The following is a 72,089-nucleotide window of genomic DNA, read 5'->3' on the forward strand; positions in this document are numbered from 1 at the left end:
CCCATCTTTTAGGCCTTATTAATTGCTATATCTGTTTATCCTTCTGACCCTAGATAAAATTTTAAAAATATTGAAATCTACTGGAATATAAACCTTTTTCCATCATGATTATTCTTAAATTTAGGTATTATTAAGGACTTGAAAATATTGATTAATTGTTTTCTTCTTCTCTTGTGATTTCTGTATCTGTCATTTGGGGATATTACCTTAGTACAGTTTATGATGTTTTATTTACAGCTCTGTAATTTTACTTTTAGCATTTCCAATTATGGCTTAAGTTGATCCTCTTGGGACAATTTATTCAGTTGTACTATCATTCTTCATTCTAGAATGGATACCTTCCTACAAATATGAGTTACTTTCCTGCTGCTACCTCTCAGATTCTAGTCATTGTAATTAGCATAAATTAAAGTGTTTTTTCTAACTACCAATAAATAGTTTATTCTTTTGGGATTAAGAGTTTAAATTGGATATTATAACATAAAAACATGGCAGAAACAGGCAATACTGGTACAAGTTATGCTTAATTAGCTTTCATGGCTAGAAATATATGTAAATGTCAATTTTGTTTCACTATGCTGATAAGTATAAATTAAAGTATTATAAGAAAGCTTATGAACAAATATCAAAGTTCTAAATTCAGCACATACAGAGTATCTCTCACACTAAGAAATATTAACTAAAGAAATCATTTTACTTTTAAGTCAGAGTTTATTTTTTGAAATAAAACAAGATGAATTATCCAATATGTAACATTGCTATAATCTAACTATGTAAAATAGCAATAGGCTGTCAATTCACAATTTTTAGGGGACTAGTTTTCAAGTAGTATTTTACATTAACTTCTAACAGAAGTGTAATAATTTCAATGATAATATATTAATTTACAATAATAATGAGCCTACTCCAATAACATTAGTCCCCATTACTGATTTAGGCAAGGTGAATTTTAGGAATCAGCTAGCCTTACTTAACACTCTCCAAGTGAGTTCATGTGATTGCATAAACATTGTTAAGAAATAATTGTTAGAGAACATTTTTGGATATGATATGAACAACAACATTGCACAGGTCCCATACATTAGATATTACCTTACAATTAAAATAAAAAAGGCAAGAAACCTGGAAATAAATGACAATTTCAATAAAGACTTAAAAATATATTTTAGCCCATCATTGTGGATTTCTCTAAGAATGTTTGTAAAGGAAGATTAATATTGGATATATATTTGTCAATTCCCACCAGATAAAATCGCCTTCTAATTTTCACATAAGCAATGTTACTTATTGAATATGACTATGAGCTTGCGATTGATTTAAATTAGTTCCCTAAATATACTTTCTAAGTCCTCTAGCATTCCTCTTAGCTTCTGTGATTTCTGAGAAAATATTTTAACTCTTTTTTCTCTATTGCTTGTTAAGAAGGAAAGGAAGGACAGTTATTAAATGTGTGTTTAACAGGGTGAAGAAGTTGGTATTAGGGAGCAAGAATAATTGAAATATATAACATTGAAGCATAATGAAAAATCACTCTGGAAGCCAGTTAGCTCTCCAGTGTTAGATTCAGTATAGCCTTCAATTGCTTCCTGCAATTCGTGCGTGGGATAGCCACTCACCCCCTGTCTTATAGCCTCCTAGAGAGCATTTGTGATGTCAGAAGTACTGCTCAAGGTTACAGGACTGTTACATTTCAGAGCTCTTCCAAGCTTGTCAAGCACTGTACTCGAAGTCTCGAGTCAAAGTCTCGACTTACTCAAAGTCTCTCTCCTCTCTTGCTCATGAAACTTAACCATACACACAGTGGAAAATTATAACATGAACAGGTGTGTCACTGTGCTAGCAGAAGGAACACGCAGAGGTGTCTGACATAGTCAAAGTGAGGTACAGTAATCCTTGCAGATTGTTCTAGGAACTGTTTTTAAAGGTACTAAGATAATGAGGTTTTCTACATAAATGATTACAACTCAGGAATAAAAACGAGAGAATGAACATGTTAAGGTGCAACACAGTTATTCAGTGTTAAAGAAATCTTTTGGTGTGTAATTTTAAAGTATTTATTTATTTTCTGAGACCATTCATGCCAAAATTAATAGTATGATTACTCACTTGACATCATAAGTAGCTCTAAATGAAATTGTCACTGACAAATGCAATTGATTCAATAAAGTGAATTAGTATTAACATATAAAACTAGTTAAAAATTAGTATTTCAAACTAGTTGAATACAAGTTAAAGTTAGTAGTTTACTTTATTGACCCAATTAGGAAAATTAATACACACTTACATTTAAGCATTTTAAAATTTATATTAGTATATACTTTGAATGTGCCTATAGTAAGAATATAAAAATTCAAGAGGTAGTCTTACCTTCTGATTTACAAAAGAAATGAATGTTCTCAGATGCTTTTTTTCTTTTTAATTTTTCTTATATTTCTGCCACCAAAAAACTTTATAGTTTGCACTTTATTGAAATAATTCCCATGAAAGGTATAGAAAAAACATAAGAAAATAATATATACTAAAATATTTAAGAAAATATTCTTACATATTTATTTTTACATTTTAGTGAAAATAATATATATAACAAAAAAGGTCCATAATATAATATTTGAAGCTGAAAATAATAATAAGTGTAAAAATTGCTTCCCAAACAAGGAAACAGGATGACCCATTGCAACCCACAAGAAAGTGTATTGGAAATGAACTTTACAACTTCAGTGGGGGGAGGAGTGAGAGGGGTTGGGGAGGGAATGGATAGTGGGAGAACAACAAGGGAAGGGGTAACAAGGCTCGACAAGAAATATACTCATTGACTTACTCATGTAACTGTAACCCCTCTGTACAGCATCTTTACAATAAAATAAAATTAAAAGAATTTGAAAAGCTAAGGTAAATACTGGGAGTAAGTACTTGTAAAACATTTACGTGGTAAGTGTATGGAATTAGCCTATTTATAAAAACATTGAAAATAGGGGTACTGGGAAGTTGGCTAAGCGTAGAGTGCTTGCCTCTCATGCATGAGGCCCAGGGTTTGATTCCTCAGCACCGCATAAGCAGAAAAAAGCTGGAAGTGGCGCTGTAGCTCAAGTAGTAGGGCAATTTCCTTGAGCTGAAGAACTGAGGGGCAACACCCAAGCCCAGAGTTCAGCCTCCACAACAGACCAAATAAACAAACAAAAAAAAGAAAACAAAAACAAATAGGCACAGAGTTAATTAACATGGAAACTGAAGAGCCGCTATAAAGCTGATGGTGATCAATACAGTAAGTTTTTGGTCAGCCATTCTGATAGCAGTATGTGGAATAAGTAGAAATGAACAATGGAATAGAGGGAACTGTTTCTCATTTTTTGGATATAAACTTTCAGACAAGATGCGATGGCTAGAAATATAAGACTAGAGGATTGGTATCAGAGATGTTATAATCTTCTGCTTAGCTTAATGCAAATACAGAATGGATATATAAGTTCATAGATACTCCTTAGTATGCAGCAATATACCTCCTTATTCTGTAAGCTGAGAGAATTGCAAGGAGACGACATAAAAGAACTAAACACAATCTGATAAAAGATGATTTGGTCAATATTAAATAAAGAGGGAAATTCAAAATTTCCTAGAATCCAACAAAAAACCCAAACAAACACAAGCTCCTAGCCAGGCAGCAGTGGCTCAATCCTCTTATCCTAGGTACTCAAGGGCCTGAGATCTGAAGCCAGTCTAGTCAGACAAATACCAGGAAAGCCTTACCTCCAATTAATAAGTAAAATTCTCTAAATGTAGCTGTGGCTCAAGTGGTAGAGGTCCATCTTCCAGCAAAAATAGTGAAAGGAGAGAATGAGGACCTAAGTACATACCCAGCACTAACACACACATTCCACACATGTACAATCACACATGCATGCATACACACACACACACACACACACACACACACACACACACACAAACAGAATTTCAAAACCATTTGCTAGAATCATTTTGATTCAGTGAAGACAATATTTAGAGGAACATTTATAAATATGAGTCATAACTCCGTCTTGAAAAACTATGGATACAATATAGCACTGATTATAGGACAAAACTTGTGTTTACTATTATTTAATGAATTGTTTCCTAGGGGTCTTTTGAAAGAGGTACTAATTTCTACATGATTTAAATGGGCACTGAAAACGTTTGTAAGTGTTCTCCATCCTTGATTATTAGAAGTCACAGCTTACTGCATATATCTATTAAAATTAACTGGTATTTTTATATGTAATTCATCATAATACATAGTTTTAGTAGAAAAATTGCAATACTACAATAACCATGCAATAAAATAATTACCATAACTTATTTAATAAAGCATCTGAAGCATCTATAACTAATCTCATAGAGTTGACAAAAAAAATCCTGCTCTTAGTGGTTTTCAAGTTATTTCAAATGCATGTGTTAAAAGCATATGTCTTCATTTACTAAAAAATTAAGACTTTTAGAATATAATAAAGCCTATGAAATGAGCAATTGTCTATCATCATAGTTTATGTATACACGCCCATTATTAATTCATCTTTCTATAGTTTCAAGGATTCAATATCAATATTATAAATCTATTTATATTGGTTTAATATAGTTTTTCCATAATATGTTTTATCATAAAAATATTATGAATAATGTTATAACAAATAAGGTAACATACTTTTAGAACAAATACATTTTTCCTCACTCATTGATATGGTTGATGTATTCTATCAACAAATAATTTTTGAAAATAATTAAATAACTTATAAATGATACGACTTTCATAAAACTGGTTAGGTCCTAGATGTATCCACATAAAAAATTCATAAAAATATAATATGTCCTACATTCCAATATTTAAATTTCTGTGCATTCTATTTTGTCTTCCCTTTGGGAAAACTGATATATATATATATATATATATATATATATATATATATCATCCAATGCACAGTGATTATTCCATATACTTAATTTTTGAGTGGAAGTGTACATTGAAATTCCTCACTGGTATCAGCATTCTATGACTTTAAATCTAAATCTTGGATAAAACAGAAACTATATGCTACGTGGTTCATCATACTTTAAGAAGCACCCAAGCATTTATGTGCAAGCCTAGACCTTCTAAATTATTGCAAGAAACTGCTCATCATAAATCCTATAAATGTTTCCTCTGATTTTCAGTCTTTGCTAGTCGCTGCCATAATCCTAACAATTTCTATAAGTTCCAGTGGATTCATTATTTATTTTCTCTAACCCAAATCTCAAAAGTGTTATGTTGCTGTAGTTTAGCAACAAATGGTACCCCCTACCCTTCTGTTTACCCATAATTTCTTCATGAGAGGTAATTACTATGAGAAACATTTAACATAACCCATTATTTTTCTGTCCTTAGGACTGTACAAGGTATCGAGCTAAATATCAAATGGATAACTCTTCCAAAAGGATATATAGAAAAAGTAGTGGATTTAATCAGAAAATTAATATGAACAGGTTTTCTTTCCTTTCTATTTGAATTAGGAGGGGACATTTTTCTTGGATACTGATAAAATTATGTGGTTAGTTTCGGCAAACATTTTCCTAAAATAATTTACAATGATGAGTAATTGTTATGATTTAATTTCATAAAACATATATATATTTGTGACTGGGAGCATTTATACGACTACTTCATAATTTTCTATGATACAATGAAAGAAAACGGAATCACTACTGCAGATTTAATTGTTGCACAAGGATATATTGAAGGCATGACTAAATGTCCAAGAGACGAAAGACATAGAAGTTTATAGAAAACCTTTTTATTTTCTGAATATGAAATGAGAAAGGAAAAAAATAAAAAATCTAGATGCTACTGGCAAATCACTGTAGGTTTAGATACTAGGAGGCTGAGATCTGAGAATCCCGGAGTTCTCAGTTTGCAGCCAGCCCCAGTGGATCAAATGATAATGATAAAGTACCAATATGAAGCTAAAAAGCCCAGCAAAAGTACAAGGCCCTGACTTCAAGCCCAAGTAGCAGCACTAACAATTTTTAGTAAGAATTCATGCATCATAATAATGATATATTATAAATATTATATTATCATTTTATATGATGTATATTATATACATTATATAATGTATATATTATGTAATGATAATATGATGTATGTAAGATATTATGTTTGTATATAATATTGTATATTGCATATACTCTAATATAATATATTATAATATATACTATAACAGTATATGTTAATATTAGCTATTGTATATAATGTGTGATATATAATAGATATCATATTTTATACATTATATTATATGATGTATACTTATATATAATGTGTTTTATATTATACACAATATGTAATGTTATATTATATAATGTGCAATATATAATATACATTATATTATATATTATAATATAGGTATACTATATTATAATTCTATTATTAAACATCATATGGTATATTATATCATATTATATATGTGTTACAATTATTATAACTGTATAATAATAATTATTATTATTACTGAAGAAGCTGAGTGCTGGTGACCCGCATATGCAATTGTAGCTATTCAGGAGTCTAAGATTTTAGGATCACTGTTTGAAAACAGCCGAGGCAAGAAAATTTATGAGACTCTTATCTGCAGTTAAGTACCAAAAAAAGCTCAAGGACAATGTCACTTCCTGAGTCCAACCACCAGTATTGAGACACAAGAGAGAGACAGAGACAGAGACATACATAGATACAGAGAGACAGAGAGGAGAAAAAAGTATAGTTTTCTTAGGAGTAGTGACATGTGAAAATTACTGACTTGACAACCGTTTGATAGAATCAAGTGTTTCTATACTCTATTGTTACCATAACAATAAGTCAATAACAGAAAATAACCCATGTACCAAAATGGATAATTATCTCAATTTCTTTCCAGAATATGATTTTTTAAAGCCAGATCAATGATCCAAAAATCACGGCCTTAGCCAATATGCTTTCAACAACAAGATAACTGATACAACTTTAAATATTCATTGAGTAGTTGAAATTAGAATACAATGTGTAGTGGTATCTCTGAATATCTAGTAACAATATTCTTCATACCATTAGAATACAAAGAGGTAACAAAAATCTCATTACAATTTTAGGCACATTCATATAGTATTGTAGATGGCATCATAACTTAATATGTATATTTCTATAGCATTCACTACATAGAAAATAGATTCTCTACAATCTCTCTTTCAAAACTGAATGTAAATTGATAGCCTCATCACACACACTTGAGAAGAAAGCCATTTATACCATGTTAATCCACTTTCCAAAAAGAAGATTTTTACATGATATCTTTGATAGGGGAATTTTCTCAAAGCAATTTGTCAAGTTGAATATGACCCTCCAGCCTAAGTGAAAATATCTAGTTGTTATTCATGAGAAGAAGCATATCAGTTTAACAAGGTTGGCTTATTATAGTAGAATGGCAATTCTAGAGTTCATTGTATTACTTTCATATACATGTGTATATTGACATTTTCCCTGAGAATATTTTATTCATGAATGAGCTAAATTTTGAATTAATGAAACTATCTGACAATTAAGTTGCACTACTCATGGTTGCAATGTATACTTAAAGTAATTACTTTTCTAAAGAATAATGCAAAATTTTAAGATTCAGATACACTGGTTCTTGCATTTATAAAAGTATGTGTATACATGTATATCGAAAATACACTGGTTCTTGCATTTATAAAAGTATGTGTATACATGTATATCTATGTTTATAATGTATATGAGTATTTCTAACATTGTTTTGCAGATGATAAAAATAACTTTGTAAGACTTTAAACACTTGTCTAAGATTCCTTTTTTTTCTTTTTCTATTTTTTATTGTGAAAATACATTACAGAGGGGTTACAATTACATGGACAAGATAATGAGTGCATTTCTTATCAAGCATTGTAGCCTCCTCCTTTGTTTCCCCTACCCATCCCTTCCCATCCTCCCTCCCCGCCCTCCCACACAATCCCCCCCATCATCGTTGTAAAGTTCATTTTCGACATAACGACTTGTACATCTCATTGTAGCAATGGGTCCACCTGTATCCCTATTTAAATGATTTGTTTTCCCCCTTCCCTTCCACAAATTAAACCAACATCAAATACAGTGAAAGCAGGGATTATATTGTGGGGGAGGTGACATTGCCCCATTTGTTAGTAAATGGAAAGGCTTGGAAAAAATTATATTAAGTGAAGTAAGCCAGGCCCAAAGAAACATAAGTCCCATGGTTTCCCTTATTTGCAATATCTAGTATATATCTGAGTCAAGCAGAAAAAGTCAGATAAGTTGATGTTAGGGAAATGAACCCTAAGATATGTATTTAAGTGTTTTTTTTTCTTTCATGTGATACTTCTCTTTAAAGAGAAGTATTAAGGTCTATACAAAAGAGGAAAAAATGAGTGGTCCTCTGGTTGCTGACATCTATAATCCTAACTACTTGTGAAATTCATATATGCGGATAAAGGACCAAGCCATTACAAGTAGCAAAACCCACGAGATTCTTACCTCTAAGCAAGCACTAGAAAGCCAAACGTTGAGCTGAAGCTCATACAGTTAACGTCTTGAGGAAAAATGTTTTTTTCTCAAGTCTTGGGCGAAAAGCTCTGGGATAGTTCCTAGGCCCTCAATTTAAGCCCAGAACTGGCACCTATATACATATATATGCACACACACACACACACACACACAAACACACACACACACACACACACGCACACACACACACACACACACACACACACAAACAGAGGCAGGAAGGTACATCTCACTCTTTAGAGCATTCTGATTCTACCATACCACAAACATTTTTCCATCTCTGTCATTTAAAGAGCTTAAGTTATGATTTAATATCCATGATGGTGATACTTAAGAGTACTTTCTATTTCCCTGGCATTGTTCTAAATTATGTTCCATCTATCAATGGACAATCTTAGTAACAACCCTGATACAAAGATTCTGTGATTACTTTCAGTAAATCTAAGAAAAATATAAATGACTAAATTTAGAAAATTACTGAAGTTATCACAGCAGATAACTGGTTTCAGAATGCAGTTTTAGAGAATGACTTGATTTTATCCAAGTGTCTTACTTGTATGATCTAGATCGTATCAATATTGTCCTTCAGAATGTCCTAGTTTGAGTTGGTGACTTAAGATTCCTCTTAACCAACTACCTGGCACTGCCCAGTTGAGAACTTGGACTTTCTCATGTTAAACCATTCAAAGTTGCAATGATTCCATATGTATGGCCCTTTATCTCATAGCCAAGATTCCATGGTCCAATGATCAAAGGAAGTAGCGTTGTTCATGGTTAATCATAGCTAATTCCAGTAATAATATTTTTATTTCCTGTGTGGCCTTCTTAAGCTCTGCTCTTATTCTATTTCCAAAGTTAAGAGTGCTTCACAGGGGGACACAAATAGTATTCAACCAGAAATCAAACCTTTCTCTGTGTAATGTGAACACCTCCTACCTCTACAGCTGGTGAAGAACAAAGAACAAAACTGGTTTTGGTTATCTTGGATACTAAAAGAAAATTGGACCATTGCTACATAAAAGTGACAATGATTATCGAGTATGGTATTGCTTAATACCACAGTGTCTTGTAATTAGAGGCAATGGAAAAATTATGACTACTTCATCAAAGACATGACAAGATAATTATGGGCACTACTATAAACCCGGATGTGTCAGTATTGAAGATCACCCCCCAAACAAAGAAAACATGACTAGCTTTCACATTTCGGATTTTAAAAGTGAATAGAAGGCTGATGTATTAAAACATGGTCTCCAGGTTTTGATGCTATTGCCAGTTGTAGGGATCATAGAGAAATGGGACCTACTGGGAAGTTCTCAGTCATTGGGATTTTGTCTTGTCCATTCCTTGCTCTCTTTTGCTTCTTAATATTCAGAGAAATGTGCTTGCTCTGTCATGTATTGCTTTCACAATGTACAAGACATGTTACAAGTTTGCCAAAACTCTGTGCTAAAAAACTTTTTCATCTTAATCATATTAGGAATTTTATTACATTAGTAGAAAAAATCTAGTACATCATCAGAGGTTCTTGTGAGGACAAGGTGCATATGAAATGATTAGAAGAGTAAGGAAATAATTCTAAATAGTAATTAAAGCCAGGTGGCTAGTTGTGAGTTTTGATGAATACATATCTGGAATTGTTATAGTGATTTTTCTTAATATATTTAGATTATGTATATATTTATGAGAGAGAAAATCTGATATTTTATTTTATTTCCATTCTTAACACTTTATAACCAAAAATGGTATTAGAATAGATTATTTTGTTCCATGTGATTTCAGTTATGGAACTATCAAGAAATATGACTTTCATACAAGACATGAAGAAAAGAGTTAAGAAGTTTTCAGTTATAGGTATGACAGGCATATGTTGGGTGGAAGTAGGACTTTCCTATTATCTTTATTTGGATAATATGGTGGGAAGTCTTAATTTTCAAATTTATTGGATTGAGGAACACCTAGAAGATTGATAAATAATTCTGGGTGGTTTGGGGTAGACATGTTCAGAGACAATTACATTACAAAGGCTCTCACCTAAGGACTGCTTTGATGGGTCTGTAGCCTGATGAAACTGTTGGGAAGCCATGCTGAGTTGGCTGTTGGACCATTAGAAGTGGCTCACTACTGCATGTTCTCAGAGCTATGTACATCTTGCCCTGGCTCCATCTTATGTTCTTTTTCTGTGCTTCCAGGCCTACATAATGAAAGCTGACCTGTTCTTCCTCATTCTTCCTTCAATGATGAACTGAAGCTTGTGAAATCATGAGAAAAATAAATCTACCTCAATTAATTTTCTTATGTCCAAAACAAGCAGGCAGGGAGCTAAAACAGATCACATTGATATGTATGGGCGATATATGTGTAGGTGTCAAGTAGGTAAGAAAAGAACAGTGGCATGAGTTTTATGTGCCCATTTGCTTAAGCAATATTACCTTACTGTCCAATTAAGCACTACTAATCTTGGTGCTGATGTGAAGGCATTTTATTTAAAGATGTGGATAACACATAGAATCAATTGACTTTAAGTAAAGTAGATTACCGTCCTTAAACCTGACCTCATCCATTTAGTTGATAGGTCTTAATTATAAAACTGAAATTTCCCTAGGGAATTATGGTCAAGAATGAAACCTCAGTGCCTGGCCAGGAATTTCTGCCTTGAAACAGCTTGCACTACAGATTGAAGACTGGACAAACTGCACAATTTACATCAGCTGATTATGTATATTCATATATATGCCTTTATGAACTAAAAAAAGTAGATACACACTAGTAATAGAATTATTCCTCTTTTCTATAGCTTCTACATTTATGGATTCAACTGAGAGCAGATAGAATATAATTATAAAATAAATTATTTCTTTACTAAGCATGATTATTACCAATAATCTCTAAGTAATAGAGAATAACAATGAATACAATTTGCACTTTATTAGATATTATAAATAACATGGAGATTATTTACAGTATACAGGGCTGTGTTCACAAGTAATATGTGAATACATCACTGTGCTGTATAATGCAATTTATTTTAATATCCAGAGGGATTCCTGGAACCAATGTCCCCTGGATATCAAGGACCATCTATGTATAGATAATCTCCTACTAGCTATTGTTAGCTAGAGAACCCTAACTGATACATACTTGAAGAAACAAAGATCAATATAATATCCATCCATTAACTGAGATTTGTAGCCTAAAATGGGTAAGGAAATGTGATATGAATTTCTCTAACTTCCGTTTATCCACAACAGGTCTCTGAAGGATACAATCATGCTTCACATGGTTTTGCTCAGTGCGTAACATCTCTCTCCTGAATCAAAGTATTGCTTTATTCATTCTAACTTCCTCTATGAGCTATTTATAGAAAAGACTGACATGTAGAATTTGGGATCAAAAAACATTATCTCATTAGGAAAACAAAATGTTCATCGTAAGGATCTCTTCAGAGACTCCGTCTTAGATCTACTCTGCGTGTGTCCCTCTTCTGGTTATTCTAAATGAACTGTTTCTGTATGGTGCATCTCTCCTATAGTCCTTATATGATGACTTATTTTCCACTGATTCATTTAGTCCAAGTTTTTTTTTTCAATTTTAATTTTTATTTTTTTGTGAACATACTGTACAGAAGGGTTACAATTACATGGGCAAGATATTGAGTTCATTTCTTATCAAGCATTGCAGCCTCCTCCTTTGTTTACCCTTCACATCCCTTCCCAGGCTCCCCCCGCTCCCCTACCCAATCCCCCCTCCCATCCCCACCAAAGTTGTAAAGTTCGTTTTCGACATGACAACTTGTACTTCGAATTCTTGCAACGGGTGCACCTGTATCCTTGACGACTTGTTTTTCCCCATCTACTCCACAAATTATACCGACACCAAATATAGTAAAAGCAAGGGTTATACTGTGGGGGAGGGACATACAAAGCAACAAAGAAATAATCTTATAAATGAGTTAGAAACAAATGCATGAAAGAAAAAAAACAATTAAATACATATTTAAGGGTTCATTTTCCTAAAATCACCTTATCTGACCTTTTCTGCTTGACTCATACATATACTAGATATTGCAAACAAGGGAAACCATGGGACCTATGTTTCTTTGGGCTTGGCTTACTTCACTTAATATATTTTTTTCCAAGCCTTTCGATTTCCTAACAAATGGAGAAATGTCATTCTTTCTGATGGAGGCATAGAATTCCATTGTGTATATATATCACATTTTCTTGGTCCATTCATCTACTGAGGGGCATCTGGGTTGGTCCCATATCTTAGCTATGGTAAATAATGCTGCAATAAACATAGTTGTGCTGGTAGCGTTAGTGTGTTCTTGTTTGCATACATTTGGGTAAATGCCCAAAAGTGGGATTGCTGGGTCATAGGGGAGTTCTGTGTGGAGTCTTTTGAAGAACCTCCATACTGATTTCCAAATTCGTTGAACAAGTTTACACTCCCACCAACAATGAAGTAAGGTTCCCTTCTGTCCACATCCCCTCCAGCATCTGTTGTTGTTAGAATTCTTGATTATATCCATTCTAACTGGGGTGAGGTGGTATCTCAATGTTGTTTTGATTTGCATTTCTTTTATGGCTAGGGAGGTTGAGCATTTCTTCATGTGTCTATTGGCCATCCTTCTTTCCTCTTCAGAGAAGTTTCTCTTCAAGTGTTTAGCCCACTTATTTATTGGGCAGTTGTTTTTTGAGGATTTGTTGTTGGAGTATTTAACTTTTTGAGTTCCAATTACATTTTAAATATGAGACCATTGTCCGTTGTATGGCTAGTGAAGATCTTCTCCCAATCTGTGGGCTTTCTATTGATCTTGCTAGCTATATTCTTTGCCATGCAGAAGCTCTACAACTGCATGCAATCCCATTTGTCCAACCTTTCTTTGATTTGTTGTGTTTCCGTGTCTCGATTCAGAAAATTTCGGCCTGAGCCAAGGAGACCTAGGGTTTCTCCTATTCCATCTTGTAATGTTTTCAGAGTGTCTGCTTTGACTCCGAGGTCTTTGATTCATTTGGGGTTGATTCGGGTGCAGGGTGATATATAAGGATCTAGCTTTAATTTTCTACATGTAGTTAACCAATTTTGCCAGCACCATTTAATGAAGAGGCTGTCTTTCTTCCATTCTAGTATTTTAGCTCCCTTATCGAAGATTAGTTGACATTAGGTCTGTAGGTTCATTTCTGGGTTTTCAATTCTTTTCCATTGGTCCTGAGGTCTGTTCTTATGCGAGTACCAAGCAAATCCCAACCTCATTCTTCAAGGAAATGGAAGAGGCAATCCAAGAATTCATATGAAACAATAAAAGACCCCGAATAGCAAAAATGCTCCTCAATGGAAAGAACAATGCTGGTGGAATATCAATACCTAATTTTAAACTCTACTATAAAAACTTAGTCCAAGTTTTGAGTTGTTGACCCAACTAATCATATTATTTTAAGTAATAGCATGTTCCTTCAGACAGATTCAATTGCTTACAGAATACTAGTTTCTTATAGAATATTAATTGCTGTATCATTCTATATCAAAGCTAAGTGTATTCTATGCTATTTTTCTTAGTGAGTGAGCCATGTAATCATGTCTTGGAATTTTTAAAACATGACACTCTCCTTACTTTTTTAAGTATTGTCTTTCCAATAAATCAAAAGCGTTCTCTTACAAGCTGTAATTCTGTTTTCTTTTCTTTTTTATTGTGTGAATACCGTACAGAGGAGTTACAATTACAGGGGCAAGATAATGAGTTAATTTCATATCAAGCATTGTTGCCTCCTCTTTGTTTCCCCTTCCCATCCCTTCCCATACTCCCCTCCCACCTCCACCTGATCCACCCCTCATCCTCCATCAAAGTTGTAAAGTTTGTTTTTCCACATAACGACGTGTATATCTCATTGTTACAATGGGTCTACCTATATCCCTAGTTAAGCGATTTGTTTTTTCCCTTCCCATCCACAAATTATACCAACATCAAATACAGTGAAAGCATGGATTATAATGGGGGAGGGATATACAAAGTAACATAGAAATCATCTTATAAATATGTGAGAAACAATTGCATGAAAGAAAATAAACAAAATCATTTGAATCTTATCTTCGGGTTCATTTCCTTAACATCAACTTATCTGACCTTTTCTGCTTGACTCAGACATATACTAGTATTGCAAATAAGGGAAACCATGGGACCTATGTTTCTTTGGGCCTGGCTTACTTCATTTAATATATTTTTTTCCAAGTCTTTCCATTTCCTAAGAAATTGGGAGAACATCTTCACTAGCCATACAAAAGACCAGGGTCTCAGATCTAAAATATACCTGGAACGTAAAAAATTAAATCCCCCCGAAACAAATCTTCAAAGAAACAACTGCCCAATAAAAAAGTGGGCTAAAGAGTTAAAGAAAAACTTCTCTGAAGAGGAAAGGCAGGTGGCAAATAGATACATGATGAAATGTTCAACCTCTCTAGTCATAAAAGGACATAAAACAACATTGAGATACCACCTCATCCCATGTAGGATGGCTATAATCAAGAACTCTAATAACAACAGATGCTGGAGGGGAAGTGGACAGAAGGGAACCGTACTGCATTGTTGGTGGTGGTGTAAACTTGTTCAACCACTTCGGAAAGCAGTATGGGGGTTCCTCAATAGACTCCACATAGAGCTCCCCTATGACCCAGCAATCCCTCTTTTGGGCATTTACCCAAATGAGCACAAACAATACCACACTAGAGTTACCAGCATGACTATGTTTATTGCAGTTTTATTTACCATAGCTAAAATATGGAACCAACCCAGATGCCCCTCAGTAGATGAATGGATCAAGAAAATGTGGTATATATACTTAATGGAATTCTATTTTCTTTTCTTTCTTATACTTGCAATGTCAATGTCCTTATTTTCATGTTGTAACCGTCCTATTTCTTCAAATATTTCAGTTTATATAGTAGTCATGTTATTTAAAGCATACATTAAAAGTGCTTCCCATATATGAGACACTATGAATTTATTTATTTGAGTAACTACTACAGAGAGAAATTATTTAAAAAAGCAAGCTGAGCTGTGAAGCATTACATGAAAAAATATCTAATTAATCAGTTTGAAGCATAGCCAATTGGAACTAGAGTCAGTAAATATTTAAGACAATTATCATTAAAATAGAAAAATTTTCTACTACTTCAAAAATATTGTATGAATAGAGCTTTTGTTGGTAGTAAGCTAACCATTTAAATCTATATATGTAGACTAATTAAGGATATCAGAACATAATATGCTGATATCAACATGGAAGACTAGGACAGACATGTACTGAGTTCCCAGAAGACAATTATGTAAAATTCAAATGACTAATTAGATTTTCAAGTCCCACAGAAAAAAATAGAGCTAGAACAAACATCAGTTAAATATAGAGACATTTTTACACACATTCCAAAAAATAAACCAAAAATATATTTTTAGCTTTATTATTCTTCTCTTAACTAAGAACAAATTGTCCCTGAGAGAAATGTATTTTCTAAACATGCTCTAACCTTTCATAAATTAATCCTCCTAGGATATCAGTTGGTCAGAATGAGAAAATAAACATGCACATATGTGTAAAGTATTATTAAGGATAATGAACATGGTGGAATCATAATTACACTTACAAGGAGACTGCATCTAATCCTTCATCTTGGAAAAAACAAAGGTGATTTAATGATAATAAAGTTTATCTAGTTAATTTGAAAAGGAGATATGTATGATGTTGAACAGAAGGTTGACATGTAAATAGCTTAGAAAGATGCCACATTTACAAATACTCAAATTCAGTATTTCACAAGAGACTCTAAGGACAATGTTCTTATTTTTAACACACAACAGCATGCCAAATGTCATAGAATTGATGTCTGTACTTGATAAATCTTCCATTGTATATACACATCCTTCTAATGATAGATGCGGTTCTGAAAATTAGCAGTCTATAGACTTGCTGAGTAATAGTTTGCATGATGGACTTATTGATAGTAATAACTGAATCGGTGCCAATTCATTACCGGATTATATTTAATTCAGTTTAATAATATTAAATTGTATGTGTGTAGAAATGATTTGCTATAAAAATAAAAAGAATTGTGATTAAACATGTAAAGCTTTGAGGTAAGGTTAACGAGTTTAATCCTTATGTTTATTTTCAGTCCAAATATCGCGAGACCTAAAAACATCAGGGTTAGAGCCACCTATATTTGTCACCCTCCTAAGGTCACAATTTTGAGAGAAATATACAGACCTGGACACAAAGAGACTCAGGACACTTAGAAGGGTACAGCAAATCAGGTCCAGTTGCAATATGCTATTACGGTTAAGAGTGCCAATTTGAAGCCTGAACTTTCATTTTTATTTTTTATTTATTTTATTTTGTTTTATCTTTTTATTGTGAAAATACTGTACAGAGGGGTTACAATTACATGGTCAAGATAATGAGTACATTTCTTATCAATCGTTGTAGCCTCCTCCTTTGTTTCCCTTTCTCATCCCTTCCCGTCCTCTCCCCCGACCCGCTCATCCAATCCTCCCCAGTATCCCCTCACCGCACCAAAGATGTAAAATTCATTTTTCATTATAACGACCTGTACATCTCATTGTTGCATTGAGTACACCTGTATCCCTATTTAAATCATTTGTTTTTCCCCTTCCCCTTCACAAATCATACCAAAATCAAATACAGTGAAAGCAGAGGTTATACTGTGGGGGAGGGACATACAAAGCAACAAAGAAATAATATTGTAAATGTGTTAGACACAATCGCATGAAAGAAAAAAAAATTGAATACATATCTTAGGGCTCAATTTCCTAACATCACCTTATCTGAACTTTTCTGCTTGATTCAGACATACACTAGATATTGGAAATAATGGAAACAATGGGACCTATGTTTCTTTGGGCCTGGCTTACTTCACTTAATATAATTTTTTCCAAACCTTTCCATTTCCTAACAAATGGGGAAATGTCATTCTTTCTGATGGAGGCATAGAATTCCACATTTTCTTGATCCATTCATCTACTGAAGGGCATTTGGGTTGGTTCCATATCTTAGCTACAGTAAATAGTGCTGCAGTAAACATAGTCGTGCTAGTAGCTTTAGTGTGGTCTTGTTTGTAAACATTTGGGTAAATGCCCAAAAGTGGGATTGCTGGGTCATAGGGGAGCTCTGTGTGGAGTCTTTTGAAGAACCTCCATACTGATTTCCAAAGTGGTTGAACAAGTTTACACTCCCACCACCAATACAGTAAGATTCCCTTCTTTCCACGTCCCCTCCAGCTTCTGTTGTTTTTAGAGTTCTTGATTTTATCAATTCTAACTGGAGTGAGGTTGTATCTCAATGTCGATTTGATTTGCATTTCTTTTATGGCTAGGGATGTTGAGCATTTCTTCATGTGTGTTTTGGCCATCCTTCTTTCCTTTTCAGAGAAGTTTCTCTTTAAGTCTTTAGCCCACTTATTCATTGGCTTTTCTGTACAACAACAATTAGAAAAGTGTGGCTGAAATTAGGAAAGCAACTCCATTTGTAATAGCCCCACAAAAAAAAAAATCCTAGGAATTACCTTATCCAAAGAAATGAAGGACTTCTATGATGAAAACTTTCAAAACTTGAAAAGTGAAACCAATCTGAACTTAGAAAGTGGCAAAAACTCCCATGCTCCTGGATTGGAAAGAACAACATCATGAAAATGGCAATGCTTCCCAAGGCTATCTACAAATTCAATGCAATACCTATCAAAATTCCAATCTCATTCTTCAAGGAAATAAAAGAGTTAATTCAAAAATTCATATGGAACAAAAAAAGACCCCGAATAGCAAAAACAATCCTCAAAGAAAGAACACTGCTGGAGGAATATTAATACCAAATTCCAAACTCTTCTACATCAACTCCAAATGGACCAAAGACCACAGAGTCAAAGCAGACACTCTGAAAACATTACAGGATGGATTAGGAGAAACCCTAGGTCTCCTTGGCACAGGCTGAAATTTTCTTAATAGAGACCCGGGAACACAACAAATCGGTTGTTGGACAAATGGGATTGCATGAAGTTACAGAGCTTCTGCACGGCAAAGGATATAGCTAGCAAGATCAATAGAAAGCCCACGGAATGGGAGAAGATCTTTACTAGCCATACAAGGGTTTCATATCTAAAATATACGTTGAACTCAAAAAAATTTAATCCCCCAACAACAAATCTTCAATGATATTTTGTTTTTAATTTGGCAGTTTGTGAACTGGCCAGGCTGTATTGTATACAAACTATTATTTCTTTTTAAGAATTTGAGGATCATATTTAGCCCAGGGTAACAGAATGCAGCCCAGAATACTGCCTTACCTAGAGGAATGACTGAAGGAAATCTGCCATCAGCAAATTCCCCACACATTCCCATCCAGAGGGAAGAGTCTAGAAATGTATTTGAAACACCCTACATTTGCTCCAGTGCGTAGATGGCAAAACTTGAGAACACTTCGTATTACATTTTTCTCCTGAACAAATGCTTTAGTTTTCTTATCATTTAATTTCTGTTAAAAACTCTACATGAACTGAATACCAAATACTCACTAGGCTGAGGTCTGTGGATCATAGTTAGAAGCCAGCCTAGGCAGGAAATAAATCACATAGACACAAAACAAAGAAAAACAAAACAAATAAACCCAGAACTGGAGCTTCAGTTCAAGTGCTAGAGCATTGGCCTTGAGCAAAAATGTTTTGGTAGGCGCTGGGAATGTGGCTTAGTGGTAGAATGCTCGCCTACCATGCATGAAGACCTTGTTCAACCACTTTGGAAAGCAGTATGGAGGTTCCTCAAAAGACTTCACATGGATCTCCCCTATGATCCAGCAATCCCACTTTTGGAAATTTACCCAAATGTTTACAAACAAGACCACACTAAAGCTACCAGCACAACTATGTTTATTGCAGCATTATTTACCATAGCTAAGATATGGAACCAAGCCAGATGCCCCTCAGTAGATGAATGGATCAAGAAAATGTGGTATATATACACAATGGAATTCTATGCCTCCATCAGAAAGAATGACATTTCCCCATTTGTTAGGAAATGGAAAGGTTTGGAAAAAATTATATTAAGTGAAGTAAGCCAGGCCCAAAGAAACATAGGTCCCATGGTTTCCCTTATTTGCAATATCTAGTATAGTTATGAGTCAAGCGGAAAAGGTCAGATAATGTGATGTTAGGAAAATGAACCCTTAAATATATATTTTAATGTTTTCGTTTCTTTCATGCATGTGTTTCTAACGCATTTATAAGATTATTTCTTTGTTGCTTTGTATGTCCCTCCCCCACAGTGTAACCCCCGCTTTCACTTTATTTGATGTCAGTATAACATGTGGAGGAGATGGGGACAAACAAGTCGTTTAAGGATTCAGGTGGACCTGTTGCAACAATGAGAAGTACAGAATGTCATGTCAAAACCAGCTTTACAATGTCGGTGTTGGGGGGGAGGGGGGTATGATTGTGTGGGGGGGAGGGGGGATGCTGGGAAGGGAGGTGAAGGGTAAACAAAGGATGAGGCTGCAATGCTTGGTAAGAAATGTATGCATTATCCTGCCCATGTAATTGTAGCCCCTCTGTACAGTATGTTCTCGAATAAAATAAAATTAAATTAAAAAAAAAAAAAGACCTGGTTTCGATTCCTCAGTAAAACATAAACAGAAAAGGCTGGAGGTGATGCTCTGACTCAAGTGGTAGAGGGCTACCCTTGAGAAAAAGAAGCTAAGGGATTGTGTCAAAGCCCTTAGTTCAAGTCCCAAACTGTCAAAAAAATGCTTTCAGACAGCACCTAGTCTCTGAGTTCAAGCCCAAAGACCAGCATGAAAAAAAGCCAAAAACCTCATTTCTACATAAACAAGATATCTATGTCCTAGGGTGCAAAATAGTATTGAAGCAGCTCACAACTATCTAACATCATTATTAACAGGTTTTGTGAATTATTTTTCCTTCTTTAATAGAGTCAGGCTTACAGTCATTTTCTCTTTCTCCATTGTCAAGAGTCATTTTCTCTCTTTCCATTGTCAAGAAATCGGGGAAAGGTTGAGCTACAGAGACTAAATTCCAGACAATTGTAGATGAAAGTTGAGGACTCTTTTTCTTCTATACAATCACACCTTTCAGGGAAAATGTGGTAGAATTGGAAAAAAAATAATAACAACCAAATGAAAAGCTAAGTTCTTACATTCTCTTACTTCAAATCAATCATAATGTAGATTTTCTATACTTGAGAAAGGTATGAAAAAAGAGGCAATCATCTCTGTGACTTCACTTAAACCAGCATTGTCATTTCTAAGAGAAATAGTCCATCTATTCTCCATTGCAAGCACTATAGAAGAAATAGCGATTTTTTACACAGAGATGGAGGGCAAACCATAAGGATAGGGAACAACAGAGCTAATAGAACATGTTTACATAACATGGTTCTCATTGTGAGTACTTTTGCATCTGAATTGTATATAACTACATCTTAAAGAAATTAAATCATGGTTATACATATTTTAAATGATTGTTGGTAAAATATTTGATCACTAATTTTCCAGTTAATCAACTGGCCAAATTTTAAATGCATCAATTATAGGTAAAAGTTACAGCAGAGCAAGGCAAAATATTGCTATTATTTCATCATTTGAGAATAGCTTGTTCTTCATATTAACCAATGGTGGTCAAGTACACAATTTTTCAATAAAATAAAATTTATTCTTAACCACACCCCTTCCTAACTACATGAAGCACTGGCTGTTGGTCTATAACGACACAAAAATATGGCATACACCACCCAAATTAATGAACCTATTCTGTTACAAAACATAACTTTTTTCTTTTTTTTATTGTGAAAATACTGTACAGAGGGTTTACAATTACCTGGGCAAGACAATGAGTATATTATTTATCAAGCATTCTAGCCTCCTCCTTTGTTTCCCCTTCCCATCCCGTCCCATCCTCCCCCGGCCCCCCAAACCTCTCCGCTCCCGCCGCCCCCTCCCACCAGAGTTGTAAAGTTCGCTTTCGACAAAACTCATTGTTGCAATGGGTCCACCTGTAGCCCTATTTAAACGATTTGACAAAACAGAATTTTTAATTCGCATTCTATATTGCAATAGTTCAGGATAATTATGAGAGGAGAAGTGAGAGATTTCTTTTTCATATTACAATCTGTAGCCTTATGAGATTTGGGGATATTTAAAAATACTGAAACTTTGGAAGAATCTTTTCATATTTTTAGTACTATTTTAAAGTTGTTTCTCCAGGCACCAGTACAAAACGATAAAGAAAAAAATCTTAGTTCAATAAAAGGCACATCACAAGTCTTTGTAAAACCCATGAAAAATACATTTCAAAAGAAAGAGAAGCTCCATTCATCCCATAAGTATATACTAGATGCTTCTATTGTTTTTGTGGTTTCCTCAAGTGAGAAAGTTAAGAGAAATATAGGAATTGAAGTTATGAAAGAAGCTCAAAATATAATTCGGATGACTTCATGAAGGAAAATGGCATCAGAATCGGATAGTTCATCCAATACAGTTGCACAACAGATATCAGATAATAGAAAAACAACTTTTAAATAATGACAGATATTTTCTCTTTTTTATCTTGCTTTCTTCCTAATAAGGAATTAGTATAGATTTTTGTAATTTTCACACACACAAATTAAATTATTCAATGAAAAACTTAGCTTGAATAACCCCAAGTGCTCACACAATACATAAATTAGTGTTTTAGTAGGTAAAATCATACAACACAAAGACAATTTTATAATAAATTATTGAATACCTCCTGTCCTGTCACTTATTGCACACTTATATAAAAAAACATACCTGCAACACAGCATTCAGAAGTCAGCTGTTTATGTTGGGATTACAGGGCTGCATGTGGTTGAGGATCAGCACAGATGCCCAATTTGGAAGAGAGAGTCATCTACCATATGTGTCTAGTCAGAAACATATCAAAATTCAACAACTGAAGTAAAATTACTCCTCAAGGTGTGCTCCTTTCAAACTTTTGTAAACTTCAACAATATAATGTGTCCCATCATAAGACAGGAAACATGTATATTTAATTGTATACAATGTGTATCAGTATTATTTATAAACATATAATTCAAATGTGTTTCTATCAATACACAATAGATAAAATACACACAAATATATATGTTAATAATATATTCATTTATATTATATATAACTGTGTGTATATTATGTATTTATATACTGGTAAACTTCATTGTCAAGTAAATTGCAAGACTCTAGGTATTCACATACAAACAAGAAATGTAAACATGTGTTATTGTTTTTGTTGTTGTTGGTTGTGATTGTTTTTCCTTTTATTGGGGGCAATGGGAGGATGCAGAAACCGGGAAAAGAAACGTGAACAAATGCAACCACTCTTCAGTATACACTATGTGGAAAATGCATTGTGTAAATTCTCTGCAGGGATAGGAGGGAGAAACTTAGAAAATCGAAGGAAGGGGTTATTTTTCCAAAAAAGTAATGTACTCATTACCTGATTAATAATGACAATGAAATTATATTTTAAAATATCTAACTTAAAAGCACACAAATTATCAGAGACCTCGAAAGAGAATGTCTTCAAATTACATAATTACACAAGAAAAATATGTTTCCAAGAGGTACAGAGCATACTCTTCATGAAAATGTTTTCAAAAGAATATTTTTTATTGAGCATTTGGGTGGTGTATTCAATGAACTTGTTGAATCTGCAAAATCTATAGTTTAAATTAGGATTCACTCTCAGTGTTGTTCATTCCATTGGTTTTTAAATTTAATTCTTTATTTTGCCTAATCAAGTCATGAACATACCAAGATATTAATACTGAGAGATGGTATATATGTGTCTACAATCCCACTCAATACCTCTCTAAAACTACACTGAAACCAGTATAATTTGTGATTTCATAAGTAAATAAGCAGATCACTGAGGCTGCCAGCAAATCAAGATATCTTGGAATATTATGAGGTTATTATACCCAATCTATGAGTCTATGAACACATGCTGAGGTAATGATACACCTAAGGCATTTATTACATAGAATCAGTTCTAGGCAAAACTAATGTCAGTGATAGTTTAGTTTTCCTTCATTCTTTCTTTCTTGGTGGCTACTAAGGGCTTCCCTGAACTCTGCTCTCATTTAGAAATAATCCAGACCATTTTATATTTTATAATAATATTTATTAATCAGAACCAACATCATAATGACATCAGCAAAATGAGTCTGAAAAATAATGTGTTAATATGCATTAATGTCTTGCAGTTTTGTTCTATATAATATAGCTTGCTTTTGAGATGATTTTCTATGATATTACAATTTTAAGTGTACAGAATGAATATGGCAGCAGCAATTTCATGCGAAGCTTAGATGAATGAGTTTCTCAGTAATCTAAGACTCTTAGCACTTCTTCTAATTGTATACTTTGAAAAGGACTAAGAAATACACTTCCATTTTTGGGAAGCTAAAATTTTGACCTTTTAGTTACATCTAAAACTTTGAGACTACACCAGGTATGTATTCTGAGTTGTATCAGTATTCACCAGTGATTCAAACATCAAAAACAATACAATGAAGAGTTCTCTTTCTGAGCTATTTATATGAGGTAAAAGAATATTTGAAATGTATATGTTGGTTTGTGTATATGTATACATGCATGATTTCATATATTATCTATAAGTTCTACAATGAAAATTCATAGCACACTAACATGATACAATTGAGGTATAAATATGTATTATATACTTCACATATATCCTGATTTAACCTTGGGATATTAATAAAACAACTAAACTCTAGTAAACAAAGTAAATATATTGCTTAATGTTAGATTTTTCTTCTTTTCATTAACCTGGTGTTGAGTTCGTGTCTACTTTTTTAATTATTTAAATGGTTAATTTTCTCTCCAAGTCTTCTATTATTTAGTTTAAATCACATACTTTTTTTCTGAAATCAAACACAGATGTCATTATTTTAGATGACATCATGGTTATTTCTCTTTTTTATCATTTTCTTTAACTCGACTGTACAATTCAAAGATTTGGAGATTTCTAGTGCTTCTTCTGCTGGTTCATGGGGCAAAACACACCCATGACAGTGTTTCTGACCCTGGTCTCCATGATGATTTCATTAGAGATCAGTACACTAGGCCTCTCTAGCTCTGTTTTCTGCACTGGCTTCCTGACAAAGCAACTGCTCATTGGTGATCTTCTATCCCCAAGTTTCTGATTTTTGCCTCAATTTGAAATGGATCCTTTTCAAATAACAGGAAGATAATGATGGCTCTTCCATCACACAAATGCTGTAGAAGGAACATCTAGTTCCTGACACTGTAAGTATTCTGTGATTCCTGTTACAAGTGCCATTCATTTCTCAGGGCTTCTTGCTTCTTTGGCTATAGGAATAGCTTCAGTGTTCTCTCTCTCTCTCTCTCTCTCTCTCTCTCTCTCTCTCTCTCTCTCTCTCTCTCTCTCTCTCTCTCTCTCTCTCTCTCTCTCTCTCTCTCTCTCTCTCTCCTCTCTCTCTCTCTCCCTCTCTTCTCTCTCTCTCTCTCTCCCTCTCCCTCTCTCTCTCTCCATATCTCTTTTTCTCTGTATCTATCCCTCCCTCCCTCCCTCCCTCCTTCTTTCCTTCCTTTCTCTCCTTTTTTTCTTCTTTCTTCACTTGCCTGTATCTGTATCTGGGCTTAAACTCAGGGCCTGTGCTCACACATGGCCTTCCTTGATTATGGATGATGTTCTACCAATTTATTCTCTTTTTAATTATTTCTGAATGAAGTCTCATAGATTTTCCTGTGTGGCTGGTTTTGAACTACCATTCTTCAAATCTCAGCCTCCTGAATAGTCAGGATTATAGATGTGATCCACCAATGCAGGGCTCTCATCTTTGGATTAAGTAGAGAAGATAGTACAAGTACAAATGCAATAGTATAATGAATTTCAGATTCAGTCTAAAAATCAAGAAAAATATATGCACATATGCTTTCATATATTCTTAAGAACATTAAGATGTCAGCAAAAAAAGGCCTGTAGGTCAGGATCATGGAAACATGAAACATATTTTCTTTACCTTTAGTCAGTAATTTTTCAAGGTTTCAAAATAGATAACATATTACAAATATTTCAACATTTCACTATCATAACTAAACCTCTTCATCTTAGCTCCTGTATGTTACCATAATTAAAACATATGTGGGCTATTTATGAGCAATATAGGTGTATTTTTTATGATTATAGAGGTTCGAATAGCTCAGTTGCTATCAAATGCTGATCTGGCCTCTGGGGGCAGGCTCCTTGTTTCTTTCTTAGACGATGCCTCTTCATTCATCCTCATGTGGGAAATGGGTCAATGCTGTATCTTCCTTCCCATGTAAAAAGAGGTTCACCACCTCCTTCCTTTATTTAAAGCACAAACTCCATTCATGAAGCTGGAATCCTCATAATTTAATCACTTTTCCCCAAATTCAGCCTCCTTTTACTTTCACAATGAGGGTTTGGTTTCACCCTATGTTTTGGAGGTAAACATTCACACTATTATATACATTTTTAGAGAGCAATGCATATGATAAATATAAGTAGATGAAATAAAGATTGATTAAGACCTAATCAGTCAAAATCTCTTCAAGCTATCAGGAGCCACATGGTATTAATATAGAATTTAGTAGCAATTTGTATAACCACTGGGGTTACAGCTTGCTAGGATAAAAAGACAGAATAGCATAAAAATTACAACATGGAAGCCAAAGGATCTGGTGGCTCATTTCTGAAAACCTAGCTGCTTAAGAAGCTGAGATCTTAGGTTGCAGTTGGTAGCCAGCCTGGTCAGGAAAAATCAGGGGACTGTCTACTATAAACTACCACAAAAGCCATAAATAAATCTGTGGCTCATGTAGAATGCTAGAAGCTCAAAAACAGCATCCAAGCAGTATGTTCAAGACCCACGAGTGGGAAAAAATGTAACATGTAGCACAAAGGGAGAAGGTTGTAAGCAACTCTGTAAATTTACTGCAACTTAAAAGGTTCTCTAAGTCACTCTATCAGTTTCCTGATTGGATCCACAAAAGTGAGTAGTCATGTGATGTTCACATTTTTTTTATCCTTACTCATTTCTCTCAATTTCCAAATTTGATTAGACTAGATTTTATTGAAAAAACAGAATTAGAAAGAATTAAAGTCATAGAAAAATGTGGACAGAACTGTCCATATTTCCAAGCAATTAAGGATCTTTCAACATCTCCACCATCCCCAGCCAAACAAAGAAGAATGATGACAGTGTAGGAATGGTAATACTGGACCAGTGCTCTTTTAGGATGCCCGTAGGGCTTAATTAAACTGACAAAATTGATAGATTAGTAGGACAAATGCAAACAAATTTAAATGCTATATGACCTGGAATAAAAAAAAATGAAGTAACAGAGCACACATGCTTTCATATGAAGTGAAGAGAAGAAGTTATATAAAATGAAAATAAATGAATGATATGGACAGTAAAGAGAAGATAGTAGTTTTGGTTGTTGTTGTTGTTATTATTGCCTGTCCTGGGGTTGAAGTCAGGGCCTGAGCACTGTCACTGGAGCTCCTTTTGCTTAAGGCTAGCACTTAAGCCGAAGCACCACCTCTGGCTTTTTCTGTTGATGTGGTACTGAGAAATCGAACCCAGGGCTTCATACATGCTAGACAAGCCTCAACCACTAAACCACCTTCTCATCCGCAAAAGTAGTTTTAACAAATTCCTCCCATCCCAGAATTCTCATTTCTGTCACTCCAGGGATAAGAGTTTGCTTTTAGTTTTTTATTTTATTTTTCTATTCTGGGATTGCAATTTTTTCATGGGAATTTTTAATCTCCTGGCTTTGAAAGAAGGCTGTTGGGTAAGGGGAACTCATTCATCTGCTATTGCATGTAGCTTTTCTGACAACAATCCTAAAACTCACCAAAGCAGTATATTTGGGGAAGGGGTGCGTTCCAACTTCTTTCCTCCCAAGGAGTCATAAGAGTTACGATTGTTATCAGAGAAATTCAACGCATTTTTTAAATTATTTTATCTTTGAAATAAGACTTCTTTTTTTAAATACATTTTTATTGTGAAAATACCATACAGAGGGGTTACAATTACATGGGCAAGGTAATGAGTACATTTTTTTTTAATTTATTTTATTTTATTTGAGAACATACTGTACAGAGGGGTTACAATTACATTGGCAGGATAATGCATACATTTCTTACCAAGCACTGCAGCCTCCTCCTTTGTTTACCCTTCAACTCCCTTCCCAGCCTCCCCCCTCCCCCCCCCACAATCATACCCCCCTCCCCCCCCCACACCGACATTGTAAAGCTTGCTTTGACATGACATTTTGTAATTCTCCTTGTTGTAACAGGTCCACCTGAATCCTTAAACTACTTGTTTGTCCCCATCTCCTCCACATGTTATACTGACATCAAATAAAGTGAAAGCGGGGGTTACACTGTGGGGGAGGGACATACAAAGCAACAAAGAAATAATCTTATAAATGCGTTAGAAACACATGCATGAAAGAAACGAAAACATTAAAAAACATATTTAAGGGTTCGTTTTCCTAACATCACATTATCTGACCTTTTCCGCTTGACTCATACCTATATTAGATATTGCAAATAAGGGAAACCATGGGACCTATGTTTCTTTGGGCCTGGCTTACTTCAGTTAATATAAATTTTTCCAAGCCTTTCAATTTCCTAACAAATGGGGAAATGTCATTCTTTCTGATGGAGGCATAGAATTCCATTGTGTATATATACCACATTTTCTTGATCCATTCTTCTACTGAGGGGCATCTGGGTTGGTTCCATATCTTAGCTATGGTAAATAATGCTGCAATAAACATATTTGTGCTGGTAGCTTTAGTGTGGTCTTGTTTGTATACATTTGGGTAAATGCCCAAAAGTGGGATTGCTGGATCATAGGGGAGATCTATGTGAAGTCTTTTGAGGAACCTCCATACTGCTATCCAAAGTGGTTGAACAAGTTTATATTCCCACCAACAATGAAGTAAGGTTCCTTTCTGTCCACATCCACTCCAGCATCTGTTGTTGTTAGAGTTCTTGATTTTTGCTGTTCTAACTGGAGTGAGGTGATATCTCAATGTTGTTTTGATTTGCATTTCTTTTGTGGCTAGGGATGTTGAACATTTCTTCATGTGTCTATTGGCCATCCTTCTTTCTTCTTCAGAGAAGCTTCTCTTTAAGTTTTTCGCCCACTTATTTATTGGGCAGTTGTTTCTTTGAGGATATGTTGTTGGGTGGTTTAATTTTTTGAGTTCCAAGTATATTTTAGATATGAGACCCTTGTCGGTTGTATGGCTAGTAAAGATCTTCTCCCAATCGGTTAGCTTTCTATTGATCTTGCTAGCTATATCATTTGCCCTGCAAAAGCTCTGCAACCTTATGCAATCCCATTTGTCCAACCTTTCTTTGATTTGTTGTGTTTCCGGGTCTCTATTCAGAAAATTTCGGCCTGAGCCAAGGAGACCTAGGGTTTCTCCTCTTCCATTCTGTAATGTTTTCAGAGTGTCTGCTTTGAGTTCAAGGTCTTTGATCCATTTGGAGTTGATTCTGGTGCAGGGTGATATATAAGGATCTAGCTTTAGTTTTCTACATGTAGTTAACCAATTTTGCCAGCACCATTTACTGAAGAGGCTGTCTTTCTTCCATTCTATTGTTTTAGCTTCCTTATCGAAGATTAGATGGCTATAGGTCTGTAGGTTCATTTCTGGGTTTTCAATTCTATTCCATTGGTCCTGAGGTCTGTTCTTATGCCAATACCAAGCTGTTTTGATTACTATGGCTTTTTAGAAGAGTTTGAAAATTGGTATTGATATTCCTCCAGCAGTGTTCTTTCCGTTGAGGAGTGTTTTTGCTATTCGGTGTCTTTTATTATTCCATATGAATTTATGGATTGCCTCTTCTATTTCCTTGAAGAATGAGGGTGGAATTTTGATGGGTATCGCGTTGAATTTGTAGATAACCTTGGGAAGTATTGCCATTTTCACGATGTTAATCTTGCCAATCCAGGAGCATGGGACGTTTTGCCATTTTTTAAGTTCTGTGTTGATTTCCTTTTTCAAGATTTTAAAGTTTTCATCATAGAGATCCTTCACTTCTTTAGTTAAGTTAATTCCTAGGTATTTTATTTTTTGTGGGGCTATTACAAATGGAGTTGCTGTCCTAATTTCAGCCACACTTTTCTCATTGTTGGCATACAGAAAAGCCATTGATTTTTGGGGGTTTATTTTATATCCTGCTACTTTGCCAAAGTATTGAATCAGCTTGAGTACTTTGGGAGTGGAGTCTATGGGATTCTTTACATATAAGATCATGTCGTCTGCAAAGAGGAAGAGTTTTATTTCTTCTTTCCCTATTTGGATCCCCTTTATGTCTGCATCTTGTCTTGTTGCTGTAGCTAGGCATTCTAATACTAGATTGAAGAGAAGTGGAGAGAGTGGGCATCCTTGTCTTGTTCCTGAGTTAAGAGGAAATGGCTTTAGTTTTTCACCATTGAGTATAATCCTGGCTGTAGGTTTGTCATATACAGCCTTTATTGTATTGAGGAATGTTCTATGGATTCCTAATTTTTTCAAAACCTTCATCATAAAGGGGTGTTGGATCTTGTCGAATGCTTTTTCTGCATCTATTGAGATAACCATGTGGTTTTTGTTCTTGCTCCTCTTGATGTGATGAATAATATTAATTGATTTGTGTACATTGAACGAGCTTTGCATCCCTGAAATGAAACCTGTTTGATCGTGGTGTATGATTTTTTGGAAGATTTGTTGAAGTCGATTGGCCAAAATTTTGTTGTGAAGTTTTGCATCAATGTTCACCAAAGAAATGGGTCTATAGTTCTCTTTCTTTGATGAGTCCCTGCCCGGTTTTGGGATGAGGGCCCTGATGGCTTCATAGAATGTGTTCGGTAGTGAGCTTTCTCTTTCAATTTCGTTGAAGAGTTGGAGGAGAATTGGTGTGAGCTCTGCTTTGAAGGCCTTGTAAAATTCCGCTCTAAAACCATCTGGTCCTGGACTTTTCTTAGCTGGGAGGTCTCTTATTGCTGTTTCTATTTCAATGCTTGATATCGGCCTGTTAAGATAGTTTAACTCATCTTGGTTTAGTTTTGGCATGTCAATATTTGCTAGGAAGAGGTCCATTTCTGTCAAGTTGTCAAACTTATTAGCATAAAGTTTTGAGAAGTATTCCCTTACAATGTTCTGAATCCTGGTTGTTTCCGTGGTGATGTTTCCATTCTCATCTCTGAGTTTATTAATTTGGGTGTTTTCTCTTCTTTTTCTGGTAAGATTTGCTAAGGGTCTGTCAATTTTGTTAAGTTTTTCAAAGAACCAACTCTTTGTTTTGTTGATTCTTTCTATAGTATTTTTGGATTCTAATTCATTTAATTTTGATTTAATTTTGATTATTTCTTTCTGTCTACTGGATTGGGGTTTATCTTGCTACTCTTTTTCAAGGAGGTTTAGATGTGTCATTAAATTGCTAATTTCAGATCTCCCCAATTTGTTGATGTAGGAGCTCAGAGGTATAAACTTGCCTCTGAGTACTGCCTTTGCTGTGTCCCAGAGCAGCTGGTAATTTGTGTGTTCATTTTTATTGAGTAGCATGAACATTTGAATTTCCTTTCTAATCTCTTCCATGACCCACTCATGATTCAGCAGTGTGTTGTTCAGCCTCCATGTGATACCGGACTTTCTTTGGTGGCTTTTGGTGTTGAGTTCTAATTTTATTCCCTTGTGGTCAGAAAGAATGCAAGGTATAACTTCAATGTTTCTGAATTTAGACACGTTTGCTTTGTGGCCTAGAATGTGGTCTATTTTAGAAAACGTTCCATGTGCTACTGAGAAGAACGTGTATTCTGATGCTGCTGGGTGAAATGTTCGGTAAATGTCTGTTAAGTCTAGTTGATCTATGCAGCTGTTTAGATCTGCGGTTTCTCTGTTGAGTTTTGGCCGAGTTGATCTGTCTAGTGGGGAGAGTGGTGTGTTAAAATCCCCAACAATTAATGTCTTTGGATCTATATGGGATTTGACGGAAAGTAGTGATTCTTTGATGAATTTGGGTGCTCCATTGTTTGGCGAATAGATATTTAGAATTGTAATATCCTCCTGAAGGAGAGATCCTTTAATTAGTATGTAGCGAACTTCTTTATCTAGTCTCACGATTTTTAATTTGAAGTCTATTTTATCTGATATTAGGCTTGCAACTCCCGCCTGTTTATGAGGGCCGTTTGCTTGGTAGATTTTGCTCCAGCCTTTAACATTGAAAATGTGTTTGTTTTTACAGGCAAGATGTGACTCCTGCACGCAGCAGATAGGAGGGTCTTGTTTTTTAATCCAACTAGACAGTCTATGTCGCTTAATTGGAGAGTTTAGTCCGTTAAGGTTAAAAGATAGGACTGAGAGGTATTTGGGAGTTCCTGCCATGTTATCTACCTTCTTGGGTGCTGGGAAAACTGGGTTCTTCCTATGGTTCTTGGATTCTCATTTTGGGTGCAGTTTGTTGGCCTTTATTGTGGTCTTGTTGGTTTTCTATGTGTAGGACATCTTTAAGAATCTTTTGTAGGGCTGGTTTGGTGGAGATGTATTGTTTCAATTTTTCTTGGCTATGGAAGGTTTTTATTTGGCCTTCAGTTATGAAGTAGGGTTTAGCTGGGTACAGTATTCTTGGTTGATAGATGTTTGTTTTTAGGGCATAGCATACATCATTCCAGTCTCTTCTTGCTTTGATTGTCTCTGCTGAGAAATCTGAGGTGATTCTAATTGGTTTCCCTTTATAGGTGATTACCCTTTTCTCCCTGACAGCTTTAAGGATCTTTTCCTTGTTCTGAGTTGATCCTTTGTGAATTATAATGTGACGGTGGGATGTCCTATTCTGGTCTGGTCTATTTGGGGTGCTAAAGGCTTCTTGTATCTGAATAGGCCTATCTTTTTGTATGTTTGGGAAGTTCTCTGCTAGGATCCTGTTAAACAAATTTCCTAGACCATTAACTTCTGTTTCTAGGTGCTCCTCTACACCCATTATCCTTAGACTAGGCCTTCTGATGGTGTCTTCCAGGTGTTGGATAGATCTATCATATTTCTTGGACTTGTCTTGGATGGTTGTATGTTCTTTCTCTATAATATCTAGGCTGTCTTCAATCCCTGAGATTCGATCATCTGCATGGTCTAACCTGCTGTCAAGACCCTCTACTTTGTTTTTTATCTCTTTTCCTTCTAATTGGTCAGCTTTGATGGCTTCACGTTCTTTGTTGAAGCTCTGTTTTAGGTCTTGTATGAATCTCTTTACTTCCTTAATTTGGTGTTCAGTGTTTGTCCTCAAATCACTTAGTTGATTGGATATGGTTTCTTTGGACTCCCATTCCTTCTGTTGGGTTCCATTCAGCATTCCCTTTGTGGTCTCCCTGACTTCCTTCAGCTCTTTGTTAATGGATTCTATGGATGCCTTTAGTGATCTTTGTGTGTTCTCTATCTGGTCTCTCAATTCCTGTATTACTCTTTGTTTAACTTCCTCACGTTCGTGGGATTCCTGCAGTTCTCTTTGTAGTATTCTCAAGTTGTTCACGCAAATCCTGTATTAGTTTTTGAGTAGCTTCCTCACGCTTATGATATTCCTGTATAAACTTCTGGGATGCCTCCTCTCTCTCCCTATCACGCTTATAATGAGTCTTTGTAAGTTGTCAAACTTCTCATTTATCATGTTTGCCACCAGTGTTTGTAGAGCTATTTGGGAACTCTCCTCTGGATTGTTCATTATCTGATCTGACCCCTGATTATCAAGATTGGGAATTGAGATACCCGAATTTGCCATTTTCTTGTGTTTTTCTGGCTTACTCTGCCCATTTGAGATGAAGATAGCACCAGTTTTGTGCTAGAACACTATCGTAAGGCAACCATCAACCAAAGTTTGCATTTGTACAGTCAATAGTCTACAGATACAATCTAGTTCAACACATACATCTATTCAACATCAAACAACTATATTTTAAAGGACTTCAATCTGCAGAAACGAATTTGGAAAACCAGAAATTATCAGGATTAGGGAGAGATGTGGGTAAAAAATAGGAATAGATTGGTATGGGGAGGCACAGGGAGAGTTAACTATGTCCTAATCACAATGTAGGAAATGGGTTGGGTAGGATGCAAGTAGAGAGAGAGAAAAAAAGAAGAGAGGGATAGGGGAATGAAAAGAGACCAGAAAAAAAAATAGAAACGTAAAAATTATTGTTATTATAGAAATTAAAAGACCATCTATTTAGGAGGAATGTGAATATGTTGAGAGAAAGGGAGGGACATAGAGGAGATTTGAAAAACATTAAGGATGGGAAAGGGAGAAGAAAAGATCAGAAGTTCAGTAGAGCTAGACAAAAAACAAAAAGATAATTAAGAAAAAAAGAAAAAGAGAAAGAAGATAAGAAAAAAAAAAGGAAAATGCTCATTCACATATTTCTAAAATAAAAATTATAAGAGGAGAAAAAAAAAGTTACTGGATATCAATTATTTTTTCAGAAGAGGCAAAATTAAAGATTAATAAAATTTTAGAAGAGAAAAAAAAATTTTATATATATAAGGTAACAAAAACAAAAAACAAACAAAACAAAAGAATAGAAGAAGAAAAAAAAAAGAAAAAAAAAGAAAAAAGTCCTTTGATTTTTTTTGGGGGGGGAGGGAGGAGTGGGAAGAATCCTGTGTCTCCCTTTTGTTTGTAACCAGCCTTTTGTTGGAGTCTCTGGTCAGCTTGAGGTCCTGTGGCTTGATTGGTTTCTTAAGTCGGTTTGTTGGAAGAGGCAGAAAAATGCTCTCCTTTACCCAAGATTTTGAGATCCCCCTCCCAGGTTAGTTTTCTAGGAGGGTGATCTGCTTTGAGAATCACAAAAGAGGGGGATGCAGTGGTGAGGCTAGGTTCTGGGTAGAGTTGAGGCCTTTCAACAATCAGTAGCTTTTTCCTGGGGCTGTTTTGTGCAAAAAAAAAAAAAAATCTCCCAGAGCCCAGCCTGGAGCCGTTCTCAGGGATTCTCTTTTTCAATTGATTGTTGAGGCTACTAGAGGGAGGGGCAGCCTCTGGCTCTGGTTACCCAGTGAGGGAAGCCACTCCAATGGCTGGTGCCTGAGCTGGGTGACTTTTCTCTGGATGGAGCCGAGTCTGGCAGGTCACTTCGCCTTTAAGTTCTTGTGACCTGCTAAATGACTCGTTTTATTCCAAGGCCTGGGTTGGAGCTGGCAGCTCCTCCGAGCTTTGTCAGTATCCAAGATGGAGATCACTGGTGCTGCGGGGGGAGGGGTGGCCTTCCCTCCTCTGCTCCCTGAGAAGGAGTGAGGATGTCGGGCTTCTACTGACGCTGAGTCTTGGATCCTGGGTCGTCTCTGGTCTGCAAGCTGCAGGATGAAGATGTCCGCTCTTTGTTGGTTCTTGCTGGTGTTGAGTAGAATCCGCTCGCCCGCTGCGTCTGGCTCCTTCTTCCCGGACCCTCTGTTTGAGTGCTCAGGTATGGCCTCGGCGGCTGTGTTCTCCGCCGCTTGCGACCTTGCCGCCGCCGCCGCGGCGGCTGCTGGCGAGCACTCAGATGTGTGTTTTTGCCTTGGCTTCCCTCTCTTGTCTAACTCTCTGTCCTGTGATGGCACACTTGGTGTGATTCTCTGGCTTAGGACTGTTCACTGGAACTCTAAAACTGCTTTCTATGCGAGAGCTTGTTCAGATTATAGCTTCTCCTCCGCCATCTTCCCGGCTCCCCCCTATGATCAAGCATTGTTGCTTCTTACTTTTTTTCCCCTTCCCATCCCTTCCCATCTCCCCTCCCCCCCACCCCTGTTCCCCGCTACCCCTTCCCCACCCCGGCCAAAGTTGTAAAGAATGTTTTTCGACATAACATCTTTTACATCTCTTTGTTGCAATGGGTATACCTGTATACCTATTTAATCAATTTGTTTTTTTCCCCTCCCCAAAGTATACCAACATCAAATATGTAGCGACCGTCTATTCGACCAGCGAGAAAAAACGACCACCACACCAGGAGTCTTCTCAGATCACGCTTTATTGGAGAGCCTTTTAGTTGTAGGACAGCTTGGGCGCGAGAGATCGTGCACCCGAAACACAGCCGCTTATATAGGAGAATCGGAACGCGGGTCTTTCTATTGTTGGTCGCCTGCCTTTCACCGTCACCAGGTGTCAGGGGATTGGCTGGGGACTCTACCTGGCTCGTGCACGTGCACAGCCCAGGCGTCCCGCCAAGCACCGTCTGGGGTGGTTACCTCAAAGCTGCAAGGGAGTGGGCGGAGTCTCGCCTCGGCTCCCTACAGTTCCCCCTTCTTTGTTTTATGGCAACAGGTAAGAGTAGAGGTTGGGCCTCTGTCTAAAATATTAATGAGAGGACCTTGCACTGGTCTTCGCCTGAGGGGCGCGCCTTCCCCAGTGATGACCAGGCCCGTCCGATGCCTTTTTTGCAGAGGTGGGATCTTGGGCATCAACCCACTTGCAACCCAGCATGCTCTTCTTGAGGAGATGAGAACCATCTCCTCAAGTGCAGTGCACTTGCCTTGCACCCTGTCCCAAATTGCAAATTGCATACCTGTCCCGGTGCAATGGGATCCCCTGATACCTCGGGGTGCTAAGGCTATGCAGAATGGTAAGGCTTAACTGCCTCTTAGGGCCGACAGCCAAATCTGGGGTGAGGATCCACTCTCCAAAGCGGCTAATGCTTGCAAGATAACAACCTTGTCCCTTCTGGTTTGGGCTCGAAGGCGACAGACCAACCATAGGCAGACCACGCATCCTCCCAAGCAGCAGGCTAAAAACATTCCGACTCTCACCCGCTCTTTGGAAAAAGACACCTCAGAGGCAATCCAGTCAGTAAATTGTGACAGCCCACAGCATCATTGGTTTAGCTATCACAGGGATTGCTGTTAGCACTGTTGCTAACAGCAGGAAGATCAACTGCATCTTCAAGAGCGGGTTCTGCTGCAGTCTCCACCGGCCTGGTCAGTCTCATTGGGACCCAGTGAGGTACTTCTTAACTCTGTGGAAAAACACAAACAGCTCCCCTGGATCTCGTTATTACCGGATCCGGTCCATACCATTTATTATTAATAACATCCTTCGACATAACCATGTCTTTAGTATCCATGGAGTCTCTTGTCATATGCCGATCTGCGGCAGACTGATAGTTGTCATTTAGAATTAAAAAATTAAGGGTAAAGAGCGCAAGAGAAAGTCTTTCCCTGGGGGACGCGGACTCAGCAACTCCCCCTTTTTGTTTTTGAAGCATTTCTTTTATGCTTCTATTAGCTCTTTTCACTATACCTTGTCCTTGAGGATTGTAGGGCAATCCGGTGGTGTGGGCAACCTGCATTTGTGCGCAAAAGGCGCGAAAATCATGGGAAGTATAAGCAGGGCCATTATCCGTCTTCAGTCTAAGGGGCTTTCCCCAAGCTGCCCAAGCTTTTAAGCAGTGTATGACATGACATGACACCAGAAAAGGTGTCCACAGACACATGTAAATATTTCAACTTACCAAATTCTGTCAGATGAGTAACATCCATTTGCCATAGGGCGTTTGGTCTCAACCCCCTGGGGTTTACCCCCACATGGGGAGGATGAAGAAAGGTAACACAAGATTTACAGGCTTTAACAATATCTCTTGCCACATGCCTGGACAAATTATATCTTTTCCTAAGGGTATTAGCAGGTACATGATACAATCTATGAAAGTCTTTTGCCAATTCTACAGAATCAGCAGCAACCAGAGCCATAGCCCGAGTTGCCTGGTCCACCAAATCATTACACTTTGCCATCGGGCCCGGCAACATAGAGTGGGCACGAATATGTCCAATATAAAAAGGATGTTTTCTGTTTAAGATAAGGGATTGAATCTGTAACAAAACATTAGAAATTGTACTGGCCTGCTTAATTGAAGCAGCAACTTCAAGAGAAGCAACGGCATTTACAACATATAATGAATCAGAAAATAAGTTAAAAGGTTGATCAAATCTTTTAAAAACTTCAAGCACAATTAAACATTCAACAGCCTGTGGGACATTCGGCCGAAAATTAAAGACTACCGGCTGTTTGTGTCCTTGAACAAAAAAGGCACCTTGTCCAGATTTTGATCCATCCGTAAAAATGGTCAGAGCATCAACCAAGGGCTCCTTTGAAGTGACAACAGGAAAATACACTAAATTTTTGTTAACTATGGCAAGCAGAGGATGCTTAGGATAATGATTATCAATTACATTTGGAAATGAGCAAACAAGAATTGCCCACATATCCACTGTGGCTGCTAAAATTTCAACTTGCTCACGGGTGTATGGAATAATTAATTTATCTGGAATTTTTGCAAAGTGTATCAAACAACACTTTATACCCAAAATTGCCTGCTTTTTTTTTTTATTTTTTTTTATTTTTATTTTTTTTTTTCTCAGATCAAAATTGCCTGTTTAGCCACTAATTCAGGAAAATATTGAACAGTTTTTGCTCCCACAGAATCATAGCATTAATAGTTAGCCTTTGAAGCAAGGCAGTGGTATAATTGGCCGTCACTCCATAAGTCCTGACTGCCTCAACTAAATCTTTTAACTGGGAGTAGGAAACCGGCTCAAAATTTCTTTCAGCAGTAATGGGATTTTCAAAACTGGAAAGGCAGCCGCTAATAGCGACCAGGTTTTTTCTTTTATAAAGTGACTCTTCCCTGCCGGCGGGCACGGCGGGGGGGCCGACGGGTGAGGGGCAGCTCCGTTTCCTCTTCCTGGCTGCTGCGGTACTCCCACCCCTAGGGGGCGCCACCCTCCATATCTGTCTGCCTCGTGCTCCGCCGCAGCCTCTTCTAAGTCTTCACTATCAGCTGGATCGAGCTGCTCTCCCTCCTCCTCTAACATTTCTTCCACTGAGTCACTCACACGATTACTATATTCTTGGTCCCGCCCTTCCACATGTAGGGCTGAGAACCGGTTTGCTTTTAAAGAAGGGCATGGGGGTCTCCTTGAGACCCCCTCTTCTCTAAAACCCTTCTCCTTTTGTGAGGGCTGCAGTCCCTCTTGCTTTAATTCTTTAGGATCCTTTTGTCTTTTTTCCCTTTTTCTTTTAGGCCTATTTTCCTCCCCCTTACTGTATGCTGACTCTGATAGACTATCCTGATGCCGTGTTAGTACTTTGCATCCTTCCTGGATTAAATCAAACCCTCCCTCCTCCAGGCAAGTGCGTACCATCAAAAAGACAAGCCACAAAGGAAGAAGCAATGCAAGCAACCAATAAATATCTAAATCTACAGTGAACAGCATACCGGGGGATATTTACCGAGTTCCCCTCTCCGCGTGTTGAGTTCTGGCTCCGGTTCGGCCTCTCGCGCGGGTCCCGTCCCTGGTTCGTTCCCGGGTTTCGGCACCACTTGTAGCGACCGTCTACTCCACCAGCGAGAAAAAATGACCACCACACCAGGAGTCTTCTCAGATCACGCTTTATTGGAGAGCCTTTTAGTTGTAGGATAGCTTGGGCGCGAGAGAGCGTGCACCCGAAACACAGCCGCTTATATAGGAGAATCGGAACGCGGGTCTTTCTATTGTTGGTCGCCTGCCTTTCACCGTCACCAGGTGTCATGGGATTGGCTGGGGACTCTACCTGGCTCGTGCACGTGCACAGCCCAGGCGTCCCGCCAAGCACCGTCTGGGGTGGTTACCTCAAAGCTGCAAGGGAGTGGGCGGAGTCTCTCCTCGGCTCCCTACACAAATACAGTGAAATCAGGGGTTATATCATGAAGGAGGGACATAGAGTTTCTCTTCAGATCATATAAATCTTTGGCCTTTTAATACATTCTTTATTGTAAAAAAATGTACAGGGGGGTTACAGTTACATGAGCAAGGTAATTAGTACATTTCCTATCAAGCATTGTTACTTCTTTATTTGGGGGCAATACTGGAATTGGAAGTCAGCACCACACACTTGATGGGTAGGTTGTCTGCCACTTGAACGATACTTTGTTTCCTTTTGTCATAATTTTTGTCGTTTTTTAGAATGTCATGTGCTTTTTACCTGAGAAGACATCTGATGATTAGCCTCCTATTGACACCTCTAAGATAGCTGGGGTTGCACCAGCAAGCTGTTGTCCCAAGCCACAGAATTTATACAATCATTAGAAGTACTTTGGATTTTCCTAATTTGATCATAACATAATGGAAATTTTAAGGTATGTTTTGTGAGATACAGCTTCCTTTCCTAAACAACTGCTTTGAGATTCATTTATGTTACATGGATTTATTTCTGGCCTTTCATAATAGATTTGTATGTCCTTTTATGAAATTATATTGGCTTGGTTATAGTAGGTTGTAATATATATCTTAAATCAGAAATGGGGCTGTTATTCTGATACAAAAAGTTTAGCTTAAATATGACTGCTTTTGAAGAATTTACTCGATCCGATTACACTCCTGCATATACAATTCTTCAGTCAGCTTGATTCTGTACATATACATATACCCCCATGTATGTGTTGATATGGGAGTTTGTATTAAGCATTCACAAACACACAAAAATCCACATGTGATGGACTCGAAAAATGGCTCAGCGGTAGAATGCTTGCCTTGCATGCATGATGCCCTGGGTTCAATTCCTCAGCACCACATAAGCAAAAAGAAAAAAGCCGGAAGTGGTGCTGTGGCTCAATTGGTAGAGCACTAGCCTTGAGCTAAAGAGCTGAGGGACAGTGCCCAGGACCAGAGTTCAGGCCCCACGACTGGACCCCCCCAAAAAAATCCACATGTGAGAAAAAAATATGCTTGGGCCTGAATTATTTCACTCAGTATATTTTCCAGATATCTTTTCCCTGCAAAAGACATAATTTTGTTCTTACCTAATGGTTGCAGAAAATTCCAGTCTGTGTGTGTGTGTGTGTGTGTGTGTGTGTGTGTGTGTGTGTGTGTGACATTTGGGGTTTAGGTGAGTGGTTTGTCGAGGGAGAGATGGATTAATAATAAAGGAAACAGAGGACAAATACAGTCAGCATACTCAATGTACATATGCAGTAAAGCAAATGGGAAATGGGAAATGAGTGGTTACATGTGGGATTGTCGAGAATGGTAGCAGAGGTAAGTGATCAGGAAGCACTTGAGAGGGCTGGGATGTAGCTCAGAGGCAAAGCACTTGTAAACAAGTGCAACATCCTGGTTCAATCTCCAGCACACAAAAATAAAACAAAAAGAAACAGAAAATAAAACCACTGGATATATTGGCAGAAATATTTGACTGTAACCTCTTTGTATGACCATTTAAAGATTAGAAAAATTATTCTTTTCTCCAAAGTGTAGAAAATTAAATGAAAAATAACTTCTTCTTCTGTATGTTTCCTTTTTATTTTGTGGTCATTCCTTTAATGTTTCCAGCCTTAGTCACTTGATGCAATCTCACTTTTCAAATTCTGTTTTCTTACATTTGTGTGTAGGGGTACATCATATAAATAAAATAACAGCAAAACAAAAATAAAGTCAAATATTTTAACTCCATTTTTTTTCTCCTGGGATTTTTTTTAGTTTGAAGTCTAATATTTTAATTTTTAATTCTTCTTCAGTTAATTTGCTTGATTTGATGTAACATAAGGCTTGTTTCAGGGAATTTGGAATAATATTGGTGTTGATTGCTCCTAAAATATGTGACAGAGTTACAACAATCTGGATTGGGCTTTTTGTTTGGAAATTATTGATTTATGATTCTTTTTGAACTTTTTTTATGAGTTTGTTAAGGCAATCTACATTTTCTGATTTCGTTTTTGTAGATTGTATGGTGCTAAGAATATACTCATTTCTTCTGAGTTATCCACATTGTTGGCAAACCATTGTTCACACTAGTGTCTTATGATCCTTTTAATTTTCAGTAAGTTTGTTTCAATGTGTCTCATTTCTGAATTTATCCAAAGTCTCCTCTCTCTCGCTTTTCTCTCTCTCTCTTTCTCTTTCTCTCATTGATATTAATTTTTTCTAATTTTCTAAGTCATAAACATGTAAAACTAAATTTTAATTTAAGATTTTTTCTTCCATAGGGTTGGCATTTCTCAGTACAAGCTTCACTTGTCATAATGATTTCATTGCAATTAAATTTTTCTGTTTTTTTCATCTTCATACACCTTGAACTATTGATGATGTATTTTATTATATGAATCTTTCATAAAACTTGAAAATCTGATGCTTCCATGTTTTTCTTCTTTCTCAAGATTTCCTTGCTTGCTTGTTTACTGGTGCTTCTACTGGGGCTTGAACTGCAGATATCATGATCTCACTTGGCCTCTATGCTCAGGGCTAGTTAGCATTCTGCCACTTGAACCAGACCTTCACTTGTGGCTTTTTTCTTGTTAAGTGGAGATAGGAATCTCACAGATTTGTTTGTTAGGTCTGGTTTGGAACAATGATCCTCACATTCTGTCCCCCTGTGTAGTCAGGATTACAGAAGTGAGCCACCAGCTCTTGGCTAAAATCTATGCTTTTTGAATGTAGTTCATTGGCTGAACACCTGTCAGGTGTATATGTAGTGTATATAATAAATGCAATTTTGCTCAGGTATGTGCTTATTAACCTATATTGTTTTTTTTCCATAACACCCTATATCCTTAAGTTCCAAACCACTCCCCTCCCTCCTTTTCATGTGCAAAACTAGATTTTAGTTTCAAAAGTGCAGAACTTCAGTCTTTTCCTTTATCATTACTCTTGCACATCACCAATCATTCTGCCCAAATCAAGTGCCTCATTCTTACTCTCAGAGCTCACACCTGAAACCACCCTATGTCAACCAAAATAATTCATAATTCAAAATGTTGGTTATCGTTATTATGTTAAAAAGTTCATATATCTCAGTTACATTTTCCCTTGAACCTCATATAAAATTCATGTGATATTGCCAGGCATCTGTCATGAAAACAATACATTTCATAAAGAAGTATCTTCTAAATGTCCTGTAAATTCCTAATGTCAGGGTCTAATGTTACATGTTAGAGGTTTTCTACAGAATTGAGTAGCCTCATCTTACCTAATTTAATAAATTTATCTATCTCATACTTTCAAGTGATAAATTTTGATCTAACTTCACAGAATTTTCAGAAACTAGGAAATCTATGATTTAAAAATTAATTAATATTTTTATTTAAAATGATTTAAAGTTTAAAATGAGGACCCCATTTTAACATCGTACGATTTATTTATATTTATATTGTTTATACTCAATATTACTATAAAACAATTGCTTTAAGATGTACAGAACATAATACAATTAAGTGTCCTAAAAATAGTATAATTATGCTTAGTAAACTTGATGCCAAAGTCATTAATCCATGCTTTTGTTTTCTTTTGGAAACTGGTATATTGCTGTGTTGATAAAGACTGATTTTTTTGTCTGTGTAACAAAACTGCTATGCTTATGGTTAATTCATACTCAATCTTCTCTTTTTGCACAATTAATTATATGGCATAAGAGAGAGGTGTGAGTGAGAAAAGAAATTGATGGCTTTATGAATGACAAATTTATAATACTTACAATAATGTACACTTCCCAACATTCTCCTATAAATGCTATATGAACCTTGGTATCACAGGAAACAAAGGTTATAAAACAGAGATGAGCATTACCTGAAGTGTATTATCTCAATTTAAAAGTGCAAAGTCTTATTTGAAATCATTTTAATATGTTTTTTGTAAATATTGTGAATTTCTTTTGCTCACATTCTAAACTACATAAATCTTTTGCTGAAGAAAGTAGAGTATATTATTATATCTCTACCCTTTATTGCTTCATTTTGCCATTTGTTAATTAAGAAATGTAAGTAGCCAGGCGCCTGTGGCTCACACCTACAATCCTACCTACTGAGGAGGCTGAGATCTGAGGATCGCGGTTCAAAGCCAGCCCCGGCAGGAATGTCCGTGCGACTCTTCTCTTCAATAAACCACTAGAAAACTGGAAGTGGCACTGTGGTTCAAGTGGTAGAGCGCTCTCCTTGAGCTGAAGAGCAGAGGGACAGCACCCAAGCCCAGAGTTCAAGCCCCAAGACCGACAAAAAAAAAAAAAAAGAAATAGAAGATACGGATTTGTATTTTATTTTGAAATACTTAAATTTTGGCTTTCCCAGTAAACAATGTGCACTTTCTAAGAAGTATATTAATTTGGAATTTGCTCAGCTCTATGTACTTAAGCATATTTTATCAACAATTTCATTAAAATATAAAAATTATAAAGTAAGAATTTAAAATTAGATATTATTATGACACGTAATACAGTTTGTCATTAGTTAATGTGTACAGGATTCTAAATCACTTTTTGCAGTTTTAAAAGTTACATTCATTTACATATACTCTAAAAAAATTAATGCAATATTCAACTGTGAAAATGTATATTACATATTGGGTAGGTTATATAATAATAACATATTAGTAATTTATATTAACATGTATTTTATGAATTATTTAAAACAAATGAACATACAATAAGAAATTGCTTCTTTAATTTTATCTTTCTATCACAAAAGAAAAGTGATATCACAAACATATATTTAGATTATAAATCAATAAACTTATGAACTGTGTTTTTGAAAAATTTCGCCATGATTCTTAAAATGGAAAAAAATAGATAAAATGATGATTAAAATAATTTTACTCTATGTACTTAACTACTGTTTTATTTTACTTGGACCATGGAACCTCAATATTTAAATTATATATTTCCTTGTTGAAGATCTTATATAATATCTCCTTAGTTTCAAAACATCAGAAACTCTTCTAGTTAAAAAGATTAGTTTGTCATTAGGTGTTCATTTCCCACCAGAATCTTTTAAGAAATACGATTAGAATTTACTTGCATAAATTATTACTTGATATTTTTATGGCTGACATGCCTCAATAAATCAGTAGCTATCTGGCCATATAGTTTCCAATATCGGATTACAAGTACATGATTTAGTATATTCTAATTCATCTAGAATATTTATAATAAATATAAAATATTATGATGAGGTATGTTTAATATTGCTGATCAGTAAATGCAATTAAAAGACATGCTCACTGACATTTTAGAGGGATGTTTTCTAATTTAAATACAAATAGCAGAGAATTTTAAATGCCTTTTTGGTGAAAGCAATATTACTAGTCTAAGTTTTCTTAGATTTTACCTCAAGGATTCATTCTTTCTTTGGGGAGTAAAAAACACGGATTTGAGAAAGCAGAGCTAATTCAAGTGTGAAGTTTTACTGCCTTTATTTTTTTGATTATATAAAACCAAACATGTTAGGAAAACAAGGCCGGCAGGAGAGCGTTTTCAAATAATCTTTGTCTAGAAGTACAAAATGCTGCTGGTAGCCTTTACTCAACCTTCAACAATTCATTTTGGTCACATTATCAAGTACTGTTTCCCTGACTCCATTGCTGGAAATGATCAGGAGTAGAAGCTGAGTTGTGCATTCAAGTCTGTTTACCAGAACTTATAAAGCTGAAAATTCTGGAGAGAAGACACTAATATTAAACAAAAATGAATGTTTAGCTAAAGTACTCCATGTATGTATGACTAAATAGGAAGTAAGAAAGAAGCTTGAGGGTAACAATGGTAAGTAAAATAATGAAAATAGAAAGAATTATCTCTGTGTATGTAAACTAATTTACAATTCCATAAAGTTAAATCTATTTCCATAATTATGTATACACTTCATGTTTACATATCTTAAAACAGACATACACATAAATATAAACATCATGAGAGAAGAAATGTCTTCAAAAAAGTAAAGAAAATAAAAGAATCTAGGGTTTTTATGTTAATTTTTAAATAGAAACAAACATAGGAATATTAATCTCTCAGAGCAGTTAGTAAATAAATCTACAATGTCCATAAATTTCCCCCATCTCTCTCCTGCCCTAGGTCAATATTCTGTAGCCATTACACAATCACAAATTTGAGGTAAAGGATGGATCAAAATGTGTTTAAAATGGCTGAACAAGATTGCTCATTTCTGTAATCCCAGCTACTTCAAAAGCAGAGATATGAAAATTAATATTCAAGGCCAGCCTAGAAAAATTGTTAGTGGTAGCTTGTGCTTGATGTCTGTTATATCATACCTTTTGTACCTTTTCAGGCTTTTTTCTCCTTTTTGGGGAAGCAATGAGGCTGTGTTTTGCACTTGCTAAGTAGATGTTCTAACTCAAAACAACATATTCAGTTTTTTTTTTTAATGTTGCATTGCTTATTTAGTGATGAGGGTTAGCCTTCTGCCTGGCATGTGCCTATATTGTAATTTCTTTTTAAGATTTATTGATGTAACTGAGAAGGCAGGCACACTACTATTCCTAACTACTGGTTGAGAAGGGTGTTAAAATCATTTTTTCTCATGATCTAAAATCATGATCCTTCAAATCTTAAACATCTGAGTAGCTTGCATTATAGGCACAAGCCACAATACCTGGAAAGCTGTTTCAATTAGGGAGGAGTTACAGTTACATGAGTAAGATAATGAGTACATTTCCTATGGAGCATTGTTACCCCCTCCTTTGTTTTTCCCTTGCCATCCTTTTCCTCCCCACCTCCCCAACTCCTTTGTAGGTCTGACTGATCCAAAATAAGACATCTGTAAAAGGTATAATATTTGATTATAGGACTACTTGAATAGTAGTGCAGAAAATGTGTAAAGGGAGTCACAGGAAAAAGTTTTGAGTTGATTTTTTAATCTTAGAAATTACTTATATGTTTTATGAAAGTTTCTCCACAAACACAGTACACTTACATTTAACACTAGTATGGATGGTGTTATGATTACTTACGTATCTCCAAAGCCACTCTCTAACCTACATGGTTGCTTGTTTCTTTATTGTTGAGACATTTCCCAGAAGAACCCAAAAGATAGAACTTAGAAGAAAAGTTTTCAAAGCAGCCATTTTCAATATTTCCAAAGTAAAAGAAAACCACACTGAAGATTTAACTGAAATTTTGGTGACATGAGTCATAAAATGAATAGCAATTATATAAAAAGGAATCAGGTGAAACATCTAGAAGTCGAATTGTGCCAGAACTAGAATGAAAAATCACTGCCAGGGCTCAATGGGCTTCTTGACAGAAGAAATAATTAGCAAATTTAAGATATGGCTGAGACTGATCTGAAGAAGAGATGAAAATGAGAGTAGATTATTCTTGAGCAACCTGTGGGTAAGATAAGAGAAGATAAAAAAGAAGAGAGAACATGAAAAAAGATTTGAAGAAACAACCATTGAATACTATAGTGATAATCTCTAAGATGGTCTACAAAGACCTCATAAAATATATATAAATATCCATACGTTTTACTAGCAGATATAGCAAACTACTGAAAGCCAAAACACAGACAAAATGCCTGAAACTAATAAGAAAAAATCAGCTTACATCATGCAGGGAACTACATTAAGATTCACAGCTGACTTCCTTTAAGAATTTCCCTAAGGCATCAACTCAAGAGAATTATAAGACTGCCACAGATTTTTTTTAAATTGTGAAGATACCGTACGGAGGGGTTACAATTACATGGGCAAGGTAATGAGTACATTTCTTATCAAGCATTGTTGCTTCCTCCATTGTTTCCCCTTCCCATCAGCCCGCCCCCCAACCTGCCCCTGCCAAAGTTGTAAAGTTTGTTTTTTGACATAACGTCTTGTACATCTCATTGTTGCAATGGGTCCATCTGTAAACGATTTGTTTTTTTCCCTCCCCCTCTACAAATTATAGCAACATCAAATACAGTGAAAACAGGGGTTATACCATGGGGGATGGGCATACAAAGCAACAAAGAACTATCTTATAAATATGCTAGAAAAAATAGCAAGAAAGGAAAAATATTAGAGTCCTTATCTTGAGGTTCATTTTGCCTAACATCAACTTATCTGACCCTTTCTGCTTGTCTCAGACATATCGTCTTGATTGCAAATAATGGAAACAATGGGACCTATGTTTCTTTGTTCCTGGCTTAGAGATTTTATGCTTTCCATTCAGGATATTATAAATACTTCTTTGTCAAATTTGATCAATATCAGAAACTATACCCTGCAGAGATGGAGTGTGGCTGGAGGAGCCAGGACAGTAAGTTGAGTAGGAGACAAATAGGTAGAAACTAGACTATAAGGCTGGTGAATGGAAGAATCAAGTGAGAAGGGTTAGGATTGGCAGAAATGAGCCCTAATTGTATGTTTTTTTACTTACTTACTTACTTATTTTACTGTTCACAATGTATAGATAAGCTGAAGCATTCTGATAGATAGTTTCCTACAATCCTGCACTAATGAAAATAAGAGGGAATTTACTATCACCAAAAGACAGGAGAAACAAAGGAAAGTATAGTAAAGGAAGGAAATCATATCATTCAGAATGCTTTGCACTGTTACCACATACCATAGATTGCTAAGACTCTGAGAAACTTTTCTGCTAACAGAGATGGGATGGGAACTGATAGCACTGCTGATCAGTACAGCACCTGCCTAGCAAGTGTAAGATCCTGAGTTCAATCCCTGTTAACAACGAAGCAACTGAGAAAATAAAGTTATAGGACAAGAAACAAATCCAGACTTAAAAGGGAATATTCTGAGATAAGGGCAAAATGCAGATCAACAGTAAGTAGATATCTCCCTATACTGATCAATTTAAGGAGCTCTAACGGGTCACTCAAGAAGATTTTGAAGTTTCTATGTTACTCTGGAAAATAATAAACATGTGAGATGCTGCGATGATGTGATGGAAGAGGATAAAGGAGAGCATAGGAGGAATAAAAAAATCATTAGTAGAGAGTTACAGGATTAAAAAATGAAGAGGGCTGGGAAGGTGGCTCAGTGGTAGAGCACTTTCCTTGCATGAATGAGGCCCTGGGTTCAATTCCTCAGCACCACATAAGCAGAACCAAAAAGGCCGGAAGTGGCGCTGTGGCTCAAGTGGTAGAGCACTCGCCTTGAGCTGAAGAGCTGAGGGACAGTGCCCAGGCCCAGAGTTCAGAACCCATGACCCGACCCCCCCAAAAACATGAAGACATTTTCCATCTTTATAGAACAATTAACAGAGAAAACAATGAAAAGTCACTGGTGAAATGGTTAAGGAAGTTAATTAAGAAGCCAAAGATAATTACACTTTAAAAGGAAATGTTATATATAATCCACGGCCTGTTATTTCATATGAAAGTAACTTTTACTGTAAAAAATGTTTGATCCATATGAACATGTGTTTTTTGGGAAGAAGCGTCTGAAGTATCAAAAGTAGAGTGTCATTGTGATGGTTTATTACCTCCCAACCTGGGGAGTAATTGCTGAAATTTTTCTTGCATGTCTTACTAGTATGTAAAGGTGAGTTAGTCATTAAATACAATTTTAAGGACTTTAGTCCACAGTTGAATAAACCCAAAATATTTTCATTGACCTAAAAGCTTAAGCACATCATTAGAACAGACTTTTGAATTTGGATGGGTAAGCTGGAAGACTTTTATCATGCCCACATCATTCTATCCACATTTGTTCTCTCTGACACATGTAGAGCTAATGTGCCAGCTCTGGGTTGTAAACATTGGGATGTCCACTACACATTTCCACAACCCCATTATTTTGACAATATATCTAGGAGAGAGGAGATGTACCACCTGGAAAGGGGGTAATGCGTGCTGGCAATATGCGCACCCAAACCCATAATCCCTCCCCCCAAAATATATCATTCTTGAATAGCAACAATCTGAGAATAACAGTGACTTGTGACTCACCCATCAGAAATTTATTTCTTCCTTAAAAGAAAACTAAGGCACCAGATTCTCATTCCTATTTTGAGAGTGGATCTCATTGTAAGCCTTATGGCAACTCATAATTAAATATCTATAAATAGATATGTAGGTGCACAGTTTCACATTTGAATAAAACACACACTTTAGTAAGACACACCCCACGGAAATAATCATATTGAAGAATGGGAAGAATGGATAGCTTTCCAGATGTATTTCATGTGTTAATCCAGACAATCCATAGTGATTGTGTGATTGTGTCTGGGCAGAGTAAGCTGATGTGACTATCTCATTTTCACTCATGTCCCTTATTTTACACATGACGAAAATATATTCAAGTCCTACATATACAATACCACTGAATAATATTTTCTATTTCCCTGACTTTACTTCTCTATAATATTTTGTTTGAAAAATTATCTTGGGTTTATAAGTACATCCTCTTTTGTGATACCTTTTCTAGAGTTCGCAAAGGGTAAGAGCATCAGAGGCCCCTGTGTTATAGCCCAGCCCTTAGCTGCTTTGCATGGTAGAACCCACAAGTTGGGTTTCTTTAGTATCTACAAAATGAATGAAGGCAGAAAGTTGACCTAAGTTAATGACTCATTCTGAATTATTTTTAAATATGGTAGAGAAGTGCAATATAAGTTTGTTAAGATATAAGATGAGAAGCACTAATCTTCATGTTGCCAATAACAAGACAATCCTACATGAACTTGAGAGTCTCTATTGGTCTAAAGACAAAATCCAGATCATTTTTTCTTCTCACGTAACTAACACATCCTGGCCTTGATTTTTCAGCTTTGAAGGAAAGACGACTTTTCATCAGGAAAAGCCTTTGTATTGTTAAGGTCCAACTGGAAAAATCAGATTAATATTTTCTCCTTTTTTACACTCTTTTCTGTACTAATGATGTAAGAACTTAAGACTTTATCTGGTTCAGAGATCACTCTTTTAATAAATAATTTCAATCTGTAACAATTGAGATCTTCCCAGCTAAGGTGAATTCCTAACAACTGTGTAGGTGTAACACATATCCCTTACACCAGTAAAATCTACTTTATCTCATTTAATACTGGCCCCCTCCTGGAGAATAATTAGAGTTTCCCAGTCTTATAGAAGTGTTTTATAGTTGAATCTGTTCTCTTGTCATGATATAAAAATTATTTTTATAATTTTGGAGTTACTTCAATTCCTATGTTTTCAGTTCCTATTAACCCTTTGCCAACTGTGATTTTTTTCCTCCTCTTTCTCTTGTTCTACTATGGAAGACAGCAGTTAAGTCTTTGTAAATCTCATTTAGTTAATATGAGTTCTGTCCTGATTTCTTGCAATGAGACTCTCTCTCAGAATTTCTAATTTCTTTTAATGATGAATACAACTTCTTTTCTACTAATCCTTTTTATTTTGGGATGTTACAAGAGTTTGAATGTGTATCGCTTCTCAAAATATCAACAGAAATGCATTACTCTTAGGTTAGAATTAGAAAATGAGGGTATTTTGGTATATTTATGTCATAAAAACCAAATAAACAAATAATAAGCATCACACACTCCTGCATAGACTAATGCCAAGGTTATTGGAGTAAGTGCACAAGCTCTTGTCCTCTCTCTTACTCTCCTGTCACATGATGTATTTCACCAACAGTTGATGCCCTGAACAGTTACAAATACTTTGATATTTGGCTGCCTACAGTGTATAACTGTGAGCCATTATGTCTTGTTAATTATAATTTATCTTCTCTAATCTAACTACTCATTTACAATAGCACAAATGGTTACGACAGAAATTGGAATGTAAAAGTAGAGCAGTGGTGTAACAAATAATTGAACCTTTAGAAGAATGTCTAAGCTAGCTGATGAGAAGAAGCATAAGAACTTTGGAGGAGGCTAGGAAAAACCAATACAATCAAGAATGATCAGGCAGGTAAGGTTTAAGAAGGAGAAATCTGTACAGAACATCTAAAACTTCAGAGAGGTTAGTGAAGTAGTATGTTCTAAATAGTGGTAGAAATGTGGAAAATAAAGGTAGCTCTGGTGAGCCTCTTGTGGAAATTAAGAATAAAATATTGGAAACTGGAAAGAAGGCAATTCTTCTTATAAAGGGGGAAAATTTGTCCAAATTTTGTCCATGTCTAAACACTTTGTGGTAAACAGAATTTAAAAAATAATGCATTGAGAACAACTCAGAGCTTTTGCTTCATGAAGGAAGTCAATCTTAGAAGAGTAGAGTGTGATCTTATTACTATGAATTAATGAGAAAATGGAAATTTACAGATAATGAGAATGAAGAAGTACTATAAACAGCCATAGGTTATCTACCACTTTAGGGTTGTTGAAAGAATATAAAATTAGATATTTTTTCAAATGTGGTGACATTTCAGAATTTCTAAAACTACTTCAGATAGATAAATAAATGCTATGGTCTGTAAATAACATACCAATTAAGCTGCTATATTTACATAGGGAAGGTCAAGGTTGTATGGAAACACACAAAGAATGAAAAATGTTATTAATCAAGATGCATTGTACTTAATTATTTGTTGAATGGTAACCCCCTTTTACAACTACTTATCAAAAATAAAAATACATATATGGAAGAAATGAAATTGTCCAAAAAGAAATATACTCATTTCCAGACTTATGTAACTGGTACCCTTATGAATATCACCTTTATAATAATAGTAAAAATAAGGAGGTAGCATAGGTAAAAACGAAATGCAATTTTCTTGTCAAAAAGGGACACTTTACTTGATAATGTTAAGATTTATTTGCTATACCTTGTCATGTCTACCTCTAAGAAATTCAAAATAGATAGACCAAAGTAGACATCAATGTTGTTGGATATTTTTTTAATTGATAAGATTTTTTTTTGTGAAAATACCATTCAGAAGGGTTACATTTACATGAGCAAGGTAATGAGTACATTTCTTATCATGCATTGTTGCCTCCTCCTTTGTTTCCTCTTACCATCCCTGCTTCGACACTCCCCTTCCCTAGCCCAGTCCCTTCCCCTCTCCCCCCGCCAAAGTTTTAAGGTTAATTTTTCAACTTAATATCTTGTACATCTCATTGTTGCAATGGGTCCACCTGTATCCCTATTTAAACTATTTGTTTTGCCCTTCCTCTCCTCAAATTATACCAACGTCAAATATGGGGAAATCAGGGGTTATACTGTGGGGGAGGGACATACAAATCAACAAAAAATATCTTATGAATATGTTAGAAACAATAGCAAGAAAGGAAAACCATTTGAGTGCTTATGTTGGGGTTCATTTCACCTAACATCAACTTATCTGACCATTTTTGCTTGTCTCAGACATACAATAGTTATTGCAAATAAGGGAAACCATGGGACCTATGTTTCTTTGGGCTTGGCTTACTTCACTCAATATAATTTTGTCCAAGTCTTTCCATTTCCTAACAAATGGGGCAATGTCATCCTTTCTGATGGAGGCATAGAATTCCATTGTCTATATATACCACGTTTGGTTGGTCCATTCATCTACTGAGGGGCATCTGGGTTGGTTCCATATCTTAACTATAGTAAATAATGCTGCAATAAGCATGCAGATGACTTTAACATTTCTCACTCTCATCTTCATAACATTTTTCTTCCTCTACACTGGACTGGATAGCATAGTTTACTCAGTTAAGCATAAGCAAATATAAACTGTTCTTTCTTGGTAGATACAAGTTTGCTTAACAATTTGAATATCAAAACAAATACATCAGGGTTTCGGGTTTAGATATTACTCTGGTTGGTGTTATTGTTGAACTGTAACTTAGCTTACAGAAAAGAGATATTTGAAGATTATTTGAATAGTTCATTGCCTGGTCCTCATTGCTTGTGAGTCAATATGATGTACAAGATCCCTGAGTACTAAAAAGAGCTGAGGCTCTAATTTTAAAGCGTTGTATCTTTGTTGCTAAGAAGCACTACATTTAATTTCGACCATTGCCAGTCAGAGACATCCATCAGAGGTCCATTAAACAGGAACCATTTGAAGTAAGGTTTGTGGGTGACAGAGCCTATGTTTTTAGCACTAGCTGAAAAAACGAAAGCCACAAACTCTTAAAAAATCACACAACAAAGCCCTACAGATTAATGAGACATAGAAACATAAACAGACTTCATAGTATGTTTTACTAGTTGTGATTTTTATTAAATATGCCATTAAATTTGAAAGCAAGCCAGTAGATCCTCTTTGTCCCTCTATCGGTCTCTGAATTAAATGAAGATACATTTAGCTGTAAATTCTGAGAACCTTCCAATTTGGGGTGCAGGGGGGAAAAGTGATGTTCTTATCCCTTGATATTTACACTACTGTTTCCCTTATAATAACCCAAAGAGATTTTGGAAAAAAAAAACAGACCCCAGGTATGGTAATGTTGTATTTCAATACCTTTTATCTTTTGTGTATTCAGAAATATTAGAAATCAAATACTTCTAAGCACGTTTTGTCTTCTACTCCCACAATGGTATTTTAAACTGTTTTGTGGTTTCTAAGGGAGGTAATGTTTGGTGCTTCCTGCAAAAGCCTGAAGCTACAAATGCTCTGAGTCCACCGAGTTTATTCTCCACAATTGTTCAGGCAGCCTGCATGAAGCCATTTTGCCTCTCACATCCAGATTCAAGCTGCATACATCCCTTTCATTTGTAATAGCACGTTGAATACTAAATGTACCATAGGCTGATCTTAATTTGGTTGAAAGCAAGGACTCCAATAAGTCTTTCCAAAATATTGGACCACCACAATCAAACTCTAGGCAGAAACAAAGAAGTACTGACAAGATCAATTCCTACCTGTCATCCCACTATGGACTATGGATATAATTGATTACGTATTATTCTAGGTCTAACTGTCACCAAAATGATGAACAAATTATCTATCTGGAGTCACTTTTAGCTATTTACAAAATGAGCATTAGGAGTATTTCTTTGGACTTTTAATCACCTATACATCACACCACATAGGATTACATTTCCATGTTAGAATAAACATGCAAGTTAGCATTATAACGGCTATCCTTGCGAAAGGTTTGCCTATTATTATCTTTGCCAGCAAAGATAATAAAAAAGAAAATTATGAGATGCCAAATATGGCATCTACATTCTCATATTAGGTCTTGTACCAAATTTAGTAGGTTTATTTATTCAGACAAACCCAAATCACATCATTTGAGCAAGTTCAGTGAGATTGTTTCTTTTGGAAACTTGGAATTAAGTTGGGACAAATTGCTGGGACAGAGGACAAAATGTATAGGACTATTATATAATCCTGTTACTTACTAATGTTTCCATTTGTGCCAGAATAAGAATGGAAGTAGGGATACTAGAAAACCTAAAGGAGATACAGAGAAGACTAGGCAGAGTTTTAGACCTCTAATGAGTTTAAGTCCTGTCATTTGGGAGACTGCTGCACTAGAATGACATTAGATATTCTAGTGTGAGTCTCTTTTATATTGGCTTGACTTCTCTTAGTTGCCAGCTACGAATCAGACTAACTACCTTTTATGTAATGCATATTTGGTAAATATATAGTCACCAGAAAACAAGGCATCACCTATCATTTTAGATAATTCAACAGTGAACCCTAAGAACAGTGAACCACTCATCAGTATTGGAACATCTGGGTTGTTTCCAAATCTTGGCTATTGTGAACAGTGCTGTTATTATGCAGCCATTAGAAAGGACAAAATAATGGCACTTGCGTGGAAATGGATGCAACTAGACCAGATTATTTTGAGCAAAGTAAGGCAAGAACAAAGAGACAAATGGCAAATGGTCTCCATGATACGTGGATGCTAAAGCCAAAATGCAAGAAGATATGACAAAGTAAACAGGACTCAAGAAACAATGGACAGCCTCTCATTTTGCCATATCATTGCTAAATGACCATGTTCTTAACCTATATAGGGTAGATATATGCACGCAATGGAAGGAAGCCATAAGGAGTAATAGAATAAGTGGGAAACAGAAAAACATGCAACAAAGGGGCCCCTCAACTGCACTGAACATAGAAGAAAAAGAACTAAGCAACCCAAAGACAGAGATGGGAAGGGAGGAATGAGAGGGAAAGGGAGAACAGCCTACACTAAGCAAAATAAAAGAAATCTAATCATTACCTAATGTGGAAGAAATAATTTGTATTGCCACAGCTCATGGAATTCATCAACGTTATAGACCATGATAATGACAATTTGCCTTATGAAGGTTAAAATGCGTTTGTGACTTTAACTAAGTATCACTACTCCACAATACTTTAAAATATGTGAAATTTATGTAATCACTTAATCTCATTTTTAAAAAAGGTGAGAGAAGGGATAGGTAAGGAGTGATGAGTGAAAATGTCATCAGATACCTTGTACTCATATATTGTTTTGTAGAATGGGAACGCCTTTGTACAACTACTTAAAGTTATAATAATAAAAATGTAAAAAAATGCGATTTTTAGTAGCCAAGTGGGGGGAAAATATGGGGAAGTGTTACTCCTGCAAGGATCAACCTGAAGGATGGTTTTGCTGTGCCTGAGAATTAAGTGAAAGTCCCCTGAGTTTGTCACTTTGTTCTTTGATCTGAAGTATTCTCTGCTGCAGTCTCTTTGCGATCACGCTGGGCTTCAGGAAAGAGAAGATTTGCTGGTACGCATCTTGTATGCAAAGCAATTCTACCCCTCAAACAGGTAATGCCTTTTTCCTCACATCTTAAAAGAAACTGCCAAAAACTGAGATCACCTGCCTGCCAGAGAACTAGCTCCTGCTCTGTCTCCAAGCTAAGGTGACAACAATTTCTCCACAATTCCTCCAGAGAAAAAGACAGGGCCACACATTGCAATTTGGCGCTCTTTTAACGTTTCACAATGTTCTTGTTTACACACACACATACATACACACACACACACACACACACACACACACACACACACACACACACACACAGAGTTCTTTCTGTTTAACCTGAAGCTAATGTCTGTAACCCTGAAGATCCCTGAAGATGTACTTAAGTATTGTCTTCTCATGGCTGCCATGTATGAAATCTCCATTCTCTACACTTTAGCATGTTTATTTGGGAAAAGAAGGCCAGAGCTAAGATGGGACTCCTGTAATTTGGGTCTGGGGTCGAAAAAAGAGTTCAATGCCAATCACAAGATTAACTATTAAACTTTAAAGAACATTCTGAGCTACTATTTTAAGATTGGGATTATAGTCAGAACACTTCAGAGTCAGTCTTGGGGAAGAGCAGCGTGGCTTATTTTCCTGAATTAGGGCCTTTGGTGTAGCTGCTACCACTCCTGAGTCAGGCAGGCAGAGGTAAAGGTCTAGGCTCCACTGTGACTTGACTTTGCTATGGGAGAAAACAGGTATGTGTTTAAAACTGAGAGCCCATGAGTAGTTTAATCTCTGGGGCCTGAACTACAATCCCATCAATGGTATTTAAAGAAAGAGACCAGCTTTTTTTTTCTTCTTAATGAAGGCAGGCACTGAAATAAATCTCTCAGGTCACTGGCTAACCATGGAAATAATTTCATAAAGACTTCAATGAGAATAGATGATGAGAAATGTAGTCTTGAAGTATGAAAAGTCAGAGAAAAATGGATCACTACAGCTTTCATCAAAAACAATGCTAATTTTTCATGCAGCATTACCACAGTGAGGTTAAGAGGCCAAATTATCAACAAAATATTACAAAGAATACAAAGACATAAGAATGCATAACATATGCAAAAGAAAATAAGAAGTTAAAAGAAATTGTCATGAAGAAGTCCTGGTAAGGAACTTAATAGACAAAGACAAAGGGCCTTTAATGTACTCGATGAGGTAAAAGATACCAGTGAATAAGTTTAGGAAATTGAGAGAACTGTGAATGAAGACATAAAGAATATCAATAAAGAAATAGAAGCTAGATATCAATGTGTATATTAGGTGATCTAAAGAAATCAGATCCTAAAGAGAAAGAAGAAAAAGATAAAATGAGGAAGAAAGGAAAGTGAGAGAGAAGGGAAGTAGGGAGGAAAGTGGGAGAGGGGGTAGGAGGAAGAACAGAGAGAGAAACAGAAAAGAGCAAGAGAGAGAAGGAAAGAGGGAGGGAATGGAGAAGGGAGAGAGAAAGGGGGAAGGGAACAAGGAAATATTTGAAGGAAAATTGATGGAATGCTTTCAAATTGGTTATATAAATTACACATAGAAGCGGGAGGGGCTTAGGAAAGAGAGAAGACAAAAAAAGAATGATGGACAAAAGCAGCTATAGTATTTAATGAGCATATGTGGAAAAAGAAGGCTACAACCGGAGGAGGTGAATGGGGTGGGGATAGAAAGGGGAGGAAATGATAGAAGTGGTGACAATGATGAATAAAAATTATCTTATTACATGTTTAATTGAAACCCCTTTGTATAACTAACTATAGTAAAAACTAAGTAAATTATAAATATAATTATACATATAAATACTTCCAAAATATGAAGTAAATTAATGAATATCTATCCTATAATATCATATTCAAAATTCTGTAATCTGAAGACTTAAAGGGAATCTTTTCAGCAATAGTGAAGGTACTGGCTTATATGAAAAAGATCTTAAAATAGAATAAGTGATAATTTCTCATCAGAAACCATGGAAGCCATAGATACTTTCAGAATTATATATGATGTTGAAAGAAAAGCTTTCAAGGCATCTTTAATTTGAGAGAGAAAGTAAGTCATAAATAATTAAGCCAAGAGATTTTATTGTCATTATTTACTGTAAGAACTTAAAACATATCCTAAACTAAAGATAAAATAAAAGCCAGATACCGGTGGCTCAGGCCTGTAATTTTAGCGACTCAGGAATCTAAGATCTGAGGATTCCTGCCAGCCCAGGCAGGAAAGTCTATGAGACTCTGCTCTCCAATAAACCACACAAACACACACACACACACACACAATGAGAAGATAACTACATGATATTATGAAGCTTCATGAATAAATAAAAGTCACTGGTAAAGATAACTAACCTCTTTTACAATCTTATGGTGAAGATTAATTGCACAATATAAAAAATAAATTTTATGTACAACATTTTCATCCTAGATTTCTCATGTAACATGTAATCAACTCTCTATATCCCCAGAATTCAGCCTTCATAACCATGGCCAGCTGAGCAAGAAGAAGTGAACCCAAGATAAAGAATAAATGAAAGGTATTCAACTGTAACTTAATTATTAGATGAAATAAGAAAGCTTGGATAAAGGTTATTCATCTAATGGACCATCCGGGAAATTACTACAAATGGACCTTTTACTGAACTAACTGTAAAGAATGAACCTGGATCAATGAAATTTGTCCTGATAACTTTATAAACATAATTTCCAAAAACATAAATGAAATAGAATTGATATGTAAGTACCATAATAAAATAGATACAGCTGTTATAAAACTGTACTCATTAAAAGAAAGACTGAAGCCCACAAATTATATGTGATTAGAAATATGATGACAGATTCTGAACTATGTCAATCACCAACTGGTGGATAAGACAATTTAAAAAATTAAAAGATTAAATTTTGAATCTCAAATACAATTTTTAAACTTTTTATTTCCAATATGCTTCAAATGGAGGATTGATAAAAATCCAGCTAGGGAACCGGTCATAAAATACACAATCTGAAAATCTAAAGTTGCAATATAATTAGAATGTAACTATTAAAGGCTAAATTATACACAAATATACAATAGATAAATTTAAATATTTAGTGATTAATACCGAGGAGGGCCCTACATATAAAAATACCTTTACTACAATGTGACACTTTAAAGAAATTTCATAATTGTAGGTTTATACTGAAAAAAATAAAAATAAACTCAGAGTTTAAAACAAAGACTATAAAATAGAGACATTAACTTTAAGTCTGCTAAAGGAATAATAAAAGCATTGAAATGGAGCAAAAAAAGGTTAAGAATGTAAACAACTCCAAGAGACTCTCTCTCTCTCTCTCTCTCTCTCTCTCTATATATATATATATATATATATGTATATACTTATACATATATATACATATATATGTATATATGAAAGTGATAAGACAACAGTGAAAACAAAAATAACTTTAAAAGTCATAATCTCACATGTTAGACAAAGAGTTTTCTCCAGTACTTTAAATTCAGGGTAGGACATTCTTCGATGTGTTAGGTAATCTTCAATGGCCAAGAATTGTCATTTCATCTCAGATGTTTTTCATCTCTAGCAATAATTCTTTTGTTTAGCTTCTTTAGAATGTACACATATTCACATGCTCTTATGATTTAGTACAAAAATTGACATATCCAGGAGATGGAGAACCTGCAAATGTGGTCATTGTCAAGAAGCTAAGCCAGAGAATCATTAGGAGATAAACAGTTAGAGATTACCTGAGAGTCAGATTTGAAATGTCATATGGTTTATAAAGAGAAGGTTATGAGGCACTGCTTCTGACAACAGCAATTTTTGCATATGTATGTGTGACCATCAGTTTTGTTTATATGAAAAGAATAAGTTTTGTCCAAGGAAAGAAATGATTTTACCATTTATTAATGTCAGTTTCTATTAGTCTGATGAAACAACCTTAATATCACATTTCTACTATTTTCTATATAATAATTACTGTGCTAAATTATATCAAAGCTAACACATTAGACACACATCCACACAGAAACATGGAAGGAAAAGATTCAAAAATCAATAAAGTCACAAAGCACATGAGGAAGGCATTATACTTTTTTAGTGTTCTATGGTATTCTAGCAGTTTGCTAAAAATTTCACCGGACCACTACAGAGTATGATCCAGGACAACAGTGATCTTGAAAAATCTTTTATTTTTAACATTTTCATGCAGGAATTTTTTATTTTTTTGTAATTAATTTTTACATGTTTTATTGTAAAAATACTACACAGAAGGGTTACAGTTACATGAACAAGGTAATGAGTACATTTCCTAACAAACATTGTTGCTTCGTCCTTTTCTTTTAATGTCCATGACTTTTTTCATTTTTTTAATTGTGAAAAAAACATACAAAGGGGTTACAATTACATGAGCAAGATAAAGAGTACATTTTTACCAAGTATTTTTGCCTCCTCCTTTATTTCCCCTTCCCATCTTTTCCCATCCCCATATCAAAGTTGTAAAGTTTGTGTTTTATCATAACGATTTGTACATCTCATTTACACAATGAGTCCACCTGTATCCCTATATAACAATTTGTTTTTTCTCTTCCCCTGAATAAATTATACCAACATGAAATACAGTGAAAACGTGGGTTTTATCATGGGGGAACCGAAGTACAAAGCAACAAAAAATCATCTTATAAATATGATAGAAACAATCAAAAGAAAGAAAAAAAAAACATTTGAATACTTATCTTGGGGTTTATTTCCCTAACATCAACTTAGCTGACCTTTTCTGCTTGACTCAGACATACAGTGGTTATTGCAAATAAGGGAAACCATGGGACCTATGTTTCTTTGGGTCTGGCTTACTTTACTTAATAAATTTTTTTTCCAAGTCTTTCCATTTCCTAACAAACGGGGAAATGTCATTCTTTCTGATGGAGGCATAGAATTCCATTGTGTATATATACCACAATTTCATGATCCATTCATCTACTGAGGGGCATCTGGGTTGGTTCCATATCTTAACTATGATAAATAATGCTGCAATAAACATAGTTGTGCTCGTAGCTTTAGTATGTTCTTGTTTGTGATCATACGGGTAAATGTCCAAAAATGGGATTGCTGGGTCATAGGGGAGCTCTATGTGGAGTCTTTTGAGGAACCTCCATACTGCTTTCCAAAGTGGTTGAACAAGTTTACACTCCCACCAAGAATGCAGTATGGTTCCCTTCTGTCCACATCCCCTCCAGCATCTGTTTTCATTTGAGTCCTTGATTATAGCCATCCTAAATGGAGAGAGGTGGTATCTCAATTTTCTTTTGATTTGCAATTCGTTCATGGCTAGGGAGGTTGAGCATTTCTTCCTGTGTATATTGGTCATTCTTATTTCCTCTTCAGAGTAGTCTCTCTTTAAGTCTTTACCCCACTCTCTACACTCCTATTCAATTTAGTATTAGAATGCTTATCTACAAGCTGCAAACATAAAGGGGATCCAAACAGGGAATGAAGAAGTAAAACTCTCCCTCTTTGCTGATGAAATGATCTTATATTTATAGAATCCCACAGACTCCACTCCCAAATTACTAAAGCTGATTCAAAAGTTTGACAAAGTAGCAGGGTATAAAATTAACCCTCAACATCAATGGCTTTTCTGTATGCCAACAATGAGGAAAGCATGGTTGAAATTAGGAAAGCAACTCCGTTCATAATAGCCCCACAAAAAATATAATACTTAGGAATTAACTTAACCAAAGAAGTGGAGGACCTCTATAATGAAAACATTAAAAATCTGAAAAAGAAAAACAGAACTTGGAAAATAGAAAAAACCTCCCATGCACCTGGATTGGAAGGATCAACATTATGAAAATGGCAATACTCCCAAGGCTGTCTACAAATCAATGCAATACCTGTCAATATTCTAATCTCATTCTGCAAGGAAATAGAACAGGCAATCCAAAAATTCATATGAAACCACAAGACATGCCCCATTTCTTCAGAAATGGAAAGACTTGGAAAAAATTACATTAAGTGAAGTAAGCCAGTCCCAAAGAAATATAGGTCCCATGGTTTCCCTTATTTGCAATAACTAGTATATATCTGAGACAAACAGAAACTGTCAGACAAATTGATGTTAGGCAAAATGAACCCCAAGATAAAGATTCAAATGTTTTTTTTTTTCTTTTTTGCGATTGTTTCCAACGTATTTATAAGATAATTTCTTTGTTGCTTTGTATGTACCTCCTCCAGAGCCCTGCTTTCACTGTATTTGACATTGATATAATTTTTGAAGGGAAAGGAAAAAACAAACTATTTAAATGGGGTTACAGGTAGACCCATTACAACAATGAGATGTACAAGATGTTATGTCTAAAAACGAACTTTACAACTTTGGCCGGGTGGGGGGGTTGGGTGGTGTTGGGTGAGTGAAAGCGGGGTGTGGGGTTGAGGGGGTGTAGAGAGGAAGGGATGGTATGGGGAAACAAAGGAGGAGGCAACAATGCTTAATAAGAAATGTACTCACTATTTTGCCCATGTAATTTAACCCCTCTGCATGGTATTTTAATAATAATAATAATGATAAAACCCCCAAAAGCAAAAATGATCCTTAACAGAAAGAACAGTGCTGTAGGAATATCAATACCCAATTTCAAACTCTACTACAAATCCATAATAATCAAAACAGCTTGGTACTGTTTTTTTTTTTAAATAAGTTTTTATTGTGAGAATACTGAAGAGAGGAGGGTTACATTACATGAGCAAGGTAATGAGTACATTTTTTTTCATTTTTTAAATTTTTATTTATTTTTTATTGTGAAAATACTGTACAGAGGGGTTACAATTACATGGGTTAGATAATGAGTACATACCTTATCAAGCATTGTAGTCTCCTCCTTTTCTTATCAAGCATTGTTGCCTCCTCCTTTGTTTTCCCCTACCATCCCTGCCTCCCATCTACACTACTAAACCCGTCAGAGTTGTAAAGTTTGATTTTTGACAAAGCATCTTGTACATCTCATTGTTTCAATGGGTCAACCTGTTTCCCTATTTAAACAATTGTTTTTTTCTTCCCCTCCACAAATTATACCAACATTCAATACAGTGAAAACAAGGGTTATACCATGAGGGAGGGACATAGAAAGCAACAAAAAAATTCCCTCATAAATATTTTAGAAACAATAGCAAGAAAGAAAAACACTTGAGACCTTATATTGGGGTTCATTTCACCTAACATCAACTTATCTGACCATTTTTGCTTGTCTCATACATATACTAGTTATTGCAAATAAGGGAAACTATGGGACCTATGTTTCTTTGGGCCTGGCTTACTTCACTTAATATAATTTTTTCCTAGTCTTTCCATCTCCTAACAAAGGTGGTAATGCCGTTCTTTCTGATGGAGGCATAGAATTCCATTGTATGTGTGTACATATGTATGTATATGTACATATGCATATATTTAGCACTATGTATGTATATATATGTATCTCACATTTTGTTGGTCCATTCATCTACTGAGGGGCATCTGTGTTGGTTCCATATCTTAGCTATGGTAAGTAATGTTGCAATAAACATAGTTGAGGTAAACGGTCATATGTCTATGTTTTATAACTTATAATTACCATGTTGAATATTTGAATCTTCTCTTGTTCTGTCTGTGTATCTAGTACTTACATTATCATACATTTTCCTTTAAAATTTAACTGCTGTCTTCTTGTTTCTTAAAATGCTCTTCATTTGTACCTAAATTATTTTGAGTCCTACAGAAATGCAATGATATAACAAGACAAAATAGTATTTTTTAAAATAAAAATTTTGTCACAAAGGAACTAGCCTGGCACACATATCTAGGGCATTCTCAGGAAGAGATAAAAAAATCTGTATGAAGTCTTCGCTTAGCTGACAACATTTAGTTTTTGGGTGTTTTATAATTTAAAGCCATCTTGCAATTCTCTAAAGGGTTGTAACATAGATGCATTATTTTGAACTTCCACAGTCACATTCTCTTCCTACTATTACTCAAGCTGAATTAAAATAATTCCCCAGCTATTCTTAATCTGATATTTTATCAAAAAAAAGAGACAAATGAATTGTTCCATAGAGCATTTAAATAAAAAATGAGAAGAATGCCAGATGAATAACTTATCCTTTAAAGCCAGAAAAGGCTTCTTTCTTCCAAGCAGCAATCACAATGCCAGAACCACAAGAATTTGGTGTCACTAACTGCAACAAAACCATTGGAGAAACAAGAAAACAGTCTATATGTCTGCAAGTGGATTTTTCTTGCTAAAACTTGTTCTCACACAGTTTTTTGTTACCTATAACATATGCATAGAAACAGACACACACATATCAGTTGATTCACATACAGCCATGTAATAACTTTAAAATATTTCGTATTAAATTTATGTGTAATGAAGAACTAGAGGTCAGGATTATCATACAAAACTGTAGCGACCGTCTACTCGACCAGCGAGAAAAAACCACCACCACACCAGGAGTCTTCTCAGATCACGCTTTATTGGAGAGCCTTTTAGTTGTAGGAGAGCTTGGGCGCGAGAGAGCGTGCACCCGAAACATGGCCACTTATATAGGGAATAGGAACACGGGTCTTTCTATCATTGGTCGTCTGCCTTTCACCATCACCAGGTGCCACGGGATTGGCTGGGGACTCTACGTGGCTCGCGCATGCGCGAAGCCCAGAACCCACCGTCCCGCCAAGCACCGCCTGAAAGGGAGTGGTTACCTCAAAGCTGCAAGGGAGTGGGCGCCATCTTGTAATGGCGTTTACCCTGGCTCCCTACAGTCCCCCCTTCTTTGTTTTTTGGCAACAGGTAAGAGTAGAGGTTGGGCCTCTGTCTAAAACATTAGGACCTTGCACTGGCCTTCGCCTGAGGGGCGCGCCTTCCCCAGTGATGACCAGGCCCGTCCGATGCCTTTTTTGCAGAGGTGGGATCTTGGGCATCAACCCACTTGCAACCCAGCATGCTCTTCTTGAGGAGATGAGAACCATCTCCTCAAGTGCAGTGCACTTGCCTTGCACCCTGTCCCAAATTGCAAGTTCCATACGTGTCCTGGTGCAATGGGATCCCCTGATCCCTCGGGGTGCTAGGCTATGCAGAATGGTAAGGCTTAAATGCCTCTTAGGGCCGACAGCCAAATCTGGGGTGAGGATCCACTCTCCAAAGCAGCTAATGCATGCGAGATAACAACCTTGTCCCTTCTGGTTTGGGCTCGAAGGCGACAGACCAACCATAAGCAGGCCACGCATCCTCCCAAGCAGCAGGCTAAAAACATTCCGACTCCCACTCGCTCTTTGGAAAAGGACACCGCAGAGGCAATCCAGTCAGTAAATTTTAACAGCCCACAGCATCATTGGTTTAGCTATCACAGGGATTGCTATTAGCACTGTTGCTAACAGCAGGAAGATCAGCTGTATCAGGAGACCAGTGGATGGCATCTTCGAGAGGGGGTTCTTCTGCAGTCTCCACCGGCCTGGTCAGTCTCGTTGGCACCCAGTGAGGTACTTCTTGACTCTGTGGAAAAACACAAACAGCTCCCCTGGATCTCGTTATTACCGGATCCGGTCCATACCATTTATTATTAATAACATCCTTCCACATAACCATGTCTTTAGTATCCATGGAGTCTCTTGTCATATGCCGATCTGCAGCAGACTGATCGTTGTCATTTAGAATTAAAAATTAAGGGTAAAGAGCGCAAGAGAAAGTCTTTCCCTGAGGGACGCGGACTCAGCCATTCCCCCTTTTTGTTTTTGAAGCATTTCTTTTATGCTTCTATTAGCTCTATCCACTATACCTTGTTCTTGAGGATTGTAGGGCAATCCGGTAGTGTGGGCAACCTGCATTTGTGCGCAAAAGGCGCGAAAACCATGGGAAGTATAAGCAGGGCCATTATCCGTCTTGAGTCTAAGGGGCTTTCCCCAAGCTGCCCAAGCTTCTAAGCAGTGTATTCTGACGTGAGACACCTTTTCTCCTGCCAGAGGTGTGGCATGAATGACACCAGAAAAGGTGTCCACAGACACATGTAAATATTTCAACCTACCAAATTCCGTCAGATGAGTAACATCCATCTGCCATAGGGCGTTTGGTCTCAACCCCCTGGGGTTTACCCCCACATGGGGAGGATGAAGAAAGGTAACACAGGATTTACAGGCTTTAACAATATCTCTTGCCACATGCCTGGACAAATTATATCTTTTCCTAAGGGTATTAGCAGGTACATGATACAATCTATGAAAGTCTTTTGCCAATTCTACAGAATCAGCAGCAACCAGAGCCATAGCCCGAGTTGCCTGGTCCACCAAATCATTACACTTTGCCATCGGGCCTGGCAACATAGAGTGGGCACGAATATGTCCAATATAAAAAGGATGTTTTCTGTTTAAGATAAGGGATTGAATCTGTAACAAAACATTAGAAATTGTACTGGCCTGCTTAACTGAAGCAGCAACTTCAAGAGAAGCAACGGCATTTACAACATATAATGAATCAGAAAATAAGTTAAAAGGTTGATCAAACCTTTTAAAAACTTGAAGCACAATTAAACATTCAACAGCCTGTGGGGCATTCGGCCGAAAATTAAAGACTACCGGCTGTTTGTGTCCTTGAACAAAAAAGGCACCTTGTCCAGATTTTGATCCATCCGTAAAGATGGTTAGAGCATCAGCCAAGGGCTCCTTTGAAGTACAACAGGAAAATACACTAAATTTTTGTTAACTATGGCAAGCAGAGGATGCTTAGGATAATGATTATCAATTACATTTGGAAATGAGCAAACAAGAATTGCCCACATATCCATTGTGGCTGCTAAAATTTCAACTTGCTCACGGGTGTATGGAATAATTAATTTATCTGGAATTTTTGCAAAGTGCATTAAACAATACTTTATACCCAAAATTGCCTTTTTTTTATTTTTTTTTATTTATTTATTTTTTTTCTCAGACCAAAATTGCCTGTTTAGCCACTAATTTAGGAAAATATTGAACAGTTTTTGCTCCCACAGAATCATAGCATTAATAGTTAGGCTTCGAAGCAAGCCAGTGGTATAATTGGCCGACACCCCATAAGTCCTGACTGCCTTAACTAAATATTTTAACTGGGAGTAGGAAACCGGCTCAAGAATTCTCTCATTAGTAATTGGCTTTTCAAAGACTGGAAAAGCGGCCCCTAACGGCGACCAGGTGCTGCCTTTTATAAAGTGACTCTTCCCTGCTGGTGGGCACGGCGGGGGGGGGGGGTGACGGGTGAGGGGCAGCTCCGTTTCCTCTTCCTGGCTGCTGCGGTACTCCCACCCCTAGGGGGCGCCAGCCCCCATATCTGTCTGCCTCGTGCTCCGCCGCAGCCTCTTCTAAGTCTTCACTATCAGCTGGATCGAGTTGTTCTCCCTCCTCCTCTAACATTTCTTCCTCTGAGTCACTCACAAGATCACTGCATTCTTGGTCCCGCCCTTCCACATGTAGGGCTGAGAACCGGTTTGCTTTTAAAGAAGGGCATGGGGGTCTCCTTGAGACCCCCTCCCTAAAACCTTTCTCCTTTTGTGAGGGCTGCAGTCCCTCCTGCTTTAATTCTTTAGGATCCTTTTGTCTTTTTTTCCTTTTTCTTTTAGGCCTATTTTCCTCCCCCTTATTGTATGCTGACTCTGATAGACTATCCTGATGCTGCATTAGTGCTTTGTGTCCTTCCTGGATTAAATCAACCCCTCCCTCCTCGAGGCAAGTGCGCACCATCAAAAAGACAAGCCACAAAGGAAGAAGCAATGCAAGCAACCAATAAATATCTAAATCTACAGTGAACAGCATACCGGGGGATACTTACCGACGTCCCCTCTCCGTGTGTTGAGTTCTGGCTCCGGTTCGGCCTCTCGCGCGTGTCCCGTCCCTGGTTCGTTCCCGGTCTCGGCACCACTTGTAGCGACCGTCTACTCGACCAGCGAGAAAAAACGACCACCACACCAGGAGTCTTCTCAGATCACGCTTTATTGGAGAGCCTTTTAGTTGTAGGAGAGCTTGGGCGCGAGAGAGCATGCACCCAAAACATGGCCACTTATATAGGGAATAGGAACACGGGTCTTTCCATCATTGGTCGTCTGCCTTTCACCGTCACCAGGTGCCACGCATTGGCTGGGGACTCTACGTGGCTCGCGCATGCGCGAAGCCCAGAACACACCGTCCCGCCAAGCACCGCCTGAAAGGGAGTGGTTACCTCAAAGCTGCAAGGGAGTGGGCGCCATCTTGTAATGGCATTTACCCTGGCTCCCTACACAAAACCTCTTACCTGTGAGAGTGAGTACCTGAAATTAAAAATTTCCAGTTCATTTACCTAACCCATCAATCACTTAAGTCTCCTATTTGTCATCTCTTTGAGGGCTTCTTGGTTTTATGGTTTCTTTCTCCTTTACTGTAGGAGTCAGTAAGTCAATATCCAGAATAATGTATCCTCAATTTCTGAAAAACATTTAAAGGTATTTAATTGTATCTCAACTAATGGAAAGCATTTATTTGCTTGCAGAAATTGTGGAAAATGGTAATCATAACACAGTTTGTAATATTTAGAGATTCAATTTGATTTAGTCCATTATCAATACAGATTCAAATGTTTATTAAATTATATGCTGCATCAAGTTCTTCTTCAGGTATCTGAGAACAATCCACAACTTCAAATTATGTATATCTGGAATAAAATCTTAGTTCTATCAACTTCTACCACAAAAGTGTTGGCAATAATTTCCCAACTTTAGCGATTGTGTGTGTGTGTGTGTGTGTGTGTGTGTGTGTGTGTGTGTGTGTGTGTGCAAGTGTGTGTGTGAGTGCATGTGAATGAGTGTGCATTCAGAAGTTCTGGGATTTGAACTCAGGACCAGGGCACTGTTCCTGGGCTTTCCTTTTGCTCAAGGCTCATGCTCTACCACTTGATACACAGCTTCCTCCATCCCCAACTGACCACATCAACTACTGTAATCACATAAACTGAGGGGTAGTAAGGTTAATATTGCCACAAGAGGTCTCTTCCAAGTTCAGAGTTAATTATTTAAATTATGTAAGGCCAAAATTCTTCTTGAGTGTAACTACAGATTTATATTTGGTCACATAATCTACCTACATAAGCTTTTTTACATAATCTAACATTTTGCTTGTGAAAATTCTGAAAGGTCCCTCAAAGGGTGTCTAATCCATTAAGGGCTATAATGCACTAAAGTGAGACTATTTTGCCCTTAAATTGCATCACAATTCACTGTACCAAGTTATGAAAACTTCAAAGTGCCCAACAATGGATGAACACACAAAAATTAGTTATAGTATGTGGGTGTGGGTGTGAGTGTGTTTGCGGTATATGCCATACATACATATATATGGAGAGAGAAATACAGTATTATTTAGTCATAAAATAGAATTAGACTATATTCAGAAAAAAGGATGGCATTGGAAATCATGTTAAACAAAGTAAGCCAGATTCGGAAAGATTAATATTGTGTTTTATTTTATATATAAAATTACAACTTAAAAAACAAACAAAATGAAGACAGGTGAGAATAAAGATGAGAGAACAGCCATGGAGGAGGGGCAAAAAGAGAGATATTTATGGACCTAATATTGCTTGGTTGTTTGAATATCAACTTCACAGAGAGCAATAATAAACTTTTTTCATAATTGTTGGATTGTGTTTTTTATATGTATTAATTCACACATACCATTTCATAGATTTTGATATTTTGAAGATGCTTTTTAAAGCACTGCTTGTACAACTCTTCTTGTACAATTCTTCTGCAAGTGCTCTACTTCTTGAGCCTTACTCCAAACATTACATTCAATTTTATATGTAAATAGTAAGGAAAAAGATATTTTGTAAGAGTGAAATTTTAAGGATATGAGTAAATTCCAACATATCAAAATAAAGGATAAATATAGAAAGTGTGAAAATTGTAATTCTAATATTGTGTATATGAATCTCACAAATAAAGTGTATATGCACTGTATGTCCTCTATATATTTTATATATTTTTATATATTGTGTATTTATTTTATATGTATTGTAGTATGGCGTGTATACATAGTGTATATATAGTGCCTTTTATATGTATATGATCCCATTTTAAATATAGTGCCAATCTATATAAGAGCACATAATATATATATATATATATATATATATATATATATATATATATATATATATATATAGGGGTGTGTGTGTGGGTGTGTGTGTGTGTGTGTGTACACACACACACACACAATTCCATTCCTGGGACTTAAACTTACATCTTGGCCACTGTTCCTGCCTGACCCTGGACTCCTTTTGCCCAAGGTAGTGCTCTACCACTTAATCAAACTTCTGGCATTTGTGGTTAATTGGAGATAAGAGTCTCAAGGCCACTCCTGCCTTGTTGGCTTTGGACTGGGAGTCTTACATCTCAGTTTCCTAAGTAGCTAGGATTACAGGTGTGACCACCTCCACCTTGTAGCAAATCTGTTTAATTTTAAACACACTATGTATTCTCAAGTGCTGCTAGTTAAGTTTGCTGCACATCAGAAGACATGTGAAAACATGGTTTTTAATACTAATGGATGGAGGATGGTGTTAAACAAAACAAGGAACATTTGCATAGTAAGTTACATTATAGTAAATCAAGCCCTGTATATAGTGATGAGAAGCTGTTGGGGTTCAGTTTCTTTACATTATTAACAAACCATTAAAATATACAAAGTATAATTTTTTAAGCTATTTGCAGAAAATGACTAATTTTATACATTAATATTTATATAATGGTAACTAAGTTAGTTAAAGTTGAGGAAAGGAAGTACTGGGGCTTTAAAAACAGTGCCTAGGCCCTGTCCCTTGGCTTTCACTGCCCAAATCTAGTACTCAATCACTTAGTCACAACTCCATTTCAGGCTTATTGTTACTTAATTGGAGATGAAGCTGTCAAGATCTTTTCTAAACCACTGGCTTTGAAATGTGATTCTCAGATCTCAAACTCCTGAGTAGTTGGGACTGCTGTCTTGAGCAACTCACATAAAGTTATTTTTTGTTATTGCTACTTATGAAGTAAATCCTGTGTAGGCTATAAAATCATGCTAAAATTTGTCAAGTATCTAAGCAGTTTGTGAAGAAGAAAGTATAATGTGGTAGTTTATCCAAAAATTTTGCCTAGGGAAGATTCCCCAATAATCTTTAAGCAACATATAATCGTGATAATAATGTGACATTTTTTCTTGCTAGAACGCTAGTTACGTACTGGAACTCACTGAGTTACAAATGCTGGTTTATTTTACTCGTTGTTCACTTTCAGGAGTGCTGAGCTATGTATAAATGGGCATTGAAGTTCAATATATATCACTGCTCTATATAACAACTATTAGTATTTTTTGACAAGGAAGTCATCAGACACTTTTGCTGTTTCCTTCTCAAACTATAATCATATTCTTTGGTGACCTTAGACTTTCCTGCCTTACTCAGTTTGAACTGCTTGAAGCTAACATAATCTTTGTTTTGTTTGACTGAAGCAACCCGCTGCCAGTTGCCCCAGCTCGAACCTCCTTCACTTTTCCCATCTCTCAACTCTCCTCTAGATTATGACACACCGTGCTTGATTTAATTAAGTTGAATTTAAACTCCAGTTTAAGGTAATTCTTCATATTTTGGGCTTTGCATTTCTCTGCGCTGCTTCTTCCTTAAAATAAAGGAGCTAACATTTTATTTTGCAATGAGATTTTTTTCCTTCTCTGAAACTTCATCATTATTCCTTGTAAAGAAGACCCTAAGACTGATGTGTTTTGACTGGTCCATTTTTCTCTGGAAAGCTCACATAGCACATTTACCTTTAACTCTGGATCTATTATAGACCCATAGAAATATAGTTAGTACCTCAAAACCTGACAGATAAAACATCTTCTCAGCATTTTTATCATCTGACTTAGATATTAAACCTTGTATTTTATAAATCACTTAAGAAGTGGCATTAGGTTTTTCAAAAGGAAAAAGATGTATGTGGATATCTTGATTTTTCTTAAGAAATCTCCCTGAGTTTTTGGAGAAAATGTTGAAACTCTGTTCCTCCACTTATATAGAATGGTTCTAACGTTGAGAGAGAATGGTTGCT

Source organism: Dipodomys merriami, unplaced genomic scaffold (genome assembly GCF_024711535.1).
Source record: "Dipodomys merriami isolate MVZ:Mamm:240054 unplaced genomic scaffold, mDipMer1.0.p SCAF_483, whole genome shotgun sequence".
NCBI classification, from domain to species: Eukaryota; Metazoa; Chordata; class Mammalia; order Rodentia; family Heteromyidae; genus Dipodomys; species Dipodomys merriami.